The 72,089-nt window shown below is 33.8% G+C and overlaps 2 protein-coding genes and 1 long non-coding RNA gene across 15 annotated transcripts in view; 2 read left to right on the top strand and 1 right to left on the bottom strand.

The window, feature by feature from the left end:
• The window catches only part of LOC136207204 (uncharacterized), a 10,860-nt gene extending 5,040 nt beyond the window's left edge, over positions 1–5,820 (top strand). For both annotated transcript variants that reach the window (XM_065998517.1, XM_065998526.1), the window contains exons 7-10: positions 1,196–1,329; positions 2,140–2,392; positions 3,872–3,935; positions 4,836–5,820. In XM_065998517.1, coding sequence (XP_065854589.1) covers positions 1,196–1,329; positions 2,140–2,392; positions 3,872–3,935; positions 4,836–5,449 — 1,065 coding nt within the window. In that variant the 3' untranslated portion in view covers positions 5,450–5,820. The remainder of the gene's footprint in view (positions 1–1,195; positions 1,330–2,139; positions 2,393–3,871; positions 3,936–4,835) is intronic.
• A 29,054-nt stretch (positions 5,821–34,874) lies between these two features.
• Positions 34,875–36,101, bottom strand: LOC136211513 (uncharacterized). 2 transcript variants are annotated; one of them, XR_010678718.1, is made up of 3 exons: positions 35,713–36,100; positions 35,428–35,603; positions 34,875–35,177 (listed from the first exon to the last, which is right to left on the bottom strand). It is a non-coding gene; the product is annotated as an uncharacterized lncRNA (long non-coding RNA). The 2 variants fall into 2 exon arrangements; XR_010678724.1 differs by lacking the exon at positions 35,428–35,603 and having other exon boundaries at positions 35,713–36,101.
• Positions 36,102–41,809: 5,708 nt separating this feature from the next.
• Positions 41,810–66,834, top strand: LOC136207075 (uncharacterized). 11 transcript variants are annotated; one of them, XM_065998399.1, is made up of 17 exons: positions 41,810–42,478; positions 43,216–43,848; positions 45,476–45,911; positions 46,653–47,304; positions 47,823–48,118; positions 48,206–48,429; positions 53,399–53,639; positions 54,401–55,523; positions 56,242–56,369; positions 58,461–58,556; positions 59,803–59,926; positions 60,059–60,131; positions 60,791–60,871; positions 62,580–62,713; positions 63,521–63,773; positions 65,147–65,210; positions 66,121–66,834. In XM_065998399.1, the coding sequence occupies exons 11-17, from the start codon at positions 59,838–59,840 to the stop codon at positions 66,522–66,524; spliced, it is 1,098 nt and encodes a 365-aa protein (XP_065854471.1). In that variant the 5' UTR covers positions 41,810–42,478; positions 43,216–43,848; positions 45,476–45,911; positions 46,653–47,304; positions 47,823–48,118; positions 48,206–48,429; positions 53,399–53,639; positions 54,401–55,523; positions 56,242–56,369; positions 58,461–58,556; positions 59,803–59,837; the 3' UTR covers positions 66,525–66,834. The 11 variants fall into 11 exon arrangements, with proteins under 11 accessions (XP_065854471.1, XP_065854455.1, XP_065854466.1 ...); XM_065998383.1 differs by having other exon boundaries at positions 43,057–43,848; XM_065998394.1 differs by having other exon boundaries at positions 41,810–43,848; positions 54,401–55,125; positions 55,236–55,523.
• Positions 66,835–72,089: the final 5,255 nt, after the last annotated feature.

Genomic DNA, 72,089 nt, shown 5'->3' with positions numbered 1-72,089 from the left:
TGGATATTTATGTGATGGCTCTTCGGAGGAATCCATAGTTAGATACTTTCTTAAGAGGAGGTGAAGCTGAAAGAGTGGTGGCACAGTCGGATGTTAACCAGTCGTTCACATGATGTAAATAGTGAAGGATGGATTATGGAAATATTGGAGATGTGTTTGAGTCTTCACATGCATACATATACACATATCTAATGGTAGATGTAACATTGAGTCCTTTGATGCACTAAACACTTGGGAAAAGAATGATAGCTTAAGTGTTATATTGAACGATGAACACATTGTTAAAATTACAGACTTGCAATGGGTTTGAAGTCTTAACCTTCCGGGTGCTCCAAAAAATTTGGTTATCTTGAAAATTCTTTTCATTATGTGCTATTAACATAAATGTGCACGGCTCACTCTGAATAAGCCTAAGACTAAAAACCTATCATGAGATTGTTAATTGCATAAAGAGAAATGCCAACACATCATTTTGGATCAGAATGCCCTTGTGGATAAATGAACAGAACAACTTCTGCTCCCACTGGGCAAAGCTCCTTCTCAAGCCTAAGTTGAGACCCAAAAGACTAATTTCTAAAAAGCTGATCCCACTAACTAGACCCTCACATATATATAACCCAAACTTCTCTCCTCTCCAACAAGCCACGTGTCCTTCTAATTCCTAATTTATGCTTTATTCTAATAACCCCAGTCTCTATCAGATTCATTCCTCGTTTTCTCATGGGGGTGTGATCCTGGTTTACATTTCTCAAGCACCTTCTACTTGGAAAAAGGAGTGGGACCTTAACCTCTTTATACCACTCTTTAACGTCCAGGTGCATTGGCCTATCCATTGCTCTGTGAAGCAATGATATTCTGTTAGTTGCTGAATCTATTGAAATTTTTCTTCACTCATTCATTTTTCTAAGAGGGCGAGCCTTGGCGCAACGGTAAACGTTGTTGTCGTGGGACCAAGAGGTCACGGGTTCGAGTCTTAGGAGCGGCCTCTTGCCAATTAAATTGGTAGGGGAATTCTTGCTCCAGTACACCCTTGTGGTGGGACCCCTCCTCGGACCCTCGCTCAGCGGGGACGCGTAGTGCACCGGTCCGCCCTTTATTCATTTTTCTAATAAAGAAAATAAAAATCAAGTCAACTGTGAGTCCTACATTTTATATAATGTCTATCTTGCCCTGAAAGTGTTATTTTTATTTGCAGTCCTTTTGGATAGAGAATCAAACTAAGAAATTGGAGAGCAGTGATCTTCCACCAGAGAGAGTCTCTGTGCCTCTTTATGATCGTGGATTCGCCTTTGGTTTGACTTCAGCAGATGCTCCAACTAATGTTGAAGGGTAAATTCTTTTATCTTTGATATCATCACAGATGTACTATTTCAGGATCTGGTTTCTTAGGTACGGCTTGTCTTGGTTCAAATTACTTGGAATTTGACAATATAGTAGTACTGTATTTATGATACCATATAGCAATGATTAGAGGATCACCTAATTGAATATAGTTAGACAGTGAAGTAAAATTACCTTAGAATGAATATTTACATTTATGCATGCAAATTTACCACCAAACCAAATGACCTTGCTTAGGCTTCGAGATTTTTTTTGCACATATTTTACATTTCTTGACATTTGTTATATTGTCTATGGGAGAGTGAATACCTAAATCCAAAGAATAGATATGTATATGTACTATCGTTGTGACGGATGTGATTGATCACGCAGTTGAATAGTTTAAATTACTTGGTGGATAGACTCAAGAATGCTAGGCTAACAAAGACAGGCCTGAGCAAAGATCATTGGAGTCTTTTCTGTCCATCAGACCAGTTCCTATATTGGCATTTACAGATTATTCAGATTACTTCACATGATAATCCACTCATGAATTATTTACATGTGATGAATCAAGTTTATGGTGAAAATTTACGTACCTCAAGTCCCCTGCATTGTTATTCTTTTATTCATTGGTTTTTCTTATTTATGCAGGTTAAATTTGATCTAATTTGATTTTATTCAATTCAATTTAATTTATTTGCCCGGCTCATTATTCTGGCTTTTGTAGCAAACTTATTTCCCTATTCTGCTTCCTTGTGTATTTCTAATGTTGGAGGACCTTGGATCTCTTACATTCTTTTTTTTTTTCCCTTATAGAGGCCTGGAAATAGTGGGCGAGGCTGCTCGTTGTTTCAACTGTGGCTCTTACAGCCATTCTTTGAAGGAGTGTCCTAAGCCTCGTGACAATGTAGCTGTTAGTCAGGCTAGGAAACAACACAAGTTCAGAAAGAATCATAATGCTGGCTCTCGCAATGCAACTCGTTATTATCATAATTCTTCTGGTGGGAAATATGATGGATTAAAGCCAGGTGCTCTTGACGCTGAAACAAGGCGAGTTTTGGGTCTTGGGGTAAGAGCTTATATAATTAAATGATTAAATTAAGAGGTCTAGTTTAGTTTCCTATTATAGAGATATTTAGTTCTTTAATTACTTCTGCTGGATCCAAACTTACAATGAACTAAGTGCTGATTCATTGTTGTATCTTCTAACAAATAAAAAAGTAAGATGGTAAAGGGTAAATTTACCTGAAAGCTACACAAGGTTTATTCAAAACTTATACAAAATCAATAATGGGTTCTTCTATGTAAAGGCTAGATGATGACAATGTTTATCCAAGGCAAATGCAACCATGAGTATCAGTTAGATGGACATGTTTTTAACCTATATCAAAGAGTTAATTATCTTTTTAGCTTTGTTTAAAGTTCTGTACATATAGACTAGAGCAAAGAATATGAAGTTCTTCTTGTAGTTGTAGTATTGATGAAGACTGTCAGATATTAATATGAAGTGGGCCTTTAATTATCAACTTAAGCTTTTAGTTCAATTGGTTCCATGACAAAGACCATCTTCCATTTGGATTTTGGTAGTATCTATGTTATGATTGATTGAAACCACGTGTTATAAACGTAATGCATATACTATCTTGAAGTCTGAACCTCTCTCATTTGCTTATATGTTCCATTTCTCGTAGCTTTTATCTCTTCGGGCCGTATAAACTGACGAATAGGTAAAAAGGAATAGTTTTGGTGGAGTGCATCCAAAATTACTAAACATGAATAATATATATGTTCTTTAGCTGATCGGAGAATCAGAAGTGTCCTTTCAACATCAAGTAACTTTTGAAAAGCTACTACCATGGATGTGTATCTGTAATATATTTCCAGTATGATTTTCGCGTTATGAATCATTTTTATTTGGTGCTGTGGTCATATTTTTCTTAATATCTTTTCAGTAGGAGCCATGAAGCATTTTTTTGCACTGTGGTAGGGTGTCATCTTTTGTCTTTCTCTTTAACTTGTGATGCTTTTCTGGTGAGCAGCATGATTCAGTCTGTCCTAAAATCGACAAGCACAAATGCTAGATTAGAGCCCATAAGAAATAAAAGTTCATTTTCATTTCTGTGAGAAAAACATTTTAATGAACCCCAGTTTCCATCAAAGCGAATTGTCCTTAAAAAAGTGGAGGGGAGAGAGAAAGAGAGACGGAGGGATGGAGGAAGGGAAAAAAAATATTTCTTCATTATAGACTTGTGTTTGAGTTTATGAGATGTCAGTCCTTTATTAATTCTTCTTCTGCCTAAATCATGCTTTAGGCTTCTATCTCATATATGGTTCCCAATTGCTTGCTTGAAAGATGGACATTATCTCAATTTTATTACTGAAATCAGGTATTTGATTGACTGTTTCAAGTTGACACTGTGCTAGTGATGTAATTTTATGAGCTTAGTTGCCAGCATTGACCCTAATACAAGGCAACTTAAGATAACTTCAATTTATTTGGAAGATGGATATCTTTGTTGAGATTACTGTACTTTGTTATCTTATACAGGAGCTCGATCCACCTCCTTGGCTTAACAGAATGCGAGAACTGGGATATCCACCAGGATATTTAGGTAATTGATATATTTAACTTGCATCTGATTTCTTAGTCTTAAATATATATTTAATTTTGCAGTTTTTTTTACCATGCTATTATTTTTCTTCTACAAGTGGTCCCTTTTTTGGAGTTGCAGAAATTAGGTACTTGAGCACCATTGCATAACTGTTCTTGTTGTATATGGTTGCACCATGGATTCAATATCCAGTTTCTTTTAGTGAACGCTGGTGGTGTGATGAATATTTAGATTGTGACCTATGCATTGGTTTTCGGAAATAGTGTGTTATTTTCACATTTCTTTATTTTAGACTTCTCAATGGGCTAATACAAGCGCATACAAAGCACCAATTTACATCCAAAATAATACAAGGAACACTCATTTCCTCAAAGAAAATAATAATCTAGCTTAATGTAGATGATATGTGTATTCAAGAAACCTTACAGCTTCTATTGAAATTTACACATCAATGATATTTGTAGATGATATGTTCCAGGTATCTGGTTCTGATTGCTGTTTCCTTTTATTCTTTCTCTTGATTCGATTAATCTTTCCCTATCATCCCTTCTCTTGTGATCTTTTTCTTTTATTTGTGTTTAGATTTTTTGTTGGATCTATATAAAGATTTTCAATGTTATGTATGATAAAGATATTTTGTGTATGCATATGTTTTTCTTTCATGGTAAAATTATTGAAATACCGTGTAGAATAAATCATATACATAATTTAATTGCGGAAGTCAATATTTGCTACTTATGAACTGGACTTGTGGACCGGTTAACGAGTTCATGGGCATTGCTAATAATGAGGATTGCTTCATTGCAGTAGATTAGAGCAAATGATTTTGCTGAAGCTTATACTTGTGGATTCTGTTATTTTCTGAGCCATGATGCCACCTTTTTACCCTTGATATTTTAGATACAGAAGGCGGGGATCAACCATCGGGGATCACAATTTTTGCCGATGAAGATGCCAAGGAAGAAGAGGAAGATGGGGAAATAATTGAAACAGAATATCCTGAGCTACCAAAGAAAATGACAGTTGAATTTCCAGGAATAAATGCACCAATACCTGAAAATGCTGATGAAAGAGCATGGGCAGCCGGGCCTTCAAGTTTCGATCCTTATAGAAAGCGGTCGCACAACAGAGCAGATCAATCTTCGGAATCTATGAACAGACGGCATCACCATGAACAAAGAGCATCTAGGGATTCCATTGACGAAGGGCCTCCAGGGGTCAATTCCGTATTCAGTCCTCCAGCATCAAGTTACCCTCCAAGATACGGAAATTATGATTCAACACCTTCCTTTGCAAGGTCGTATTCTGACAGAGGAAGAAGGAGCCCTTTGGTCTATGATGATCTTGCAACTCATAGTTCATCGAGCAAACGATCATCCCCTTGGGAAAAGGAGAATGATGACAGGTGGAAACCTCAGGATGATAGCTCTGCCTTGTCAGAACGTGAGGCTGACGACAGACCGAGCAGCCATGGCGAGAAGTATTCATACCACCGCCAATATTATTGGAGGTGAAATAGGACCATACCATACAGAAATCTCACTATAGCAGTATGTCTTGGATGAATTTAACGTGTAAAAATATGAAATATAGAGAGATTGGGGAAATTCTTTAAAAACATCCCGAAGCCCCTGATCATTCTGATGAATTTTCGTTTAGATGTGTACTTTCTATACGTTAGAAATTTCCTTCCCTTAATGGAAGTTGCATTGCATGCATCTCTCATGCCAACAGCTGGGAGGAAATGGTAAGAAGTGTTTTGTACTATAATTAGATGGGGTTTTGTTGGGTAGTTTAACCTTGTGTTTTATGCTTGTAATGTCGATTAGATCTTTGTTGTTACATTTATCCAAAATGTTGAAGTTCATATGCAGATTCTGATTCAGGAACTTTAGGTTTTTAAATTGATGCAAAAGCTCAACCTTGTTGTTGCATTTTAAATTGATGCAAAAGCTCAACCTTGTTGCATTTTGCGCTCGCTATTAGCGTGTTCCAATCAATTGATATTATTTGTAAATGTTATTAACATCAACCTTCTTGAAGTGTTACTTTTTTTGAAAAAATTAAGTTTCTTTCAAATTCAGAATAATGGTGACACTAGGCAACCAATATCTATTGTCTCATTTGAGCATAACAGTTGAATTTACCTCAATATCAGGTTTTTTTTTTAGAAGAATCTTATTTGGTAACTTAAAAAATGTGAGTGATTGGTAAAATAAATTAATGTCTAATTTCAATTTCGAAAAATTTCATCAAAGTGTCAGCTCTTTATATATCAATTTATAAATATTAATTTTCAACGGTATGGGGACTCTTTTCTGGTCGGCCTTGGTGTGGTTCAAACTTGCTTGAGGCATCTTGCTCTATGGACCCCATGGCGGTGGAACGAGCTGAAACAGTTGATCAGCTGTGGGTGGGAGATCGTGATTGCTGGGATTGGAAACACTTGCGTTTGCGCCTGCCAGCGTTGTTCCTGCTTAAGATTGCAGCTTTCGTGGTAAGCCCGAGTAGCCCGATAAATGGTCCTTGGTTCTGGCCGTTGAATGCAGCGGGAGAGTATTCGGTTCGGACTGATTATGAGTAGGCTTTTTTTAGAAGAATCTTATTTGGTAACTTAAAAAATGTTCGAGTGATTGGTAAAATAAATCAATGTCTAATTTTAATTTCGAAAAATTTCATCAAATTGTCAGCTCTTTATTTATCAATTTATAGATACTAATTTTCAACGGTAAAAGGACTCTTTTCTGGTTGGATCCTTGGTGTGATTCAAACTTGCTTGAGGCATCTTGCTCCACCGACGGTGGAACGAGCTGAAACAGTTGGTCAGGTGTGGGTGGGAGATCGTGATTGCTGGGATTGGGAACGCCTGCGTTTGCGTCTGCCAGCGTCGTTCCTGCTTAAGATTGCAGGTTTCATGGTAAGCCCGAGTAGCCCGATAAATGACCCTTAGTTCTGGCCATTGAATGCAGCGGGGGAGTACTCGGTTCAGACTGGTTATAGGTTAACTGCTGGCAAACAGAGGTCGGTTGGAAGTGTTTTATGGCGGCTTATCTGGCGGTTGAGCATCCTCAACTGTTTTCTTTGGATGTTAGCTCAAGGCGGCACTGTGTAATCTTAATCGGGTACGTCGTCATCTTGCTTCAGACCCTGGTTGTTTGCGTTGTAGGGATGCAGAGGATGAAATTCATTTTCTTCGGGACTGCTACGTTGCTCGGGCTTATTGGGTTGATGTTATTCCGCCCCAGTATAGTTCTGTTTTCTTCACCGGGGACCTGAAAACGTGGCTGATGAGGAGTCTTGGTTGCTCGGCTTTGGTCAGGAGTATCAATTGGTCGGTTCTGTTTGCTTTTTCAATTTGGCGGCAATGGCAGAACCATAACGACTTCGTTTTTAACGGGGCAGTGCGCGTGGTTACAAATGTGGGGCGTGTAGTCAGTTCTTGTGCTGAATTTAATTGTGCTGAATTTAATTGTGCCCAGCTTCAGGCATCGGAAGGCTGCACTGCGACTTATGACATGGTCTGGATCGGCTGATATCCTCCGGAACAGGGTTGGGTGAAATTCAATACCGACAGAGCTTGTAAAGGGAACCCTGGGATCTGATTCGGGATGAAAATGGTATCTGGCGAGGGGGCTTCAGAGCAATCATTAGGTATTGTACTGCAGTGGCGGCTGAGCTCTGGGGTCTTTATTTCGGTCTCCGCATAGCCTGAGACAAGGGTTACAAGATGGTTGTTTTGGAAACAGACTCTAGGTTGGTTACACACCTTGTGAGTGGCATTGTTGATATTCAACATCCTTTCTCTTGGTTGATCCTTCGTTGCCAAGAAGTTAGGGACAGAAACCGGTCCACTATTTTTGTTCATACCTACCTCGAAGGTAACCGTGCTACTAACTGGTTGGCGAACTTCGCAGATTCGTGTTCTCTGGGCCACTATGAGTTTGGTACGCCTCCTGTAGACCTCCAAAATATCCTTTCCGATAAGGATGAGTTTTTAGTACAATTGTTGGCTGCTGTTTTTTTTTGACCTTTTTCTGTTTTACTTTCCCCTGTGCCTCATGTTTTCTCAGTGTACCATAAAAGATTTATAGATATTAATCTAACCAATAGGATAAAAAAAGCTGAATGTTGATAAGATTGAAAAATCTGCGCATCTAACCTCACATTTAAATGTTATTTTTATATTTAATAATAAAAAGAGTTCCATTATTAATGTAGATGACTCCGATATAAAATTATTATTAGATGATGAAATATATAAATAAATAAAAGAAAAAAATTGATAGATTTTCAACAAACAGTTCAATGTTTGGATTTTGGACTATTATTTAGGTGTGTGAAAAAGAAAAAAACCAGTCAAACTCGTAACCGTATCAAAAATAAAAAACTTGAATTAACAAAATCGATTAATAGAACCAGCGGTTTTGTTTTAGGATTAAAGTAATAGATGGTTTCCAGTTTAAAATGTTAAAAAACCAATAATTTCTGTTAATGTTTTATTATATATCATATTTTTTTTTCTTGAAAAAATAGCATATATCATATTATTAATAATAATACTTTTTGACAACCTTATTAATAATAATACTAATACCTTTATTTAATTTTGTAATAAAATTATAGACATTGATAATTTTTGGCCGTGCATTCCTGGATCAAGATTTTGTGTCTCGATTCATTTTTGTTCCAAGTGGCTATTGGCGACATCCTATGACCTAAATCCCAATCATATGCCATCTACATGTCTTAATTTTATTTTATTTGGTAATTGTTTTCATAATTATACTTGTACTAGTAGAATACCCGCGCGTTGCGCAGGATATATAATATTATTTAATTAGTTTTATAATTGATAATTTAAAATACTATATTATTATATTTTTTATATTATTATTATATGTACTATCATTATACATTTTTATTATATAATATATCACATGATAGAGTATATACAAAAAAAAAAAATGTTCTTAATATTGACATTTTAAAATTTTGTTTTTACCGTTATAAATAGTGTGATTTCCCCTTAGTAAAGTTGGAAAATTTTCAAATATCCTCAAAAAAAAAAAAAAAAAACATAAATAATATATGCACAGTTGCATGTTGGTTCATTGAAAAATTTCAAACACTTACATTTTTTGTGATTTTTAAAATATATTTGCAGTTGAAATAGCTTTAAGGTTACCAAATATTTTGATTTTTAAATATTATATTACTTTTCCATGTGAATCTATCTATCTATTATATATACTAAAGCATGAACTCACTCGGCTTATACGTCATCTCTTTAAGTATCTTAATGTTGATATGTAATTTTCTTATTCTTTTAATAATATTATAATTTTCTATTACATATACTAAAATAGGAACTCACTCGGCTTATGTGTCATCTCTTTAAGTATCCTAATGCTGATGTGTAATTTTCTTATTCTTTTAATAATATTATAATTTTTATGTTAAATTTCACAAAAAAAACAATATCTTCAGTTTGAATTCGAATTTGGATTTTTCAACTTCTTCTCCAAATCTCTCCCACGTTTCCCCTGACTACTTAATTCTCCATCATTGAAGTCCTGAACTACTCTTTAGAACCGCCTCTCTCTCACACGTCCTAAACCGATCCGCTAATCCTGTGTCAACTGCTTCTCTCTCAAATCCAAAATTGTCATGCCTTCTCTCAAATGCCCAACTTTCTAAACTGTTTCAATTTCTCTAAATTGAATATCCAAAACCCTCCACTACCGTTATCGTTTCAGCCCAAATGCTTCACCTGGTTCACTCTCTCTCGGTTTCTGAGTCAGGGGTTTCCTGCTTTCAGTTGTAACCATGGTAAGCGAGCCAATGTACAATTCCTTTCCCGTTTATTGCAAAATGCAGCAACAGAATTTGGGGTAACTCTGCCATTTGTTTGAGATTTTTTTTTTCTTTTTCTGGTTAGGTTTTGGATATTTCATGTTAATGTAATTTAGAGGCTTTATGTTCCAGCAGTTCAAGGCAAAAGAGACAAGTGAATATGGGTTTTGAAATCGGTTCTTTGCTACTGGGTGCGATTCTACATGTCAGAGCTTCGAAACTATTTTCCATTTCTCCAATCACAATTATTACTGTTGTTCCTTTACACTTTAAATTTATTCTCTTCCTCTTTTACAATTTCATGTAGGCGTTTTTGTTTGTGGTCGATGCATGTATGCCAGAGGAGGAACTGATGGTTGTAAACAATGAGCTGCTTTCAATTGTCGGGTAATTTCCTGAAAATGAATTGGTGGATTTGGTTGCTTTTGATTCGATGGTTAGGGTTTATGATCTGGGTTTCTCTGAATGCTCAAGGGTTATGTTTCACCTGAGAGCGTGAATGGGTATATCAATACACTCTATATGGGTTTCTATCTAGCCATTCTTCTATAACATTTTAAGTATGACTTTTGGACATTCTGCAGGATCATGGTAATAAAAGCTTGAAGTTGAATTGATATTTGAATTTAGAAACATAAATATAAAACATAGTCTATATATGAATTTAACCTATCAAATTAACTAACACAATTTTTCTTTTTTGTATATGTTTGTTTACAGAAGTAGAACTAAATGCTAGAGATCATACATTTAACTCTTAAACAAATCATAGATGCTACTTGGAATTTTAGCCCCACCTGAGATTGGCAAAGGCCGTTTTGGATAGCTTACAAGGTTAACTTCCTTACCTTTCAAATCAATTTAATTACAAAATGATGTTAAACATTACATGTTGTTTGTGATTGTAAATGGATGCATGCTAAATTGGGTGATGAGATTATATTAGAGTGAAGAAGATATCTCAAGTTCTGCCCTTTGTTATTGCAACTCGGATGCATTAATTCATCTTTCTATGAGAATATTTTGGTAGCATAATTGGAGCCTATTTATTGGCATTTTCAAGTTGATATGATTTCATCTTAAATGTGTTAACACCTGGGTTCTTGGATATATAATGAAATTGACCTATTTATATGCACATGGTAGAAGTAACTAAATAACAATTATCATTCCAATCTGGCCTATTTATATGCCCATGGTATCTTCTCCTCTGTTATTTAGTTTTCTTCTCTGGTATCATCTATCTATCTATTACTATATTCTAAATTTGTAGAAAGATTCACCACGTGGCAGTATATCAGTATCTGTGTGCTGATGTGTCAAAAGTTCAAGAAAATAATATTATTTTATAAAATAAAATCTCTACATATTAATCTACACCTTTTCTCAACTGTTTGCACACACGAACTATAACTGCCCCTCTCCACTCTATTTACCCCTAAATCCTTGCTCCTTTCCCTCCCTCCGTCTACAGTTATTTATACAGTTTCTAATCTAGAGAAGCACAAAAGCACTGAACATCACATTGGAGAGAGAGAGAGGAGAAGCACTATAGAATCGAAATGCAGAGATTGAAGAAATTGATTGAAGTTCTGCACTCAACAAACTCCAGGGTTGGGTTTCTTTCTCACCTTTTTCCATGTTAGTTTAGTCCTATTTTACGATTTCTTATACAGTTACCAATACAAATTTGATTTGGGATACTTTGGATGGGGTTATCCACTTGATCCATCGCTGTAAAGGATGCCGCTGGATCATCTAATTTCTGTTGGATCTTCATGGTTTCCTTCGGATATCCATGTTCAGTCCTATTGTACCTACCAGTTGGAAGAAACGCACACACTTTTGGCTCCTCTTTCATAACCCAATTCTTCTTTCCTCAGGTTTATCTCGCATTTTGATCTTCCTTCGATAGATGGAAGATTCAGTTTCTGATTAAATTTTTTGATTGTTTATTGTTTCCATCCATAAAATCTATAGACATGTTTGTGCTTCAATTATATATCGACCATGTTCTTAATCTTAAGTGTCTGGAAGATCTTTTTGGAACTCCAGGAGGACATCATCTTATCTACATATTACATTTATCAATTATGCTTTCATGGACCAGAACATACTAAGGGCGAGAATGCTTGGGATCAATCCTCGATATCCACATCTTTTCTTCTCTGATTTTGTCATCCTCTCCAGCACCTACTATTCACGGTATGTTTAAAGTATATTCAATATCTATCGTCAGAAATTGCCGGTGTCATCACCTAATTTGATATTATTATTTCAATTGGATCCTCCAGAGCTTATTACGCTTTTTCACGTTATTCAAAGTCAAAAACTACTTAACCGACCTCACTTCAAGGTTGTGTTCATCCTGCTATTATAACCAGGAAAAGAAAGTTTCAAAAGTATAGAAGAAGCCATAAACAGGTTCAGTTTCATGATGTCTGCCTTGCAGATCTTATCAGATGCTTGATTAGGGGTCTGTTTAATATTAATCTTCAAGGAATTATTTGATTTTAGAATTGGATTATACTTTGCGCAGAATGTACTTATGGTAATTCTTTCTTTATTTATTTTAAATAAGGTACCATATCATTTATTTTAAGATTTGGTTATTATTGACATTATTTTACTTCAGAGATTTCCAGTTTGGTTGCATAACTTGCTAGATATTAAGATAATTTCCTTAATTATGTAACATCTTTTCATTTTATTTTTTAGGGTGATGATGTCCTAATTAAATTTTATATGTCTAACATAATTAAATTTTTAATTTTCTTTCTGAATTGTAGAATGAGAAACCTTCACAGCATTGATTTTAGTAATGATGAAATGTGAGAATGGGCTTATGGAGATGGTGGGTCGCAATACGTGAAATGTTGTGCTAATATGGTTGAAAGCTTCCAAGTTGGGTGTTCCCTGGATTATATCTTTCAAACTTCATAATGTCATTTTTAAAGTTGATATTAAGTTTGTTTTGGATTCTTTTTATCATCAAAAGCAAGAACTGCCCTGTGTTTGAAGAATTTGTTTAAGGTGTTGAAATCTTATTCATTATCGTTTGTTCACTAGGGCTGTTGATGCTTGTGTGCAGATTCACAAGTTTCTTAGTTCCAGAGAAAAGTTTAATTATGCAGTTGACAATAGAAATATCTGCTTTTCTATTCTAAATGTTGATATATTATAAGAATAAACTTTCATACACCCGTGAACAAACGATAATTGTAAAACTAAATCATGCCTTTGTCCTTTACATTGTGAAATAAACTTTCATACTGTTTTCAGGGTATTTTTTCTGCCATTTTTAGTAGACCTTTACATTGTGAAATAGAGTTCCTTGATGATACCACAAGTCGTTGTCATGGTGAATTTAATTTCTATAACAATTGGTTTCAACCAAATAACATACAGCCTAAATTAGAGGGGAGGATGGATATATTAAGGTTGGTCTATTTACTTTTGGGTCAGGCTACATCTGAACTAGAGGGTGGTGGCAACCATGGTTTTGGCGGCTTGGATTATTCTTTAGATGTTGAAGAGTTTTTAAAGAATGATCATCTTTATCTGTCGTTTGGCTTGGATTATCCTTTAGATGTTGAAAAGTTTTTAATTATGCAGCTTCTGAAGAAGCTTTACAAGAAGAAAGGCCATACCAAGAGAGACTTGGAGCAGACAATAATATTCCTTCGGTATTTTTTTTTTCTTTTGAAATGTATAATGTCTCTTGGTTGTTTACTTTAATATAACAATAAATGAAAATCATGGTGGCTCACACATATTGGATTATATAACTACGTTTCAAATGCATAACAGTATATGTAGTGTTCAAATAAGTATTTAATCATGTATGCTTGCTTTTATCTTACTTCTATTTAATTTACAAATAGTTTTAAATTATTGTTTAGTTTACAAATTCAGAAAATTCAGTTACGAAGAAATTTAACATATAATGCAATTGAAAATAATTTTTAAAAAATAAAATCTATGCCATACATGGGCTTATTATTTACATAATGATAACAAAGCCAAATAAAACACCGTGCAAAGCACGGGTCTAAAACTAGTACATATATAAAAGGTTATATTTTTTCTCTGCCATCAATCTAACATAATTTGTTACTGATAAATGATAATCCAATTATCTGATGCACATATGCTGTGGAGATCATATGAATGTCCATTATTTAATCCAATTTGGTAAAATGATAATTGTATAGTATATGAAGTTAAAAGTTAAATTAATATTATTAATCTTGGGGCATTTTATACCTTCAACTTTACATAAATAATTTAATTGTGCCACAGCATGAAAAATTTAATTATGAAATTTTCCTTAAACTATATAACCATGGGGAAAATTACAAAACTAGGTCAAATAGAAGGCTCATTTACATATTAAACCCATTTACTCAACCTACTACATATCTAGACTGATTTTGTGTGACTTTCCCATAATACCCCTAACCTTCCCACTTCCTCCCTTACGCGAACGTTCTCTCCCCTCTTCTCCTTGGTTGCGCGAAACGGCGGCAGCTCCTCCATAGACTTTTGATCTTCCTATCTTCCTTTAAATTCCACGAAATCTGGTTCATTTCTCCAAATCACAATGATTTCTCTTCTTCCTCTCTTCATCTCTTGATTCTGCAACTTCCTAATCCTAGAAAACGAAGTCATGGTTCTTCATCTTCCATTTCCTGCTCGTTCGAAAAAATGGTGAATCTATGTTATTTTCATCGTTTTTCCCAGTTTATCATATTGGGTTCATAAAAAAATGTAAGTATATGATGTTTTTTCTGCGTTTCCCCCCATAAATCCACTTAGCATATGCGGTTATCGCGAGGTCTTCGGGGAGAAATTTATCGATTTCACTTCGCGAAACGCTGATTACGCGAAGTTTGCGAGGTAATTCGATAAATTTCTCTCGCAGACTCCGCGAATTCAGCGTTTTGCGAAGCCAGATCATCACATTTCTCCTCGCAGACTCTGCGCAATCATTGTTTCGCGAAGTCAGAGCGTCACATTACTTGCACATTTATGTTCGCATACTTAGCGAATCGTCGTTTCGCGAAGCCAAATCTTCCTTTTTTCTGACTAACACGATTAAATTTTTCTGAAGGTGGTTGAATACGTAATATTCATTCCTGGAAGCCGGTGTGTTAGGGTGCCATGAGAGACATCCATTCGAAAACGCCTGGACTTCCAACCGTCAGTTGTGAATAAGAGTCTACACCGTGGGACACGTCCATCCCTCTGTGGTTAATAATAACCTATGTATAATGAAGTGATTTGTTAGGAGTTTATTGTGGCAATCTTAGTGAATAGTAGCCAATGTATTATGAGATGATTTGTTAAGAGTTTATTGTGGCAATCTTATTGTAAATTTTGATAATGTTATGATTTTAATGTTAGAATTCTTTGTTGTTTGCAATTTTTTTGTTATATACCACTTCGCGAATTAGCTACAAAACATATACAGGCTTCGCATATGCGAATTAAATTCATCAAATAAATCAAACTCTAGCTTCGCAGGCTTTGCATATGCGAACTAAATTCATCAATTATTATGAACATTAGTTTCGCAGGCTTCGCATAATATGGAATTTGCGAAGTCAGGAGGGGACGAGACACGCGTAAATATTGAGGGTATTATGGGAAAGTCACACAAAATCAATCTAGATATATAATAGGTTGAGTAAATGAGTTTAATATGTAAACGGATCTTCCATTTGACCTAGTTTTGTAATTTTCCATATAACCATGTTAATGCTCTTTTTATTGCTTAAGAAAATATGATGGATTGTCTAATTCCTTTTTTTTTTTTTTTTTTGCTTTAACTTCCAAAAATTGAAAACCCAACCCAGCCCAGAAGATGCACTGATATACGACACATGCTGGTGAGGAAAAGTAAGTGCTCTTCAATTGTTGTGTTGAATCCTGATTGGTGATATATTTAGTGATTTGCTTCACGCCGCCCCTTAATTCCCACCTACCGCCTCCAAATTACAATTTTGCCCCTTCCCTTATATTTGCAATATTAAGTTCAAATTCAATTTCTAACTTCCAAACACTTTAGTTCAAACCAAAAGAAAACCCGGACTAATTATGGCTGGACGTGGAGGTAAAGGAAAGTCAATCGGGCTCATTTCGGTACGTGTTTCTAATTTTTTTCAAATTTTTTTTTTTTTAAGTTTTCTGTCCCGAAATTCGGGACAGAAAAGTTTATTTTGACGACCATGGCGGGTCCAGGACCCGCCATGGTCATATGCGTGGCGGGTCCAGGACCCGCCATGCTCAAAACCGTGGCGGGTGCTGGACCCGCCTTGGTTTTGAGCATGGCGGGTCCTGGACCCGCCACGCATATGACCATGGCGGGTCCTGGACCCGCCATGGTCTTAATACTGGCGGGTCCTGGACCCGCCCGTCAAGAGATAGCGGCGGGTCCTGGACCCGCCGATGTAATTTCGAAGTCGTTTTCTGTCCCGATTTTCGGGACAGAAAACTAACAACTAAAAAAAAATTAGAAATATTTAGCGCATTTATTTTAGAAATATTAACGTGTTTTTTTGGAACATATTTAGCGTATCTTTTTTAGAACATATTTAGTGTATTTTTTTAGAACATATTTAGTGTATTTTTTTTGTAGAACTTTAACGTGTAGTTTTTGTAAATATTTAGGGATTGTATTTAGCGTATTGCTTTTAGTAACTGTTGAATGTTTATTTTCCAGCGTGACATTGAAGAGGGTTTCGGACCTCGCCATCCTGCTAGACGTGGTGTTACAGCATCTGTTCGGAGGGACCGAGAAGCCGAGAAGCTCATGGCGGATGCTCAAAGGGCGCACGTGACAGTACATCGGCCCATGAGTGACGATGAGGATTATGCTACCATGGATGATGGTGAGGACCTTCCCGAGAGCGACCCTAGCCCAATTCGTCGGGCGTCGAAGGGGAAGGGTGCTCGTGCCGAGTCATCTGGTAAATAATTTACATTTTTATCATAATTTTTATTTATTAATTTACTTTACTATAGAAAAATGGTATAAATGTTATATGTTTAATACTATATTGTAGGAAGTAATAAGCGCTCGAGGAATGTTGTAGAGGATGACTGGATTGTCACGGATCCGGTCCCCGGTGGTCCAATTGATGGTACTGTGATTCCCAGCTTCTTGGGACATGTCGCTTCTACCATATGGACCGGACAGCTGAGGTCGGAGCTCAGGGGCCACACTAGAGGGACATTCTGCAGGAAATTAAATGACTGGTATAAGAGTGCTCGTCCAGAGGTCAGGGCGCTTATACGGGGATCGCAACTATCACACCTCCCATCTACCATGTACACACACATTGATATGCCCCTTATATGTGCTTTTGTGGAGCGGTGGCAGCCAGATACGTCATCATTTCACATGCCATTTGGGGAGATGACGATTATGCTGCATGACGTCTGGGAGATTCTACGTATCCCAGTGGAGGGGCGGCTGGTGTCTGATAGCATTGGTGGGGAACAACTTCAGTCGGTAGTGATGGAGGTGTTTGGGGTGAATAGAAATGAGCTGCTGGCTACCCATTGGAAAGGTGGCGGGGTATTCTGCAATTCAGTTGTCTCTTTATGCTCTGTAGGTCGGATGTCTGAGTTTGAGGCTATCGGGTGGATGTTTTTGATGTTCGGTACCACCTTGTTTATAGACAAGAGTAGCGACCGAATCCAACCCATTGTATCCTTCATCTTGGCCACTTCCAACTCATATTCATCTACTGTTTGAGAATTTATTATTTTCTTCCATCTGCCATTCTTGAATTTTGAAGCAAAATTCATGTCTCCACCCATGAGTTTGTAGACTCTGTTTTCTACATCCTTGTTAATGTGCCAAGTACACAACATGTGTGCAGAATCTGGAAAAACCTCTCTAACAGGCCTCATCAATCCCAACTCTCTATCAGTCAAAATAACTGTCGGGTTCATGTCAAATCCAATCAAATTTCTCAAACACTCCATAACCCAACGGTAGCTAGATTCGGTCTCATCCTGCATAATCGCATACGCGATTTTGAAATTGTTGTTGCATGGAGTCATCCCAATAATTTCGAAGAATGGCATTCTGTACTTGTTGGTCTTGTATGTTGAATCCATGCCAATATACCAGTGGTACGTCCGTAGTAATTCAACAGAAGCTGGATGTGCCATAAATACATGTGTTAACACATTAGTTTCCGAATCAGCAAGCGAAGCATGATAATACTTGTTCATGACGGCAAGGTGGAAAAACTGACTAATCATATCTCTACCCTCAAACCCATCCTTCCTCAACCGGTCTCTATAATTGTATACATGCTTTATTGTTGGGTTATCTTCTGGATGTTTCGTACGAAGTGCCGTCATAATAGCACACGGCTTTGCTTGATACGAACTCATGTCACGCACAATTAGCTTCGCTGCTGGACTAAGACCGCTAATCTGTCGGTGTCCCTCCGCATAAACTATCATTTCATGATTATGCGTACTCTGCTCCCCAGCATTAGCAACGATCTGCCAACCCGAAAAATCTTGCAACTGCCTGACTTTTAGCCGAAATGGACAGCCACACGCTTTAGTTTTTGTTTTCCTACTTAAACCATCTTCTAAGGGAATATGCAATCCTCTATACCGTTCGCCACGTGAACATCTCAGAAGAGTTTGTTTACCTCCGTGTTTATGCGAAGAAATAACGATCTCGAAACCATTTTTGATTGCAATGTTTTTCGCCCATTGAATTGCTTCCACATTTGTTTGAAATACCGTGCTCGTTATGAAATAAGGACTATAATCGATTCCGTCGCCAACCCAAACTCTAGCTGCCTCCTGAAAATACATGCAACACGGACTAATGTTAGATTAGTCGCAAAATGGGTCCTTGGACCTCCTGCACATAGGCAGGCGGGTCCAGGACCCGCCAACATTTAAAGGGAGGCGGGTCCAGAACCCGCCTCCATTCAGACGCGGGCGGGTCACGGACCCGCCCCCCTTAAGACGAGGGCGGGTCATGGACCCGCCTACGTCTGAACAGGGGCGGGTCCTGGACCCGCCCAAGTCTTAAGGGGGGCGGGTCCGTGACCCGCCCCTCACAAAATTAAAAAAAAATAAATCAATTTATAACTTAAATTTAAAAAAATATTAAATCATTACCTCATCTTCGGAGTTTTCGTATTCCGACGTTCTCGAATCCATAATTTTTTGTTACGTGCTTTGTTCGGGTGTGGGAGAGAGAGAAGGGTGATTTCAAATTTTTTTTAAAAAATAATGGAAGGGGCATAATGGGTATGTAAGGGGCGGGGGCTGTAAAAAAGGGGCGGTGTACGGTAACGCCCATTTTTTACCCATTAATGAGGATCACAACTGTTGGGATTTTTTTTCTGATAAAAGGTAATACTATTTCATTAATTTAAAAAGTACAAATAAATCACGAGAATAAAGAAGAATAAAACCTTCAATTTATATAGGTTACATCTATAAACGAAAAAAAAAGACTATAAAAAGCAATAAAAGAACTACAAAGAGTAATAACAACCACAAATAAAACAAACAAATAAATCATATCCTTCTCGTACGTTGAATCCCGTTAAAAAACATCTGTAAACCATGATTCATCATTTAGACTCTTCTAGACATTCCAGACACCTATTAGGACTTTGACACAGACACAGAGAAAGAATGAAAAAATAAATTAAAGAAGAAAAATTGAGATTACAAATTGAAATTATAGTATTTTCCTTTCCATCTCCATTGAAAAGAATACATCTTCCTTTCTTTAAGCTTTCTTTTTCTTTCTTATTCCATTTTTTTATTTCCTTTTTTCTGCTAAATCCCAATTCTTGAAAAATAGGAAAATGAAAGAAAAAAAGTCTATTTATTGTTGATTTTATTTTAGCTTCAGTCTGTGAAAAGAGAATAAATATGGAAAACACAGCAGTGGCTGTTCAACCTTTATCTTTTGCACTGGATCGGAAATCTGCCTCCGACTTCGTACTATTTCTTCTTTGTTGCACAGACGGATGGTAAGAACTGGGTTTGGGTGTGTCCTTATGCATCCAAATCTGAATTTTGAATGCTAAACAAAACGATGAACCTGAATGATAGAATGAAGTTGCAAATTTGCAATTGAAAAAAAAATACAGATTAGAGATTGAAGATTAATAGCCTTATATAGAATGGGAGATTGAAGATGAAGAGATTGTATTCATTAATTGGCTAATGAAACTGATAGGGTAAATTTCATCAATGGTGTACAACCTTTACACTATTTCACACTTTGGTGTACAACCTTCATTTTGCCTCAGTAATATGTACGACCATTGACCTTCCACTTTGGTATATAGCAGGTAAAAATGACCGATCAACGCTTGTCAACGTGTCACCTCAGCATTTTTTACCTTAATCATTTAAAAATAGGACCCACTGTTTATACAATTACTAAATTAACCTTACCCCTAATATAATTACTAAAATACCCATATGCAACTCATCTCTCCTTTTTTTTTTACTTTCTCTTTTAATTTTCTCTCTAACTCCTCCCTCTCTAGGAAGAAGATCTGAAATTTAGATACAAAATATTCAAAAAAAAAAAAAAAAAAAAAAAAAAAAAAATAATGAAACCATTGCAACTGTAAACCCCAATTAATTATATTTTTAAAAAAAATATTAAAGCAATAGCAGAAATGTAGATTGTGGTGTAGGGGTGTGGACCCTTTTCTGAGTATTTTGATACTAAATGAATTGATTAATACTCTTGAATTGAATATTGACGAGAAACCATTTTCCAATCCATTCCATTTCTCATCATGACGAGATTGATTTGAATTCTCCATAACTTATTCGACCCTCTGGGTATTCTTCAGCTTTTCATCATACGGTTTGACCCATACTCGGATTTTGCTGTCCGCGGCTGTTCCGGAGACAGCGACGAGGTGCTTTAACCGACTCTAAACACCGGAGATCTGAGGCTCTCTATATCCCATGAAACTGAATAGATGAAGCCATTATTAACTACAAAGCAAGTGATCAAAAGGTTCAGCCGTCATTGGAGAAAGTTTGTGCAAAGATGTGAGATGGAGAGGTTGAGATTTTCAGGTGTTAGTTTTTGAAGAGCAGGAACGGAAGGAAGGGTCTAGAGAGAGAGAGGTCGCACTTTAATTTCAGATTCCATGTTTTTAATTAGCAGAAAATTAAAAGGAGAGAGAGAAAGAGGAGTTGGGGGAAGAAGAAAGGACAGGTTTTTTATTAGTGGAAAAGAAAAGGGTAAAAAAGTAATTGTATATGTTTGGGTCAATTTTTGACTTTTTGACCGGTCAAATTGCTGAGGTGGCGCATTGATTTTGCGTTGACCGGTCATTTTTACCTGTTGTACACCATATTGGGAGGTCACCCACAAGTTCGTACATATTAGTGAGACAAAATAAAGGTCGTACCTCAAAATGTGAAATTATGCAAAGGTTGTACAACATTGGTGAAATTTATCCGAAACTGATATGTACAGTATGAGTTTATAATTATTTATTTCTCTTTTAAATATTATGAAATGAAACTGAAATATGATAATCGTTTCTTTTCTTTCATTTCTACTTTGGATTTTCAAAAACTTAAAAGAAAAAAGAAATTCTATAAAAATGCCAACTCAGCTAAAATCCTTCCTAAACTACGCTCTTCATTTTCTCTTTGCTTTGATAATTATATATAGATAGATTATCTTGGCGTCTTAGGAAAATTTAAGCTACCGATAAGTGTTACTATTTAGTTATTGTTACTAGTTTTATCTTCACTTGTTTAGTGTGTGTATTATAATGGGGCATTTGTTTTGGGATTTCAGGAAAGGGTAAAGAAACGAGTAGGTTAAATTCCTTTTGTTGGTGTTTATTCTATTAATTCGATCATTCCGTTTACTCTGTTTTAGTTTTGAGTTTACCCCCTAACTCCTCTAATCTCATTCCCCCAACACTCCTAAGGTTTCTTATTTCCTTTTCTCCCTCTCACTACTTTGAACATCTACTCTCCTTGTAAAATTTCATTTTAGTCTCTATTTTATTTTCTATTTTTATTTTGGTCCATAAATTTATTTATTTTTCTTTTTTAATCATTGCATTAATTTCACTTTTGATCCTCATACTTATATATTATTTATTTATTTATTTTCAAAAAATATTTTTGACTAATTTTTACTTTTTGATCCTTATATTTATTTATTTATACTTTTTTATCACTATACTAATCTCACTTTTGATTCTTATACTTGTTTGTTTTTACTTTTTTATCCTACAAATAATTTTGACAAATATTTTTCTTTTATTATATTATTCAGTTTTTGTATTTATTTTTAATTATTTTAAAATAATTATTTTCTTTTTAAAATAAAATATTTATGCATTTTCTTTGATTTATTTTATTTCAGTTTCTTCAGTTTCATGGTCTTTTGATTCTAATGGTTAAATAAATTGATTTTCATTCTGATATTTACATGTGATTAATTTATTGATATAGACATGTATGTATAGAAATTATTGTTAAAAACATAATTCTAGTTTATTACCTAATTTGAACCAAACAGCTGCAAAGAGAATCATTAGTGAGTCATTCCTTTATGGAACTGAAACAAGACAAGGACTTTAGGGTCATTCCTTTCTCATTGTTTCCCTTTTTTTATTCCATTCTGTTATCTTTGTGCGAACTAAACGCCCTTACTACTGATACAGATATATGTATTATTATTTTTTGAATTTTATGTTTTGATTGTTTCTCAATCTTAAATAACTTAATGTGAATCAATCTTTTCTTTTCATTTTTTGTGGCAGCTGATGCATACAATCATAGACTTAGAATTTCTGAAATCAGAAAATAATCAGAACCAAATGCTGGATCAATTGCTTCTACTTCCATCCTTGTTGCTAATGGTTTACTTGTTGCTAATGGTGAAAATTCTACTGTTATTGGTGATTTTTTCGCTATAAAATTAACGATCTTCCGATTGATTACTAGGTTGCTTAATTGTCACGTAATTGAGCCATTAAATTGTATTTCTTTGATGACCCAGAGCAGGCTGCAAAGAGACTGATGCAGGAGGCATTCCAGCATGGACAATATTACGTGTGTTGTCCTGCACTTGGCCCATTGATGTGTGGCTTCCTACTGTGTGATCAACTTATCATGTAAGGATAAAATGCGAACGGTTATTGACATTTGGAGTCTGTTTCATAAGTCATTAAACTTGGTTTTTTCGTTCTATAAAATTATTGAACTTCACATTTGATTGTAATAAAGTTCGGAGTGCGCCGGCCTAGGGTCCACGGCTCGAAGGGCCCCAAATTTTTTTAGCGTTTATGTGAAATTTAATTTTTTTTAAATATAAATAGTGATAAAATTATATAGGGGGCCTATTTCTTTCCGAAACTTCATTGATAAAAAAAAAATTAAAAAGCCTATTTTGCTATGTGTATATTTTTTATTATTAAAAGAGTCCTTATTACTTATTTTGCATATGGCCTCTAAATTGTCAAGACCGGCTCCGGTTCGTTCTGGCCAATTTGTATAAAAAAACTCGTCAGAATCACATGACACATTCTAAACTATAAAAAATGAATTTAAAAATTATCATCCTTGTCCGACATAGCTCTTAGTTAACATATAATCAACTATCTTTTTTGTCACGTCAACATTCTAGTGAGCTTTTGTACATAAATTTCAGGTAATCTTTTCATTTTTACGCAGCTGATGCCAGACTCCAGAGATGCTGGATCAACTGCTTCTACTGCAATCCTTGTTGGTGATCGTTTACGGTAAGTTCAGAAGAGTTACTATTTCTTGAGCTCTTATTTGGCTACAACTTGTAATTGTTCACTCCATAATTTTTTATGTAAACATTGACAAAATTATGGCTCAGTTGTATTCATTTGTTTTTATTCTGCGTTTATTACTTGTTAATTCGGAGAGATGGTGGGGTTCTTGCGGTCTCCTGTGCCTTTACTGATCCAGAAATTCAGGTGTTGTTCTTTTCGACCATACTCCATTTGTTATGGACTTGCACGTTGAAATAGAAATATGGTACATGTGCTGTGCATGGCCCTGATCTTTTTGCTATCTTTGAATTTGACACATTAAGCTCCTTTGTTAACAACATCATCTTTAAACATAAAACGTGGTTAATAGGATGATATTCATTTCATCTGAGTTTCAAGTTTGAATTTTTAATAGTTAGAAAGCAGTTTTTTATATGTTTGACGGTGTAAAAAAACTCCTTTTGAGATGCAGGTCAAATATGTAATGCTCTTTTCATTAAATTTGATGTTTACAACTAATTAATTTGGTAAGCAGTAATTAATGTGTCCATGAACCCAGAGCAGGCTGCAAAGACTAGACCAGCTCAGACTTGAATTTTTTTATTAAGTCAGTTGTCATGTGTTGTTTGGCCCATCGAGGTGTGATCATGTAGGGATAACATCTGCTAGCCGTTATAGAAGTTTGAAGTATGTTTCATAAGTCATTAAACTTTGTTTTCTTTCTATAAAATCATTGAACTTCGCATTTGATTTTAATAAAGTCGTTCTGGTCAATTTATATAAAAAAATCGAGAATAGTAACATGACATAGAGTATAGTTGACTATATGCTAATAAGGAAGACATGTGGTAGGCATCCACGCGACACATCCTAAACCACAAAAAAGATTTTAAAAAATCACATCCTTATCCGACGTAGCCCTTAGTTAGTATATAATCAACTATATCTTCTGTGTCACATGAAGATTGTGGTGAGTTTTTGTAAAAAAATTGGACGTATTGAATTTATCTGTCCATACTTGCCAATATATTTTTTGGTCCTTCATCAAGCATTTTTCAAGTTTAGTTACTACTTGCTTCCTATAAGATGACAATTTAAGTTCTTCGATTTTTTTGCAATCCAATCATGATTCGAGAGACAATAATCTTGATATGGAACTCTCCTGTGGGAATTGTTGTCAACTATGATGGAGGAGTCACATATCTGATTTAAGAAAGTGTATTCGTGTTTATGTTGACATGTCGATATTTCCTGTTTTGTTTTATTCTCTATGAATGAAGTAAAATTGAATGTTGCTCAATTATGCAGGTAAAATCTTTGTGAAGGTGAAATATTGTGTCCATTACTCAGTTGAAACTTTTCTTCAGGTGCATGAACATATTGAGGATGAGTGAAAATCTTCTCTTATGAGATCTTTTCATTCTACACTTGTATCCTCTTCTTCTTCAAAATCCATTCCGTTGTTATTATTTCTAATATCTTGCTTTTCATCTAGTCAATAATGGCATGAAACATGCTAAAACACATCAAAGAGAAGGGCAGCAGCTCAGGTGGAAGGCATTTCCACCAAGCCTAATATCAAGAAGCATGAGATTAGCATGACTCAGCTGACAAATCATGCTTTTTAGAGATTTTTCATAATGTTGGTTCTTAAAACTTGAAGAGCTCAAATGGAGCTGTCAAGCTAACTATAGTCAGATCTTCTGCCAATCTAAATAGAAAACGTTCTAGATAGTTTTTTTTTTTTTTTTTTTTTTTTTTTTTTTTTTTTTTTTTTTGTTAATTACAAATAACTATCATATGGTTTGACCGATTTGCAAACCGATACCTGTTGTAATTTTTTTTTTTTTGTAAACACAACATCGAGATTGTCACCGTTAACAAAATCGCGGCAACTAATTTAACACTGTTAAATCACAGGTGCAATTTCGGGAAAAAATTTGACTTTTTTTTTATTTTACCGTTTCTTCTTCCTCCTCCTCCTTATTGTTCTTTTTCGCTTTCACTCTCTTTCTTCTTCCATTCTCTTCTCTTATTTTTTTTAATTCTAAAATTCCAAATGTTGAACGTCTAGATTTTTCAGATGTGAAGTTCACAAGTAGAAATTCCAGAATTCTGAAAATTTCAAAATTAAAAAAATAAAATAAAAGAAAAAAGAAGAAGAATAATAATAGGAGGAGGGAGCAGTTGCCGCGATTTTGTTAATAGTGACAATTCCGAGGTTGTGTTTGTAAAAAAAAATACCATAGGTATCACATCGCAAATCAGGCAAACCACAAGGTATTTTTTTGTAATTAATCCTTTTTTTTTGTGTAGTAATCATCATCAATGTATGTCATGCAAAATTCTAGAAATATTGCTTGATAAATCAATGAATTTGAAGAATCTCATCACCGTGAGATTACTTTTATAAATTATGTAATACACCTAACTAAAAATCTGTCAATAAAGCTATGAATACATAACTTTTTTATTTTTAGATATAGAAATATAATTTACCAAGAAGTTATTTTACAAAATAAAAAAACCGAATTTGTGAAAATGAGTTTTATGTAAATTTTTTATTTTTAGATATAATTTATATAAAGTTGTAATTGATTTAAATAAAGTTGCATATATATTTTTAAAATCATTAATTTTGCAAAAAAAATGTAAGTTCTACGTAAAACTTTTGAACTTTAAATCAATCCTTTATTTTTAGATGTGGCACGAAAAGTTGACCTCCAAACTTATCTTGTTTGGTTTTCGAGGTTTCAAAACTGACAGCTCCTTGTATTGTTATATACAAGATACGGTGCAAATCTATTGCCTAATTTATGTTGATGATTTTCTGGTCACGAGAAATTCACCATCTTTGATTCAGAAATTGGTTGGTTTTCTTGAACATAATTTTGCTATTCAGAATTTGGGTAAGGTGCATTATTTTTTGGGGATCGAGGTGTCCGTATTGACAGATGGTTTATTGTTACACCAATCGAAGTATTGTAAAGTGATTCTTGACAAAGCTCATATGGCGAACTTGAAGGCAGTGGCCAGTCTGACTAATCCGACTCTTTATAGAAGTGTTGTGGGTAGTCTTCAATATTTGACATTTACACGTTCTGACATAGCATTTGCTATGAATAAAGTGTCACAATTCATGCATCAACCAACTGAAGTACATTGAGTTGCCGTGAAGCGTATTTTACGATATTTAAATGGCAGTATGGTTACGGGTTGAGCATTTGTAAAGGCCGTATTAACAGAATGCATTATTTTTCTGATCCGACTGGGGAGATGACAAGGATGATCGGAAATCAACTAGAAGATATTCGGTCTTTTTGGGGCCAAATTTACTCATGGTCCTCAAGAAAACAAGAAAGGGTGTCTCACTCCTTTATAGAGGTCGGTATCATTTTATTGCTACAACTACTTTAGAAATCGGGTGGTTACAGATGTTACTGAAGGAGATTGGGTTTCCTGTCAAGGAACCGCCAATTTTATGGCGTGACAATCTTAGTGCAGTTTATCTTTCAACTAATCGAGTTATCCACAACTCAATAAAACATTTGGAAATTGATTGTACTTTGTTCATGATAGGGTTCGTTCAAAATCATTAGTTATCGTTATATCTCCACTGAAGATCAAACTGTTGATGTGTTTATTAAGCCGCTAGCTCGACGACGTTTTCAATTTTTACGTCACAAGCTTATCGTTTGTGACCGACCTGCACAATTTGAGGGGGTGTAGAGTTATACTTGTCTAACGAGTAATCATGATAGAATTATACTTATATAAAAGGCCTAATACATTACCAGCTTCCTGAACTTGTTCAAAATAGTAGATTGACTTCCTGAACTTTACAAGTGTCTCACCAGCTCCCTAAACTTGCTTATTTCATATTACCAGCTCCTTAAATTTGTTCATAAAAGTAGATTAGCTCTCTGAACTTTGCAAGTGTCTTACCAACCCCCTAAACTTGTTTATTCTGTAACAACTATATACAAAAACTTATTAAACCTAAATTCTAAAAATACGTCTTCATCTATTCAAGAGGTAATTTTTTCGCTTCTCCTACCTTTCAACCTACTATAAGAGTTAGTGTTGCAAGTTTGGGAGATTGAATGAGTGAGAATCAAGAGTTAGTATTATGACTTTTGTATTTAGTTGTTACAGAATAAGCAAGTTCGGGGAGTTGGTGAGATACTTACAAAGTTCAAGGAGCTAATCTACTTTTATGGACAAGTTTAGAGAGCTGGTGATACGAAATAAGTAAGTTTAGGGAGCTGGTGAGACACTTGCAAAGTTTAGAGAGCCAATCTACTATTTTGGACAAGTTCAGAGAGCTGGTGATGCATTAGGCCTATATAAAAAGTACTCATAATATCATAATATTGGATACTTTATCTATAGGTAAATTCTATGATTACTATGTTGGAAAAAAAGTAATAATACTTTGTTTTAGTATCCAATAGTAATTAGACATGTGTTAATAAAAATAAAGTTAATTAAAATTAATAACAAAGGTAACCTGCTATAACAGATAATATTTAATTATGGAATTTTAAAAATTATTAATTACAAGGTAAATAATATATGAGTCCCTATATTTTAATCTAATCACTATTTAGTCATTATATGTTAGTAATACACTATTCAGTCCTTAATTTTAGCTCAATTTAACAGTTTAGTCCCTTGTAGAGGGATTAATCTGTTCAATAATTTAAAAATTTAAGTGACAAAACTGTTGATCAAAATAAAAAATAAGAAGTAAACAATATATTATTAAAATACGAGAACTAAACAATATGTTAGATATTTAACATATGGACTGATAAAATAAAAAATTTACGTAAAACTCTATTTTCACAAGGTTTGTGAATTTGTTTCTCCTAAAATAAAAAAGGTTACCTAAATTTAGCAAAACTATACGTAAATTATATCTAAAAATAAAATATTTACGCAAAGGTTGTATGTAAAACTCTAATTTTCACAAGGTTTGGATTTTTTCTTCTAAAAATAAAAGATTTACGTAAAATTCATGGTTTTACAAAAAACTCTATTTTCACAAGATTTGTGAATTTTTTTCTCCTAAAATAAAAAGGTTACGTAAATTTAGTCAAACTATACGTAAATTATATCTAAAAATAAAATATTTACGTAAAGTTCAAAGGTTTTACGTAAAACTCTAATTTTCACAATGTTTGTGGATTTTTTCTCCTAAAATAACAAGGTTACGTAAATTTAGTTAAACATTACGTAAATTATGTCTAAAAATAAAAGATTTACGTAAAATTCATAGGTTTTACGTAAAACTCTAATTTTCACAAGGTTTGTGGTTTTTTTCTCCTAAAATAACAAGGTTACGTAAATTTGGTCAAACCTTACGTAAATTATGTCTAAAAATAAAAGATTTACGTAAAATTCATAGGTTTTACGTAAAATTCTATTTTCACAAGGTTTGTGAATTTTTTTCTCCTAAAATAAAAAGGTTACGTAAATTTAAACAAACTATACGGAAATTATATCTAAAAATAAAATATTTGCGTAAAGTTCAAAGGTTTTACGTAAAATTCTATTTTTATAAGGTTTGTGGATTTTTCTCCTAAAGTAAAAGGGTTACGTAAATTTAGTCAAATCTTACGTAAATTATGTCTAAAAATAAAAGATTTACGTAAAATTCAAAGGTTTTACGTAAAACTCTATTTTCACAAGGTTTATGAATTTTTTTCTCCTAAAATAAAAAGGTTACGTAAATTTAGTCAAACTATACGTAAATTATATCTAAAAATAAAATATTTACATAAAGTTCAAATATTTTACGTAAAACTCTAATTTTCACAATGTTTGTGGATTTTTTCTCCTAAAATAACAAGGTTACGTAAATTTAGTCAAACCTTACGTAAATTATGTCTAAAAATAAAAGATTTACGTAAAATTCATAGGTTTTACGTAAAACTCTATTTTCACAAGGTTTGTGAATTTTTTCCTCCTAAAATAAAAATATTACGTAAATTTAGTCAAACTATACGTAAATTATATCTAAAAATAAAATATTTACGTAAACTTCAAAGGTTTTACGTAAAACTCTAATTTTCGCAATGTTTGTGGATTTTTTCCCCTAAAATAACAAGGTTACGTAAATTTAGTTAAACCTTACGTAAATTATGTCTAAAAATAAAAGATTTACGTAAAATTCATAGGTTTCACGTAAAACTCTATTTTCATAAGGTTTGTGAATTTTTTTCTCCTAAAATAAAAAGGTTACGTAAATTTAGTCAAACTATACATAAATTATATCTAAAAATAAAATATTTACGTAAAGTTCAAATGTTTTACGTAAAACTCTAATTTTCACAAGGTTTGTGGATTTTTTCTCCTAAAATAACAAGGTTACGTAAATTTAGTCAAACCTTACGTAAATTATGTCTAAAAATAAAAGATTTACGTAAAATTCATAAGGTTTTACGTAAAATTCTATTTTCACAAGGTTTGTGAATTTTTTTCTCCTAAAATAGAAAGGTTACGTAAATTTAGTCAAACTATATGTAAATTATATCTAAAAGGAAAATATTTGCGTATTGTTCAAAGGTTTTACGTAAAATTCTATTTTTCATAAGGTTTGTGGATTTTTCTCCTAAAGTAAACGGGTTACGTAAATTTAGTCAAATCTTACGTAAATTATGTGTAAAAATAAAAGATTTACGTAAAATTCAAAGGTTTTACGTAAAACTCTATTTTCACAAGGTTTGTGAATTTTTTTTCTCCTAAAATAAAAAGGTTACGAAACTTTAGTCAAACTGTACGTAAATTATATCTAAAAATAAAATATTTACATAAAGTTCAAATGTTTTATGTAAAACTCTAATTTTCACAATGTTTGTGGATTTTTTCTCCTAAAATAACAAGGTTACGTAAATTTAGTTAAACCTTACGTAAATTATGTCCTAAAATAAAAGATTTACGTAAAATTCATAGGTTTTACGTAAAACTCTATTTTCACAAGGTTTGTCAATTTTTTTCTCCTAAAATAAAAAGGTTACGTAAATTTAGTCAAACTATATGTAAATTATATCTAAAAATAAAATATTTATGTAAAGTTCAAATGTTTTACGTAAAATTCTAATTTTCACAATGTTTGTGGATTTTTCTCCTAAAATAACAAGGTTACGTAAATTTAGTCAAATCTTACGTAAATTATGTGTAAAAAAAAAGATTTATGTAAAATTCAAAAGTTTTTACTTAAAACTCTATTTTCACAAGGTTTGTGAATTTTATTCTCCTAAAATAAAAAAGGTTACGTAAATTTAGTCAAACTATACGTAATTATATCTAAAAATAACATATTTACGTAAAGTTCAAAGGTTTTACGTAAAACTCTAATTTTCACAATGTTTGTGGATTTTTTCTCCTAAAATAACAAGGTTACGTAAATTTAGTCAAACCTTACGTAAATTATGTCTAAAAATAAAAGATTTACGTAAAATTCATAGGTTTTACGTAAAACTCTATTTTCACAAGGTTTGTGAATTTTTTTCTCCTAAAATAAAAAGGTTATGTAAATTTAGACAAACTATACGTAAATTATTTCTAAAAATAACATATTTACCTATAGTTCAAAGGTTTTACGTAAAACTCTAATTTTCACAATGTTTGTGGATTTTTCTCATAAAGTAAAAGGGTTACGTAAATTTAGTCAATTCATACGTAAATTATGTCTAAAAATAAGAGATTTACGTAAAATTCATAGGTTTTACGTAAAACTCTATTTTCACAAGGTTTGTGAATTTTTTTCTCCTAAAATAAAAAGGTTACGTAAATTTAGTCAAACTATACGTAAATTATATCTAAAAATAAAATCTTTACGTAAAGTTTCAAGGTTTTACGTAAAACTCTATTTTTCATAAGGTTTGTGGATTTTTCTCCTAAAGTAAAAGGGTTACGTAAAGTTTCAAGGTTTTACGTAAAACTCTATTTTCACAAGTTTTGTGAATTTTTTTCTCCTAAAATAAAAAGGTTACGTAAATTTAGTCAAACTATACGTAAATTATATCTAAAAATAAAATATTTTTGAAAAGTTCAAAGGTTTTATGTAAAACTCTAATTTCAACATTGTTTGTAGATTTTTCTCCTAAAGTAAAAGGGTTGCGTAAATTTAGTCAAATCTTACGTAAATTATGTCTAAAAATAAGAGATTCACGTAAAATTCATAGGTTTTACGTAAAACTCTATTTTTACAAGCTTTGTGAATTTTTTTCTCCTAAAATAAAAAGATTACCTAAATTTAGTCAAATCTTACGTAAATTATGTCTAAAAATAAGAGATTCACGTAAAATTCATAGGTTTTACGTAAAACCCTATTTTTACAAGCTTTGTGAATTTTTTTCTCCTAAAATAAAAAGATTACCTAAATTTAGTCAAATTATACGTAAATTATGTTCTAAAAATAAAATATTTACGTAAAGTTCAAAGGTTTTACATAAAACTCTAATTTTCACAAGGTTTGTGGATTTTTTTCTCCTAAAATGACAAGGTTACGTAAATTTAGTCAAACCTTATATAAATTATGTCTAAAAATAAAAGATTTACGTAAAATTATGTTTAAAAATAAAATATTTACGTAAAGTTCAAAGGTTTTACGTAAAACTCTATTTTTCACTAAGTTTGTGGATTGTTTCTTATAAAAGAATAAAGTTACGTCAATTTAGTCAAATTTTACGTAAATTATGTCTAAAAATAAAAGTTTATGTAAAGTTTAAAGGTTTTACGTAAAACTCTATTTTTTACAAGCTTTGTCGAATTTTTCTCCTAAAATAACACGGTTACGTAAATATAGTCTAACTTTATCTAAATTATGTCTAAAAATAAAAGATTTACGTAAAGTTCTAAGGTTTTACGTAAAACTCTATTTTTCACCACGTTTGTAGATTTTTTCTTATAAAAGAATGATGTTACGTAAATTTAGTCAAATTTTACGTATATTATTTTTAAAAATAAAACTTTTACATAAAGTTTAAAGGTTTTATATAAAACTCTATTTTTCACAAGTTTTTAGATTTTTTCTTCTAAAAGAATAAGGTTACGTAAATTTAGTCAAATTTTATGTAAATTATGTCTAAAAATAAAAGTTTTACGTAAAGTTAAAAGGTTTTACATAAAACCCTATTTTTCACAAGCTTTGTGAATTTTTTTCTTCTAAAATAACATGGTTACGTAAATATAGTCTAACTTTACGTATATTATGTCTAAAAATAAAAGATTTACATAAAGTTCAAAGGGTTTACGTAAAACTCTATTTTTCACTAAGTTTGTGGCTTTGTTTCTTATAAAAGAATAAGGTTACGTAAATTTAGTCAAATTTTACGACATAAAGTTTAAAGGTTTTACGTAAAACTCTATTTTATACAAGCTTTGTATATTTTTCTTAAATAACACGGTTACGTAAATGTAGTCTAATTTTACGTAAATTATGTTTAAAAATAAAAGATTTACGTAAAGTTCAAACGTTTTACGTAAAACTCTATTTTTCACTAAGTTTGTGGATTTTTTCTTATAAAAGAATAAAGTTACTTCAATTTAGTCAAATTTTACTTAAATTATGTCTAAAAATAAAAGTTTTATGTAAATTTTAAAGGTTTTACGTAAAACTCTATTTTTTTACAAGCTTTGTAGAATTTTCCTAAAATAACACGGTTACGTAAATGTAGTCTAATTTTACGTAAATTATGTTTAAAAATAAAAGATTTACGTAAAGTTTAAAGGTTTTACGTAAAACTCTATTTTCACTAAGTTTGTTGATTTTTTCTTATAAAAGAATAAAGTTACTTCAATTTAGTCAAATTTTACGTAAATTATGTCTAAAAGTAAAAGTTTTATGTAAAGTTTAAAGGTTTTACATAAAACTTTATTTTTTACAAGCTTTGTAGATTTTTTCTCCTAAAATAACACTGTTACGTAAATATAGTCTAACTTTCCGTAAATTATGTGTAAAAATAAAAGATTTACGTAAAGTTTAAAGGGTTTACGTAAAACTCTATTTTTCACTAAGTTTGTGGATTTTTTCGTATAAAAGAATAATGTTACATAAATTTAGTCAAAATTTACGCAAATTATGTCTAAAAATAAAAGTTTTACGTAAAACTCTATTTTTAACAAGCTTTGTGGATTTTTTTTCTCCTAAAATAACAAGATTACGTAAATATAGTCTAACTTTACGTAAATTATGTCTAAAAATAAAAGATTTACGTACAGTGCAAAGGTTTTACGTAAAACTCTATTTTCTCTAAGTTTGTCGATTTTTTCTTATAAAAGAATAAGGTTACGTAAATTTAGTCAAATTTTACGTAAATTATGTCTAAAAATAAAGGTTTTACGTAAATTTTTAAAGGTTTTACGTAAAACTCTATTTTTTACAAGCTTTGTAGATTTTTTCCTAAAATAACACAGTTACGTAAATGTAGTATAATTTTACATAAATTATGTCTAAAAATAAAAGATTTACGTAAAGTTCAAAGGTTTTACGTAAAACTCTATTTTTAACTAAGTTTGTGTATTTTTTTCTTATAAAAGAATAAGGTTACATAAATTTACTCAAATTTTACGTAAATTATATTTAACAATAAAAGTTTTACGTAAAACTCTATTTTTCACAAGCTTTGTGGATTTTTTCTTCTAAAATAACAAGGTTACGTAAATATAGTTTAACTTTACTTAAATTATGTCTAAAAATAAAAGATTTATGTAAAATTCAAAAATTTTACGTAAAACTATATTTTCACAAGCTTTGTGGATTTTTTCTCCTAAAATAATAAGGTTACATAAATATAGTTTAACTTTACGTAAATGATGTGTAAAAATAAAAGATTTACGTAAAGTTTAAAGGTTTTACGTAAAACTCTATTTTTCACTAAGTTTGTGGATTTTTTCTTATAAAAGAGTAAGATTACGTAAATTTCCTCAAATTTTACATAAATTATGTCTAAAAATAGAGGTTGTACGTAAAATTCTATTTTTCACAAGCTTTGTAGATTTTTTCTCCAAAAATAACACGGTTACGTAAATATAATCTAACTTTACTTAAATTATATCTAAAAATAAGAGATTTATGTACTGTTCAAAGGTTTTATGTAAAACTCGTTTTTCATAATGTTTGTATTTTTTTTATAAACTAACAACTTTACCACAATTAAATATAACGAGTCAAATAATAGTGAAACGGTTTATTTGATTTTACTTACTAAATTAAGTCTAATTTTACGTAAATAATATCTAATAATAGATTATATACATAAACTACAAAAAACAAAAAAAAATTAAGTAAATTATGTCTAGTAATAAATTATTTACGTCAAAACCATGTGACTTCAAAACAATAATTACTTTCAAAAAAAAGTTTCTAGTAGGCTTTTGGAATCATCAAACAAAAGTGATGTTATCTTGTCAAATAAAATAGTTTATTCTTCTGGACACTCCTTTAAAATCGGCCAAGGGATGAATATGTGATCATCATCCACCACTTCATTCGACATGGTGGGATTGGCCTCTTTACCTCTTCATTTCTGCAATCTATCTCAGAACTTCAATTCCTTTCTCTCTCTATGGAACTTGAGAACTACAATGATAAAAGCTGCACTTCAGTTCTCAAGAAAGTAAATTTAATTGTGTTTGCGCCTCTACATATGTGTATTAAGACTGGTTTCTCTAAAAGTATAATGTATGAAAAGTAGAGCCAGTGGCGGAACCAGGATCCCGGTTGAACCAGGATCCCGGTTGACCCAGGCTAAAATATTTAACAAAAAATTTATAATACCAAAAGATTTGACAAAGGACAATTTATCCAAAACAACATGTCATAGGACAACCTTTCTAGCTTTCTCAGTAGGTTGGTGGAAGAATAACACGCACAATAACAGAACTTGGAGGAATTATCACAATTCCTTCACTGGTTTAGTTTTTTTTCTCTTTAAATAAACTTCCCATTCCTGTACACTTCACCGCTTTTGGACTGGAAATTCAACTTGATTAATTGTTTGATATCCTACAACACTTCCATTAAAAATATCTTTAATGCCATGATCATCATTCCCCAGAAGAAGTTAAATGGAAATTTAAAACAGATAAAAGACGGATTGAGTTTTAGAAATTACCACTTTGATATAAAATCAAGATAGATTATGCATTTCTCATCCTTGTACCAGCTGCAATAATAACCTCCCCAGATAAGAATTTAGAGAGATCACGGAGGCTTGTTGAAACCCTCAGTCTCCCTGTTTAATTTGTCCACTCTGAAGATATGCTTGAAATCGCAAAAGATGGCGGTGGGACATGAGGCTCCAATGGCAAGGGGAGAGAAAATCATGAACGGAAAAACGAGGATTTCAATTTCATCATAGCAATAATTACAAAAGATGGAGGCGATAATGAAGAGAAAAGCCACAAATTGATAATACAGGAAAAAGAAGAGCAGCTTCAACTGGCACCGGTAGAAAGGGTAGCCAAGAAAATCTGAGTAATGCTTTTAAGAGATAAGATTTATTTTGTTTTTTCATCAACGGTGAAAAATGCAAAGTACCCCTACTTTGTTTTATAACCAAGTAACTGTAGCCTTCACCTTATCTATAAATACTCATGTACTTGTATGGATATATATCAAGAAATATTTCACATCCAATCTTATAGGTCCACTAGATTTACTCCGGGGCGTTTGGTTTAAACTTCGAAATCGGAAATAGAATCGGAATGTGACGGAATCAGAATCAAAATGACTATTTATTTATTATATTTGGTTCAATTTGGAATCAGAATCTAATTCTCTTTGAAGCGTTTGGTTCTTTAATCATTATATCATAATCGGGATGTATACAATATTTATTAAATAATAATAATTATAACTATAGTAAGGGGGTGTTTGTTTTAGCTTTTCAGAAGAGCGTTTAGCGTTTCACTCCAAACCGCAAGAAATATAGCGTTTGGTTAGGTTTATATAACCGCAGCGTTTAACATTTTCTCTAGAAACTGCAGCGTTTTGGAACGTTTCACGAAAAGCTCCTATTTGGAGCTTTTCATAAACAGCTGTTTGTAGTTAGTTGTTATTGACAGAATTATCCTTCTTATTTCCACAAAATATGTTCCTTATTCTGTAGGTGTTCGTTATGGTTACTTTGTTTTTTACAAAGTACCGTTACTTGGTGTGGTTTTCACCATTGGATTAATTTTATGCTTTATCATCCAATGGTGAAAACCACACCAAGTAACGGTACTTTGTAAAAAACAAAGTATCCATAGCGAGCACCTTATTCTGTAACATTATTTATATTTCTACAACATAATTACCAAAAGAACAAGGTTTTGTTGCGTTCAATAAATTTTTATTTTTTAAATAAATTATTTTTATTAATTAGTGTAACACATTTTTTATTTTATAATAGGATAATATACAAAAAATCACCTAATATTTATAGCTAGGAGCAATTTTATCCTTAACTAAAATAGTACAATTATACACATCATAGTTGTTAGAATCATACGAGTCAAGAATCGGCTCGTACGATTCGATCCGATTCATGAAGATTTCGAATCGTATCTATGGTACGACTCGAACTCTTCATGAATCGGACATGAATCGGCCGAATCGGTGGTGACTCGGCCGAATCGGCCGAGTCCATCGATTCGGCCGATTCATGACACCATTAGAAAAAAACACTGTTTTCCATGAAAACGTCTGGAGAAGCAGTGTCGGAACAAGGGATGGGTTAGCCTGGGCTGGGAAAGAAAGGGCGGCAGAGGTTTGGATGAAGGAAGGATCAGGAGGGCGGCGGAAGTTGTGATGATGGAAAAATTAGGTTACACAAGGTAGAAGATGAAGGCTTTATCTTATTAATTATTTTTTATGTTTTAATTTAAGGAGTCTCAAGTGAAACGGTGAGTTTAAAGTCAAATGGTGAATTTTATTCATTGCTCTCAACTTTTTCAGATTCTCACCCCTACCCTTAATAAAATTCTTCCTATTTCGATAAAAGAAAAACTTATTTTTAATTCTTTTCCACTACAATAAGCTCCATATTTAAATTGTTTGATTTTTTTTAATAAACTATAATTAATCTATGAACTTTCATGTATCCAAAATCCTTGATATATATATAAAAAAAGAGTTAATATATATATATATATATATATATATATATATATAATATTATTTAAGATTTAAAATTATGTAATATTAATTGTATAATTTCCATATAATTATTAGATTTATAAGTGTAGATATAATTTTTTTAGACTAGTATTTAAAGTTAAATATGGTTAATATTTTATTTTTTTATAATATTTTGAATTTGATCCGAATCTTACGATTCGATTCGATTCACGAGTTCCGATTCACAAAATGAGATTTCGAGTCACGAGTCGAATCTCGATTTAACAATTATGATACACATAATGTTGGCAAGTCAAAAGCAATTTTACCTCTAACATTGACAAGTTGGGTCAATTTGAGAAATAATTTATTAGTCTACATGGTCATAAATATTGTCATCTACACTTCACATGTGCGCCCAACTTGTCAATTTTGGGGGTAAAATTGCTCTTAGCTGCCAGCGTTATGGGTAAAATTGCACCATTTTATACGTTAAGAGTAAAATTATTCATAGTTGTAAATGTTATGAGCATTTTTTCACATTTTCTCTTTTATAATTTTATCGTTGATTAATTTAAAACATGTCCATTTTAGACATTTTAAATCCGAACAGCAACAGTTCAATATAATTTTACCAAACACTAGTAATTAAACAACTAATAACAAACAGCTAACAACAACCGCTAACAGCTTACTGCAACTGCAAACAGCTAACAGCAACCGCAACAGCTATTAGCTAACAGCTGAACCAAACAAGCCCTAAACCTTAGATTTAATAAGTTACGTTGTAAAGGTGAATAATCAAATTTATGTATTTGGTTATGCAATATCCAATGAACACTACTAATAATATTAATAGTTTACTTTTACATAAATGCACTCCTTAATTTCATCATAATTTTATAATTCGAATTGAAATTTGTAATTATTATTACCACTTCGAGTTTTCTGATCCTATTAAAAAAAATTCTACTTTAAAAGTTTTCTCAAGCCAACTCAATTCTTCAACCGAGAATAAAATTATTTACATAATTTTATTTTTGCGTTAGCTGCTTTTAATTTTTGGACTGTGAGATTTTTAAGTTCGGATATTGATTTGGTTAAGTAGGTGTTCAGTGTAGAAAACTTTTGTATTTTTAGTTATTATATATCAATTGTAACTAGAAATATAACTAAACTACTACCAATCACACGGTTCAAGTGGTTAAAATACAATTCAATTTAATAAAAATTAAAACATTATTTCTTTCCCGAAGCGAAACAAATGTATCTTTTTAGTTATATATAAAATTGTTTTCTCCTCCTCAATTTATCATATAGTTTTTTTTTTTTTTTTTTTTTGTATAATAATAGAAATTTATCCATATAAAACCATTCATTATATTTTACTATATTATTTTCTACGCTTATTATATATTTTTGGTATTGTAATATCTAGTTTTAGAATGATTTGAAGCTTTTTCATATTTTAGGGTCCGCTTGTTTTACCTACTGTTTGCTGTTACGGTTTACTGTTTGCTGCTGGAAAAGGCTGCTTTTCCAAAAAGCAGAGATTCTCTGCTTTTGCAAGAGGCTGCTTTTCAGGTGTAAAAGGCAAACAGGAGGTCACTAACCAAACACTTAATGTTGTTTTTCAACTGTAAAATGCAAACATGAGAAGTCTAACCAAACACCTAAAACTCTGCCTTTTAAAATGAAAAGACAAACAAAAGGTGAAAAGTAGGTAAACAAACACCCCCAAAATGGTTTTAGAGAGAAAATTGATCATGGAGATGGAGGAGAAAAAAGAGAAGATTAATATTGATACCCGGTGAAAAGGGAGAGTCAAAGGTAAAAAACACTGGTCAACGGTCACAGTGGCCACCGGTGTTACAAAGTGTAAAGTTCAATGACCATACTGGGAAGAAATCAATGTGAAAACAAGTATAGTTGAATGGCCATGGTGTAATTTACCCATTAATATGGAGAGGATTAAGAATCAAAGATTTTCATAAGGGACAATTTACCAAAATAGGTCTAAAGTTTTTGGGGAAGTATCAATTTAGGCTCAACGTTTAAAATAGCACCAATATAGGTTTAACTTTACAACATGATATCAATTTAGGCTTAACGTTTCCAATATAACATCAATTTAGGTCCCACGTACAAAATAACATCAATATAGGCTTAAAGTTTATAAAATAATACGAATTTAAGCTTAACGTTTTACAAAATATATACAATTTAAGCTAAACGTCACAATTAAATTAACCATATTATATTCTTTTCCTATTAACTTTATATGTTATATTTTTATTTAGTTCTATATTTTTATTTATTATAATACAATTAATTAATATTCTTGCCCATTAAAATTTTATAATCGTTTTTCATCAACAATTCCATGACTCTTAAATTACATGACTCATGTAATATATAACATATAAAGTTAATAGGAAAAAATAAAAATATAACATATAAAGTTAATAGGAAAAGAATATAATATTTTTTTATATAGAAAAAGAATATAATATGATTAATTTAATTGTGACGTTTAGCTTAAATTGAATATATTTTGTAAAACATTAAGCTTAAATTCGTATTATTTTGTAAACGTTAAGTCTATATTGGTGCTATTTTGTACATGAGGCATAAATTGATGCTATATTATAAACGTTAAGCTAAATTGATATTATGTTGTAAACCTTAAGCCTATATTGATACTATTCTGAACATTAACCCTATTTTGATACTGTCCATTTTCATAATGGGACTAATGGGATTCTCAAGGTATATTTGTTTAACCAAATATGAAACAATTCATTTCTATTCCTATTCCATAGTCCAAATATCTAACCAAACATCCCTTGTTGTCTTGCGGTTTGCCCGTAGATTCAGTCATAGTATCCCTAGATATCATATTGAGCTCCATTTCTTTCGGGTTCCTTGGCCACCGGTCGAGGCTGCCCTCATTGGTGTTACGCATCGAAGCCTTTAACCACACTCCCCACTCCCATTTCAGCGTCGTCTTATCACTATCTCTAAGCCTTTGTTTGAGAATTTAGAGGTTAATGGAGGTGAGAGTTAAATGAGGTTAATGGAGGCGAGAGTTAAAGGAGGTAATGGAAAGGGAAGTAAAGTGATGAAATGAAAGTTAAAAATTAACCTTGTTTGGAAGTTTATAGGATGTAAATAAGGTTAAATGTTTAAACTTGTTTGAGAGTTCAAATATGGAGAGGAAGGAATGTTAAATTTACTCTAAGAGACAATCAATTTTAAAAAAGTTTACATTAATCCCAATTTGGAGGTTAGAGTTTGGAGGTTAGAGGAAGTAAACATTTAACCTCGTTAACCTCCATTTACTTTCAAAAAATAAGCCCTTGTTTGGGAGGAGGTTAACGGGAGTAAATGGAAGTAATAGAAGGTTAAATATTAAGTTAACCTTGTTTGGGAGTAAATGAAGGTTAATGAGGTTAAATCTTTACTCCCTCTAACCTCCAAACTCTAACCTCCAAATTGGGAGTTAATGAGAGTAACGTAAACTTTTTTAAAATTTATTATCTCTGCAGAGTAAATTTAAACTTTCTTCCCCTTCAGATTTAAACTCTCAAACGAGGTTAAACATTTAATCTCATTTACATCCTATAAGAGCATCTCTAAGAGACTCTTAGTGAGCTCTCTAAAAATAATATAAATAATTGACTCTTAGTGATTTAAGAGTGACTAAGATATATCATCTCCAACAATGCTCCTTATATTCACTCCTTATTTATTATTTTATTATTAAGATTATTTTTTATTATTACATTACCAATAGTGTGAGGAGAGAAACACATCAATAATAAATTATTAATAAAAAGTAAAGTTAGGAGGCACTAAGTGGGGAGAGGCTCTCATCAACAGAGAGGATGGAGAGGCTGTTGGAGATGAATTTTCATTCTCCCTCTTCAATTTTGAATTTAAGAGGCTGTTGAAGAAGCTCTAAACTCCCAAATAAAATTATTTGTTAACTTTCCTTTCCATCAATTTTCTTCCCTTTCCATTACTCCTTTAACTCTCACCTCCATTAAACTCCAAACACCAAAAAAAAAAAAAAAAAAAAAAAAAAAAAAAAAAAAAAAGCTCACTCTCAAACAAGATCCAATTTGCAATAGCTTTCCATATGATCCAATTTCACACACAGAAAACAAAAGAAGTGAGTCGTTCATATCTGTACTAGGCAATACTGGTTCCCCCATTAGCCTTGATCTTCTTCCATTTCTTCAAGCCAATTCTAACGTCCACCTTAACATGAATATACATATAATTGTACCAAAGGCTATAATTATTGATGGAATCGTATTCCAGGAACTCACCCGCAAAATTCCCTAGATGTTTCGCAACTGTCTCACTCAGCCATAGGGACATGAAAGAGAAGGAGCGTTGTTGGGACCGCACCTTTGAACATGCGCTGGAGCACAAACGTATTGTTGTCAAAAGACTAAGGTCCCGTATCATAAACCCTCAAGAGACCCGCCTCATCGAAGAATTGAAACACGAATCAGTGTCCTTCCACCTCCTTAATACAAACGCCGCTGGTCGGATGCCAGAGAATAGGGAGCCACCGCTTGTCACAAAAAAACCATAGGCCTCTTTTATTACTTTTATCTCGGAAACCCAAAAGCCAAAATTCTATGGAGCGAGAGAAATTTTGGCGGGTTGATGGCGGTGGTTGACTGGTTGCGCGATTTGGGTGATTTTTGTGAATACGATTTCGGTTATGGGTTTGGAAGATTTTTTTTTGCGATTACAAAGAGAATGTAAGGATTTTTGTTATTATTATTACTATTATTTTTACGCAGTCATTTTTGTTGTATTGACGATAATGGGAATCTGTGTTGCCAATTTTGGTATTTAAATGTGCTTGTTTATATATGCTGTAATGCCAATGTGTTCAGATGAGGTGTTTGGTGTTGTTTTGTATACCAATCCGTCTACAGTTGATGCCGTTTACAGTTGGTTTTAGTTTGACTATAATAATGTCCAGTGAACAAACAGTTATCATGCTGCTATTTCTTACATGGGTATACGGGATTTGATGGTCACCATTGTGTGAATTGATAACTTTTGCCTTTTATTGCATCTGTGAACTATTCATAGCATAGATGTTGACTAGAGGCTCCTAATATTTTGAAATTATCACAATATCATTTGTATGATTTGTTTTAACCAGCTTTATAGATTGCAACTCTATAATGATCAATCTATTACTAAATTGCAAATATTGACTAATTGACAATTGATTGAAGTGATGAACTGTGATATATAAGCAGATCAGTGTTCAAACTTGAACCATCTGTAAACATTTGCATTTGCATTTAACATTTGAGTTTCACAGGGAACCGCCTTGAATCTTTCGTTGTAGATTTGCATTTAACAGGTGTGATAACCAAACGTGTATATGTGGTCGTATCTTTTCTCTTCTATTACATTTTGACAGCTATTGCTATGCTAATTGTAATATCTGTGGTCCTGTCCGAGATCAATGTCATACCAGTAAATTTTTCCAAAGTTTTGAGAAGTTCTACAATAGTGTCATTGGGGATTGTGGCTGTGCTTGCACTCGGTGGTCTGGTTCTTGCTCTTCAGAAAATATGCTACCACCTGCAAAACGTTTGAAGCACAGTCCGTACTGTTCAGAAGTCATCTGAAAACAGCATTGCTTCTGAATTGGCTTCTTTAGTTGTTCATCCTTCTAATCCTGAAGGACCTCCATCCTTGATACCAAAATCTACTGAAAATCAAAGTTTCAATCAGGAAAATGCTGGTGATTATATTTGTAGATTGAATGCTGCGAGATTTTCTTCTTCTAAAGAACTAAATATTGGTCCAGAGCAAGTTGACCATAGGAGTTTTTGTGAGTTAGCAGATGCTGTTAAAGATCATAATTCTAATGAATTAGGGTTTAATACCACTGACATACTCCCCAAAGAGCTTGATACTGCTTCCAAAGAGGAGGTGACACTAGTCAGGTCTAACCTAGACCTTGCCAAGCCAGATATAGCGGCTGAAAACGGGAAAAAGATAAAGCCAGAGAGTCCTGTAAAAAGAGGTGTCTCCTTGATTGAATTTTTCTTGGCAGATTAAAATAGAAGACCATATATCAAGTATCCAGCAATGTATTGCTCAGGTCAGTGCATCACCATTACTGCACTGCTTCTAGGTTAATATGTTATTAAAGTCTGCTGCTATGAGAAAAATATTGTGAATGCTGTTTTTTTTTTCTCTCTGTTGCAATTTATGCCAGCATACTTCAGTGTATTACTATATAGGAAACATGGGCTGCAAGACAAATTTACAGGAAATGGATCCTTAAAAGTTTTGGTTATCATTTTTGTCTATTAGAATTTAATACTATTTGTTGGATATGATTTAAGTGTTTGCTAATAATTTTAAGTCAATATCTAGTGCATGAATTTGTGTGCTCAATTTTGTTGTTCTGCAACTGCAGTTTCTGAAAGGGGTGCTACCATTACTTCAAATTCCATCAGTGATGGCTTTTCTGAATTTGGAGCTTTTGAAAAGAACTATCTATGTAATTTTGTCTCTGCTGAAAAAGATAGTTTTCAGCATCAGTTTAATCAGGGTAAATCAATTTAGATGTTGACTAGAGGCTCCCAATATTTTGAAAATTTCACAATGTCATTTGTATGATTTGTTTTAACCAGCTTTATGCATTGCAAATCTATAATGGTCAATCTATTACTGAAATTGCAAATATTGACTAATTGACAATTGATTGAAGCTTTTCATTTGCTTATTGTGGATTTAAAAAAAAAAAATCTTTGTGCTTTCTTAAGAATCTAATGTATAATTTTTATTTAAATTTTGTTTTCTCTATCTCTTGTTTGCTAGGCCAATGGATAACTATCAACATTTGCGGAAGAACCATATTAGTTCCAAATTAGTGAGTAGTTAGTTACCAGTTGATTGTGGTATAATCTTCACTAATTTTCTTAATATTCTTTAGTTTTGAATAGTGATTATGGCATAACCAACCATAATCTTATGGTTGATAATGTATTATGGTTTCCACATTGCTCTTGGTGGTAGACTAGTAGCAAATCTGTTATGAAATCTCACAGCGGTATTAATTTTATAGTGTGAAGGGACTATATTTGTTGTGAATATTAACAAAATTTAGTGTCGAGTAGACATATTTTCATATGCCTTTGAAGTGATGAACCGTGATATATAAGCGGCATTCATGCATGTTTTCTTCTTCCTACCACAGTAACTTTTTTTATTTTTTTATTTTATGTGATGCACAAAATGTTTTAGAGCATCTCCAACAGCCTCTTAGTTGGGCTCTTAAGTTAAAATTTGAGGAGGGAGAGTTAAAAAAAACTCCAACTGCTGCTTAGTAACTCCTCAAATTAGTAAGAGTCTCTCCATTTTCTCTATTATTGAGGAGCCTCTCTCCACTCCTAGTCCCTTCCTTATTTTATTTTTTATTAATAATTTATTATTGAGGAGTCTGTCTCCTATCACTATTGTTAAATATAACAATACTTAATAATTTTAATGATAAAATGATAAATAAGGAGTGAATATGAGGAGTATTGTTGGAGATGATATGTATTTTCAATTGTTTATATTATTTTTAGAGAGTGGACTAAGAGTCTCTTGGAGATGCTCTTAGTAACTCTACTATTATGTTTCTCATCACATATGGAGCTATTGCTTTACTCTTTGTTGGAGGCTTGTCGTTTCGAGTTACTAATTTGTCAAGAAATTTATTCTGGTCGCTTTTACAGGTGTTGCAAGTACTCAGAACTTTGCTGCAATGGCTTTTTCATATACATTTGACAGAACATTCAGAGTTTGCTGATCCAACTTTCAGATTTCAGGACATTCTCCCCAAATGGTTTCGGGTGACTCTAATTTTCCTGGAATTTCTGTACTAAAATCCCCCATATTTTTGAACAGAAGCAACAACAACCTTTCTTTGAGCAATTTTAAAAGCCATTGATGGATGAAGCTCCTTATTTCTTTAGTGGATTAAGTGAATGTTGCAGTTCAGTAGCTGGAAAACTGGATCCTGTGCATACTCAGCTCCCATCAGCAAAAACTAATGGAGCTTATGTTGCTCCCGGAAGTTCTTCATTTCTTTCAAGCTCTACAATAGTTCCTGCTCCAGAAAATTCACAGGGAACCGCCTTGAATCTTTTGTCGAACATTTGCATTTAACAGGTGTGATAACCAAATGTGTATATGTGGCCATATCTTTCCTTTTCTATTAGATTTTGATAGCTGTTGCTGTGCTAATTGTAATATCTGTGGTCCTGTCCGAGATCAATGTCATACCAGTAAATTTTGCCAATGTTTTGAGAAGTTCTACAATAGTGTCACTGGGGGTTGTGGCTGTGCTTGCACTCAAATGTCACGGGGGTAATCCTAGGCCCGGCCTAAGCCCCGTGTGGCGCCTCGACTTCCCCAAGTCTCGGCCAGCCAACTCCTACCGAAGGGTCCCGTCAATGCCTCTGTCGGTATTCCGTCCCGGAAGGGTCTCTCTGTGGGGCGAGCCTCGCCCTAGAATGAGCTCGCACTATGGGGCACTCACCGGCCCCCATAATGTCCGTAGGGTTCCACCCTACGGAGACATCCGCCTTCCTTCCCGAAGGACGTATGCCCGACTCTCCTAGTCTCTAGTAGACTAGGGCGGATCACTTACCGATTACTGACCCCGGGGGCGGCGGAGATCCATACGCCAGGGTAGTCCCTGTCCCCCTATAGTGTTTCTTATACCAACTCGGGTCCTCCCATCCGCGTACGTTGGTAAGCTCCATACGCCACACAGCTTGCCACTAGGGTTGAGTTTGCCTATGGCCAAACTCCCCCCCTTACACTCTCCCCCACTTAGAGGATCAACGTCCCTGTTGATCGGGTTTGCCTCTTCTGACGAAAGCTTGTGATCTGGTTCTTGCTCTTCAGAAACTATGCTACCACCTGCAAAACGTTTGAAGCACAATCCGTACTGGTCAGAAAAATTATTGTCGTCTCTAAAGAATCTGAAGTTGGAAAAGTCCTGTAGTCGATTGTCATCTGAAAACAGCATTGCTTCTGAATTGGCTTCTTTAGTTGTTCATCCTTCTAATCCTGAAGGACCTCCATCCTTGATGCAGTTTCCTGAATCTCCAATAACTATTAATTCTGAGGTTTTGGAGGGGGACAATGATTTTCTACCAAAATCTACTGAAAATCAAAGTTTCAATCAGGAAAATGCTGGCGATTATATTTGTAGATTGAATGCTGCGAGATTTTCTGCTTCTAAAGAACTAAATATTGGTCCAGAGCAAGTTGACCATAGTAGTTTTTGTGAGTTAGCAGATGCTGTTAAAGATAAGCTTAATGAATTAGGGTTTACTGCCACTGACATACTCCCCAAAGAGTTTGATACTGCTTCCAAGAGGAGGTGACACTAGTCAGGTCTAACCTAGACCGTGCCAAGCCAGATATAGAGGCTAAAAACGGAAAAAAGATAAAGCCAGAGAGTCCTGTAACAAGGGGTGTCTCCTTGATTGAATGTTTCTTGGCAGATGAAATAGAAGACCATATATTAAGTCTCCAGCAATGTATTGGTCAGGTCAGTGCACACTGCTTCTAGGTTAATATGTTATTAAAGTCTGCAGCTATAAGAAAATTTTTGTGAATGCTGTTTTTTCTGTTCTCTCTGTTGCAATTTATGCCAGCATACATTAGTGTATTACTATATAGGAAATATGGGCTGCAAGACAAATTTACAGGAAATGGATTTTTAAAAGTTTTGGTCGTACAGGAAATGGATTTCTAAAAGTTTTGGTTATCTTTTTTGTCTATTAGTATTTGAATACTATTTGTTGGATATGATTTAAGTGGTTGCTAATAATTTTAATACAATATCTAGTGCATGAATTTGTGTGCTCATTTTTGTTGTTAAGTATTCGTTCATTTTCTCATCATCATACTGCAGTTCAGTCTTTGCTCCTTTCTATCATGATGTGTGCACAATTTCTATTATGATAGAATGATGTATGATTCACCTCATATGTTACTTCACCAATGTTGCTCTAATTCTGTTGCTTTTGCTTGCCTTCTAATTAAGCTTCAGCATTTTTATTTCAGAGAAAATCAAAGGAAGAAGACGAAAAACGAATACCGTTGTTCGTCAATGAGAATACATGCCAGTTGTGTGCAGCAGATGAGCTATTATGGGCCCCATTCCGATATATTGTTCATCTTGCGGCTCTCGTATCAACGGCAATGTGATTTATTATAGCACCTCAGAGGAAAATGGTATGAGGCATTGTTTTTGCACCTCATGCTATAAAGCTCGAGGCAGAAGTATCACATTATACGGGATTACAATCCCCAAGGTAAAGCTGGAGAAGGAGAAGAAGGTCGAGAAAATTGAAGAACCCGTAAGCTAATGCAACAATATGTTTTGCTTTGCTTGGTTGTAGGAAGTTACAGGACACTCATTCTCCATTATTTTTGTGTTCATGCAGTGGGTTCCAGTGTGACAAATGTAAAAGCTGGCAACATCAAATATGTGCTCTCTTTAACGATAAGAGGGATATGGAAAACATGACATTATCACCAAAGGCTTCTGTTTTCTTTGCAAAAGATTTGCCGAGGACGTTGCTCAGTGACTACATAGAGCAAAGACGCTCAATGTCTGCAGCAAGAGAAAGAAGATACATCAAATTTCATTGGAAAGAACCCAAATGAGGTTAGACACCGACTCCATGTTTACATTGTTGTGGATTTTATGTCCATAAAGCAGAACCTGTGATGCACGGAAACTCATCATGACATGCGTTTCACCGTTTCCGGCAGATGTGGGAAACGGAAACTCTAGGACTCTGATACGAAATGTTTTCGGGCACGTTTTCGTAATTATCCAAAATATGAAACACGTCTCTCAGTTGTTGAATATTTTCCTCTGCCTATTTCGACTAAAGTTCTGGAAATTCGAACATTCTATTTTGCAATTCATATTCCGTCAGGAAAATTGAGTTTCCTATTTGACTTATAATTCCTTCCTTGGATCCTTCAATTTAAATAAATTACCTATATTTTTTTCTCCTATCATTCTTGTCTCTTGAATGTCGATCGAGCTTGGACTTTCTTCATCTTCATCTCATTCTTCGTTCTTGTTTTTTTAAATTATATTTTTAATATTTACATGTTCCCGTTTCCTACATTTTTTAGAAATTACATTTCCTGCTATCCGTTTCCGTATCCTGCAACATAGAGCAGAACTAATATAGAAAAGAGTCAAAATAAATAAAATGGCAAATCCATCTTTATGGTATGGTGTGCCTTACATGTACAGACAATTATCAAGCTTATGCACATTTCACTGAGGTCAGAAAAAGAGAACTCCAAATTCTGGCCAATAAGAGTCCGAAAACAGACTACTATCGAGTTTGTCAATCTTAATTTTAATTTCTCACTATTGAAAGAGAACAATGACCTGATAGCAATGTTCTCGTACGATTCGAGTCAATTCCATTTGATTCCAAGGCGTGTATATGGTATGACTCGAAATCATACGTGAATTGGTCACGAATCGCCCGAATCGGTGGTGAATCAGCCGAATCCACCGATTGTGGCGATTCATGTTAACATGCACATAATTTTTTTTCTTAAATGGAGTCAAAATCGAATCTGGCCTAATTAAAAAGGAATTTAAGAAAACTAGGAGACTCTATTGGAATTTGGAACCACTAGGAAAAAATAAAATCAATTTTGAAATAAAAAATAATAAAACAAATTTCTATTCTAAACTAATCTCTACAAATTCTATTACTTTGCAAGCAGGTCAATTTATTATGATAAAAAAACCTAAATCATTATTAGGATTGCATTCGTCAGAACACAAAAGAAATAACTGTTTGAAATATGCTTTAATGAACCTTCAACTAAACAATTAGTAAGGGGAAATTCAAATCTAATGCAATCCTAATAATGATTAGTAAGGGGAAAACCCCTTTTAGGAGAAAGAAGCATCTCATAAGAAACCTGTCTTGTGTGCGAATCAGTGTTCAAACTTGGACAAACTGGCATGCTCCCATTATCAAGTAATCCTTTGAGAAGCAAAATATAAATACAAGAATGTAAGAAGAGATGGGAGTAAAAGATAAAAATAATCCCATTGAAAAGTTCAATGGCTCATCTTTTAGGAAGCTAAATTGATCACTATAACCATGAGTCAAAGTTGGCATCACTTCGCAGGTGGATCCAGTGTAACTAGACATTAGTTGCTTGCAATTAACGTCAACCATCTTCCTTTGGATTAAATTTGTATTGACTCCTCCTAAAAAAGAGTCATAACAGAAAAGAAATAAATGTTTGAAATATGCTTTAATGAACCTTCAACTGAACAATTTTCGGTCTCCAACCCCCTTTTTAATTTACATTCTTCTCAATTCCGCCTAAGGTATTTTCATCTTTTTCTCCTTTCTTGCAATTTTATAATTATAGATTTCTATTCTATTGATTTGTAAGATAAATTAGATTTTAGAATCGTAGGTTCATGATCATTAAGATTTGATATTTGATTATTAAATATTTATCTGTTTGTGTATAGAGTGATTACTCTTATTCTCACTTATCTTCGGAGAAATAAGCTTCGAGACAGAAGCCCAATCCATAAAAAATTTAAGAAAACTATTAATTTACCATCAAATTGGTTGAGATTTCATCAATATATATCGGGGAATAAATGTTATTAAATAATATGTTAGAATAAAAACTAATATTTTAGATAGATGAAAGATACAAATGTTACTAAATATAGTCAATGGTTGTTGGTTAAGCTAATATTATAAGGATACGTGTGAGTCGTAATGAATTTTTTTTTTTTTTTTTTTTTTTGTAATTGATATTTTTATTAGCTTAATCTCTTCAAAATGGGACCCTTTTCGACTAAAAAATTGTTTTTAAGTTTATTGAATACTCCTAAATATATCCGGCCAATCTGATTAGGACACATCATGACACTCACGAACATACTCGTTCGTATTGGCTTATTGAGCACCCATTTGCAGGTCACCTGTCAACTATCTTGCGATCTATACTATTACAAACCTTACTACACTACAAGCTTATATACTTTATATTTAATCATAACTCCCTCCAAAGATTAATTATTTATTTAATAAATAATCTTTTTTTATAATTAATATCATTTATTCCTTTAAGTAGTTTAAAATTTGGACCCTTGTTAGCTTAGTCGATGACAGGACATCATTTATTTTCCAAAATCACCCTTGGATAGTGGATATATAGATTAAGGGGGTGTTTGGTTCACAATGGGTAAGAGAAAAGGAATCAAGAAAGGGAAACTAAAGGAAAGGAAAGGAATGAGCATTCATACCCCTATGTGTTTGGATATGTTTAGGAAAGGGAATGCAATTCCACCATATTCCCTTTGTGGATGTTTGGTTCAAATAGGGAATCAAAACTATTTTTTTTAATTTCATATATAATAAAAAAAAAATTCAACTCTTTTATTATAGTTTCCATAAAACGTGAAATAACTTCATATATAATCCCAAACAATCCAAAACGTCACTCACTTGCTACCCTTATTGATAATAATATAAAGTTCATAAAAGTTAAAATTAATCAAAGAAAATGCATAAATATTATATTTAAAAATAAAATAATTATTTTAAAATAATTAAAAATAAATATTAAAACTGGATAATATGATAAAAGAAAAAAATTTGGTCAAAATTATTTTTCAGGGTAAAAAGGTAAAAATAAATAATTATAAGGATCAAAAGTGAAATTAATCTAGTGATAAAAAAAATATAAGGATTAAACAAAAATAAAAAAAGTAAAATTTAGTCAAAAAATATTTTTTGAGTAAAAAAATTAAAAATATATAACAAAAATGAAATTAATCCAAAGATAAAGAAATGTAAAAATAAAAAAATATAGAGACTAAAATAAAAATTAAAATTAAAATAGGGAGTAAAGTAGAATTTTATAAGGAGTGTAGGTTAGAAAGAGAGGGGAAAGGGAATAGAAAACCTTAGGGGGGAGTGGGGAATGGGTTAGAGGAGTTAGGGGTAAACCCAAAACTAAAAAAGGGTAAAGGGAATCATTTAATTAGCAAAACAAACACCAACAAAGGGAATGAAGCCTCCCCTTTCCTGAAACCCCCAAACCAAACGCCCCCTAAGTGGTTTGAAAAGGGCAAACTTGTTATTTACAGAAGTATAAGCAATATTTAGCCCATCTACAAAACCATATTTTTTATATTGGCCCTCCTTATTTATTTTGGCCACATTGAACGCTTGTAGGAGTGTCAAAATGGATTGTTGTATTATATGGTCCACTAATACTTATCGTAATTTCTTACTTACAGCCTATCAATAGTTGAAAAGATGTCATTACTTATAGCCTATCAATTATGGTCCCCTAATACTTATCATAATTTCTTACTTACAGCCTATCAATAGTTGAAAAGATGTCATTACTTATAGCCTATCAATGATGTGTCCTAATCGGATTGGTCGGATATATTTAGGACTATCCAATAAACTTAAAATCAAAGCTTTAGTTGAAAAAGGTCCCATTTTGAAGAGATTAAACTATTAAAGTATCAATTACAAAAAAATTTCATTACGACTCACATGTCTCCTTGTACTGTTAGTTTGACCAACAACCTTTGACTATATTTAGTAACATTTTTATCTTTCATCTATCTAAACTATTAGTTTTTATTCTAACGTATTATTTAATAACATTTATTCCCTAATATATATTGATGAAATCTCAACCAATTTTGATGATAAATTAATAGTTCTGTTAAATTTTTTATGGATTGGGTTTCTTTTTTCGAAGCTTATTTTTCACAAGGTAACTGAGAATAAGAGTCATCACCCTAACAAATAAATATCTAATAATCAAATCTTAATGATCAAGAACCTACAATTCTAATATCTAATTCATCATACAAATCAATAGAATAGAAATCTATAATTATAAAATTGCAAGAAAGGAGAAAAAGATGAAAATACCTTATAGGCGGAATTGAAAAGAATGTAAATTAAAAAGGGGGTTGGAGACCGGAAATTGTTCAGTTGAAGGTTCATTAAAGCATATGTCAAACATTTATTTCTTTTGTGTTATGACTTTTTTTAGTAGGAGTCAATAGAAATTTAATCCGAAGGAAGATGGTTGACGTTAATTGCAAGCAACTAATGTCTAGTTACACTGGATCCACCTGCGAAGTGATGCCAACTTTGACTCATGGTTATAGTGATCAATTTAGCTTCGTAAAAGGCGAGCCATTTAACTTTTTCAACTGAATTATTTTTATCTTTTACTCTCATCTCTTCTTACATTCTTGTATTTATATTTTGCTTCTCAAAGGATTACTCGATAATGGGAGCATGCCAGCCGGTCCAAGTTTGTACACTGATTCGCACACAAGGCAGGTTTCTTATGAGATGCTTCTTTCTCCTGAAAGGGGTTCTACCATTACTTCAAATTCCAACAGAGATGGCTTTTCTGAATTTGGAGCTTTTGATAAAAGATCATTCTTTTCCAAAAGTGACTATCTATGTAATTTTGTCTTTTGCTGAGGAAGATAGTTCTCAGCATTAGGGTAAATCAGTTTAGATGTTGACTAGAGGCTCCCAATATTTTGAAATTTTCACAATGTCATTTGTTTTAATCAGCTTTATGTATTGCAACTCTATAAGGATTACTCGATAATGGGAGCATGCCAGCCGGTCCAAGTTTGTACACTGATTCACACACAAGGCAGGTTTTTTATGAGATGCTTCTTTCTCCTGAAAGGGCTGCATTTTCTGAAAGGGGTTCTACCATTACTTCAAATTCCAACAGTGATGGCTTTTCCAAAAGTGACTATCTATGTAATTTTGTCTCTTGCTGAGGAAGATCGTTTTCAGCATCAGGGTAAATCAATTTAGATGTTGACTAGAGGCTCCCAATATTTTGAAATTTTCACAATGTCATTTGTTTTAATCAGCTTTATGTATTGCAACTCTATAATGGTCAATCTATTACTAAATTGCAAATATTGACAATTGATTGAAGCTTTGCATTTGTTTATTGTGGATTTAAAAAAAAAGTTTGTGTGCTTTCTTAATGAATCTAATGTATAATGTTTGTTTAAGTTTTGTTTTCTCTATCTCTTGTTTCCTAGGCCAATCATGATTACTATTGACATTTGCGGAAGAACCCAGTTGATTGTGGTATAATCTTCTTAATGTCCTTAAGTTTTATATAGTGATAGTAAAAAATCTCGTTCCCACATTAACTAGACAAGTTGGAGTGGTTTCCACATTGCTCTTGGTAGTAGACTAGTAGCAAATCTGTTATGAACTCTCACAGCAGTATTAAATTTATAGTGTGAAGGTACTATATTTGTTGTGAATATTAACAAAATTTGGTCTCAGCTAGACATATTTTCATATGCCTTTGAAGTAATGAACCGTGATATATAAGCGCATTCATGCATGTTTTCTTCTTCCTACCACAGTAACTTTTTTTTTTTTTTTTGCTTTCATGTGAATGGAGAGACATGCACACAATGTTCTAATTACTATACTATCATGTTTCTCATCACATATGGAGCTATTGCTTTACTCTTTGTTGGAGGCTTGTCATTTCGAGTTACTACTTTTTCAAGAAATTTACTCTGGTTGCTTTTACAGGTCTTGCAAATAATCAGAACTTTGCTGCAATGGCTTTTTCATCTACAATGACAGAACACTAGTAGCTGGAAAAATGGATCCTATGCGTACTCAGCTCGCATCAGCAAAATTTAATGGAGTTTATGTTGCTCCTGGAAGTTCATCACATTTTTCTACAAGTATACATTTGCAGATTTCGGTTGCACAGAAGATCTTATGTGCTTATAACAGCCACAAGAGTTTCACAGAAACCACGTTGAATGGTTCGTTGAACATTTAACAGTGATAACCGAATGTGTATATGTGGTCGTATCGTATCTTTCCTCTTCTATTTCATTTTGATAGCTGTTGCTGGCTGATTGTAATATCTGCGGTCCTATCCGAGATCAATGTCATACCAGTAAATTTTGCCAAAGTTTTGAGAAGTTTTGCAATAGTGTCACGGGAGATTGTGGCAAAGCTTGCACTCGGTGGTCTGGTTCTTGCTCTTTAGTAAATATGTTACCACCTGCAAAAAATTTGAACAGTCCGTACTGTTCAGAAAAATTGTTGCCTTCTGCAAAGCATCTGAAGACATAAAAGTCCTGTAGTCTATTGTCATCTGAAAACAGCATCCCTTCCGAATTTGCTTCTGTAGTGGTTCAACCTTCTAATCCTGAAGGACTTCCATCCTGAGGTTTTGGATGGGGAAATTGATTTTCTGCCAAAATCTACTCAAATTCAAAGTTTCAATCAGGAAAATGCTGGTGATTATATAATTATATTTATAAATTGAATGCTGAGAGATTTTCTCCTTCTAAAGAACTAAATGTTGGTCTGGAGCAAATTGACCATAGGACTTTTTGTGAGTTTGCAGATGCTGTTAAAGATAAGCCTAATGAATTAGTGTTTAATGCCACTGACATACTCCCCATAGAGCTTGATATTGCTTCCAAGAGGAGGTGACACTAGTCAGGTCTAACCTAGATCTTGCTTGGAAGAGATTAGACACGGGGGAAAACATGACATTATCACCAAAAGCTCATGTTTTCTTTGCAAAAGATTTGTGGAGGATGTTGCTCAGTGACTACATAAAGGGAGACTTTCCGCATCTGCAGCAAGAGAAAGAAGATAAGCAAATTTTATTGGAAAGAACCCAAATGAGGTTAGACACTGACTCAAATTGAATTTCTTTAATTTCAGTTACATGCGTAGATGAACATGTTTACATTGTTGTGGATTTTATGTCCATAAAGCAGAACCAATATAGAGAAGCATCAAAATAAATAAAATGGCAAATCCATCTTTATGGTATGGTGTGGGTGTACAGAAGACAGTTATCAAGCTTATGCAAATATTGTAGTGCCATTAAAGTTATGAACTCCAAATTCTGGCCAATAAGAGGCCGAAAACAGACCACTATCGAGTTTATGAATCTTAATTTTAATTTCTCACAATTGAAATAGAACAAATACACAATAAAAAAATTAAAACATAATTTTGGGTTGGGTAAGACGGATTTTGTTACTGTAGATAGAACAACTTGTCTGTTTTAGAAATATTGTCTAATATGATTGACTTATAGACAACATGAAAGTCTAACTAATTTGATACGGTTGGTGTGAGAGATGACATTTATAACAAACTTTTCAGTTTTTCATTGGGTGAAATGCAGAGCTTATGATTTCAATGGCACTAAAATAAAAGAATCCTGACTTTTCTAGCTGGGATTGATTGATCGTATTTGACAACAGTGAAATTTTGATATAAGTTTGACAACCGTTTGTGCATTTAACCCTTTATAGCCTAGAGAGGAGAGTAAACCTGCTGGGTTTTGAAAATTGAAAAACTTGTTTTTATATATAATGTTCTTTTCTGGCTAGGTGCGTGGAGCGGAAGATCTTGTGTCAGAGTGGTTTTATTTGTTAACAAACAGTTGAAAGTGAAGGAGCGGTTTTTGGGGATTTTTCGCAATGGCAATTACCCGGATGGATTTCCATATAGATCAAAGGTGTGAGGTTTAACTTCTCATAAAATATAAAATATGATTATTACAAACATATATGATATCATATACTCCCACATTTATATGATTTGTCAAGATAATACACAATTTAGGAATAGAGTGCTCAACCATTCGCCTTAGTTCATATCTCACAATCATATTAGTTCAAAATCATCAAATAAATAATAGATTATTTTCCTATATATATATATATATTGTTACAATTAAGCCTAACAATCCCATATTGTTACAAGTAAATCAAACAATCTAAAATTGTCACGATTAAATCTCACAATCCCTTATCATAACCATCGAAAGTTCCCATATAACTAATCAGGGTCTCTCCTACCATCACAAGCAATCAAGCAGCTTCATGCAAATTACATTTTCTCACAAATACATACGAATAAAGAGTCGTACAACCGTGCATCGATATAAGCTTCCCATAGCATGCACAGATACAACATACGAACATTCACTAGGACATCAATCCTAAACGAAACTTTCTTACAAGACTCTGCAACAAAACAAAATCACAAAAAGTTAAAATTAATGAGACTCTAAAAATACAATCAGCTACTCAGCATCAGGATTCGGAATCACACCATCATCCGTTAAGAGTTGATACATCTCCCTCCAATCGCGGCACTCGTCTGTATTATGACCATTCTGCCTATGCTACATACATGCTTTCTCTTCATGTGTCACCCCATGGTTTGAATCCATCAGAATGCATCCAATTAGTCCTCGCTCGTGGAACTCTAAAAACAATGCTTTGCGGTCTCTGCGGATCCACGCACAACGGACCACCCGGATGCGAAGGATAAGGATGACGACCACAACGTCGTACAGCAACGCTTGGTGGTAAGCGCAGCATAACCTACAAGCACCGAATTCGATGACTCAGTCTTTTTCAGAGGAAGACCACGCACTTTCCACGCCATCACATGAATCAACCACCTAGTCAACCGCATGAACAGATAGACTTGTCCTTGGCACTTGGTTCATCGGACCATCCGAGCGACGCATTCAGATGGGAGAAGCATAGTTATTTTCTCTCTCCCTAACTCTCTCAGGCGAATCTGGAACCCGATACAAATATGGGTGCGACATCGCTGAAATCGCCTTTTTTAATCAGTAACCTTAGGTTAATGAATAGCGAGTCTGATATCGTTACATACAAGATGCCAAATTGGGGCAGGGCAATCCTCCATCAACAGTTCATTTATATCAACTGCCCACACAGCAAGGGAGTAGGCTATTCTATTACCTTCTCTATGCACAAAAGAGAAAGTACAACTATGGAAAGTAGAGCTCCATTTATGAACATAAGGAGATAGGACTTCAGGAAATCATCTTTCTATAGAGCTTGCACTACAATTTGTGCTTCAGATTCAACTATGATATCGTTAAAACTACAATCCCTTGCAAGTAGCAACCCTTCAAGTATTGTTTGAAGCTCCGCCTCCTCCACTGAGGTACAGTCACCAATAGGAACTCCTGCCGACGCCATAATTTCACCTGCCTCATTACCCTTTTTTAAGAATAGATTAGAAGCGGTTTTTGGCGGCTGTGATGTTTGGCAGGAGAGTAAGTTGTGCAAAACGTTAAAGAAAGAAATTGGAGTTTTTTTTGGCGGCTATGATTTTTGGCAGGAGGGGAAGCCTAACCTAAGAAAAGTTTTTCTTTTTTTCTTTTGATAATTATCGTAAGAAAAGTTAGGTGCATGAAAAATCCACTTTTGCATGATAATATTTCAATTATACATACTTTAAAGTTAGTTTTAAATACAAACCATTACTGTAATAAATAGTCGGTTACACTAATTAAAGTTATTTTTAAATAGAAACCGTTACTGTAATAAATAGTCGGTTGCACTAATTAAAGTTAGTTTTAAATACTTAATTGTTACCATAATAAATAGTCGGTTACTAAAATTAATATATTTATTAATCATTTAAAAATACCCAAATGTAGGATAAATTCTAAAAAAAAACTTACAATAGACTGAATCTTAAAAGTAGGAAAAATAAAAATTGAATGAGTATATGCCGTGGACCATCTGATCATTGTTGCCATATCATTTCAAATAAGCAGAAAAAAGAAAACTCATCCTCTTCTCTCAGCTAGCCAGATCCAGAGGTCGATTTAGCTTCTGCTTTGTGGGTTTCACATTTATACAGACAACCTCAGGTAAAACCCTCACTTCTAAAACCCTAGTTTTTGTTGCCCCGGTTTTTCTTCTGTCTCTCTTGTACCCCTATGGTTGCTGAGAAACCTAGGCTATACATAAGAAGAAATTAAATCATTACTATTTTTCTTTTTCAGTTTCCCTTCAACTCGATTGTAGGTATTTGCTTTCTTAGTTGAATTGTATTATTTTCATTTATTGAGGTATATGTTTATGGTAATGCCAAATCGTTATATGGCGTAGTGGATCAGTTATCACATCTATATTTGCATTGGTGATAAATTATATGTAGTTGCGAATAAGTTTCGGTGACCAGTGTAATTCTTTCTTGTTGAATAAAGAAAAGAACTCGAATCAAGCTCCTTCAATTTAGGGGCAATTAGTAGAATGAAAAGGTAAATTTAAGGGGTTCCTTTGGCTATTAGCTAATAGTTTTCGCTAGTGGGGTCAAGGGACGATCCATAAATGGAAATTTCTTTTTGAGCATTTGGCAGTTTGGGAAATGAAAATTCATTTATCTTGATACGGTTTGGCTCTTTTCTTTTTTTGACCTAATTTGCTGTGTGCACTTACACACATGGACGTTTAGAAGGTGAAATACAATGAAGCAATTACTAGTTGCCTTGGTTGAGGTGAAATGTCATTTTTTCATTCTTTGTTAATTGTTTATATTATTGAATTACACTATCTACTATTTTCATTATGTTATAGTTTATTTATTTAAGCAATGGATTGATTACTTATTGGTTGCATAAGCACATGATGAAGAGTCATTGCCAGTATTTATGAAGATAAAGGGTAAATTTCATGTAGTTTATTTCTTAATTTGAAAGGATGGCTTGGAGTTTTAATGGCTGTAGAATTTGAGGGTGGGAGTTTAAACTTGCACATTTCCCCTTGAATGAGCTTCATATGGTTATAGAGTTTGTATTCAAATATTGATGTCTGGTTATGTATTTTTGCATCAAAGTTGTAGAGAGTAGGTTCATTCTACCAGATTATGATGTGTGATTAATGGAAAAGCTAAGTTCATCATGACAATTTTTACTTCATTTTGGGGTGATAGTTGATTTTTTTTTTGTTCTGCTCATATGATTTGGATTGATCACATGTAGGTTAATTGCAACATAAGAGACGGTATCTTTTATTCCTCGAAATTAAGACAGTACCTAAAATAGAAATTAGTTTGCAAGAGTAGTGAATGGCTGCCAGTATTTAATCCACAAATCTACCTTCATATGCACATAGGTTTTGGATAATTCTTGTGCTTTCCACAATTCAATATGAAAGATGTTTCTGGTGTTAAGCGGCCAAGGATTACATATGATGGAAAGCAACCTTCAGTGCATGTCAAATATAACTCCTTAACAAGGTCAGGATGAAAGTAATTATTCAAAAAATTTAGAGCTGTTTTTTGGTTTCTTCTCTGATTGTTTACAGCTGTTATTGTTCTTGGAATACCTTGTTTTTTTTTTTAATTGGTTTAATCCTTTGTTTTATGCAGAGCTAGCAAACGGAAGTTGGAAGAGTTGTTACTACAATGGTCAGAGTGGCATGCACAACACAGTTCTTCTCAAGTAAATCTCTTGAAATTGTGGTTGAAATTTTCCTTTTTATTGGTTCTTTTCATAAGTTGATAAGCCATGTGCAGTGCGAGGCAAATTGAAAGCATCATTTCAACATTTTCTTCTTTTTTCATAGTATAAAATTTGTCCCATTCCTGCATATGAGGGTTTTAAATCCATTCTTAGGAATGCTCATAGCTTTGGCCGTTGCAGGGATGCATGAGGAACTCTTAATTCTCAATGGTTTCAGCAGAAAAATGGTACCTAAGAAAATTGCATGAGAGACCTATCTATTTCTCCATAAAATGGGGGATGTGGAAGAGATGTGAGCCACTTAGTAAATATTGTTGGAAGATGTTTTTGCATCTTCATTATTTAAATGTCTGTCTTCCTTAAAAACTGATGAATCAAATAGGCAGTCATGCACATGCACATTGCATAGTAGTCCCGATACTTGAATTAGCAAAACTGATCCCATGTTTACGTAATTGCTAGCTGCTCCTTGCTCTTGTTTCCTGGTTCGGTTCATGTGTGCATTTCTAAGTTGTTGAGGTGTTCCTACATGATGTAGATATTGTATATATAATGCAGACAAATTATTGCTATTTACTTGTGCTGTGAGTATGTAATTTATAATGAACTGGTCTGAACCATTTATTTTAATTTTTCAGGACCCAAACGAAGTGCTAGAATCTGGTGAAGAAACGTACTTTCCTGCTCTAAGGGTTGGCATGGAAAAATCCTCTTCAGTGGTAAGTTTGCTTATTTTTCTGGTATTGCTTGAATAATGTTTTGAGTAAGATGTTCGTATGAATTTCAAGAAAATATCAAATTTAGCATTAACTATTTTAAATGTTGTATAATAATTTAAAATGTTACATATTAAAAGTTATATTAGACTATTAAATTTATTTTATTCAATTATTCAATTCATAAGAGTGCCACTTATTGAACGTCAGTTCATTTCCTCAATTTTGAGGGGTTCTTATAGTTCTTCTGGCTTCAAACTACTTGTTCGAAAAAAAAAATAATGTAATTATAGACTAGTCATTCTCAATATATTTAACTTTAAACTATCTATCAAAACCAATTAGGTTAAGTGCGTCTCTTTTTCCCTTTTGCAATTGGACGATGCTTAATTATGTAGTCTTCTGTAAATTTAAATGTTCTCTAAGTGGTTTGTTCTGAAAGATAATCTTTCAGACATAATGTTAATATGCATATATCTAAATGTTCATGAAGTTTCATTATTGAAGTACCTTTCGTTTCTTCTGGTACTTGATCCGACTGAGATCTATGGATATTTATGTGATGGCTCTTAGGAGGAATCCATAGTTAGATACTTTCTTAAGAGGAGGTGAAGCTGAAAGAGTGATGGCGCAGTTGGATGTTAACCAGTCGTTCACATGATGTAAATAGTAAAGGATGGATTATGGAAATATTGGAGATGTGTTTGAGTCTTCACATGCATACATATACACATATCTAATGGTAGATGTAACATTGAGTCCTTTGATGCACTAAACACTTGGGAAAAGAATGATAGCTTAAGTGTTATATTGAACGATGAATACATTGTTAAAATTACAGACTTACAATGGGTTTGAAGTCTTAACCTTCCGGGTGCTCCAAAAAATTTGGTTATCTTGAAAATTCTTTTCATTATGTGCTATTAACATAAATGTGCATGGCTCATTCTGAATAAGCCTAAGACTAAAAACCTATCATGAGATTGTTAATTGCATAAAGAGAAATGCCAACACATCATTTTGGATCAGAATGCCCTTGTGGATATTGTGAAACCCTTATCTCATGTTTGTTTGGAGATGTCATCTGACTATGCTGTGATTGGATAATCGTTGGCACACTTTAGCTCTTTTAGAATTCATGTTCCAACTTTATTTGATTTTTTGTTGTAGGATTCTGATAGAGAACAATTCAAGCGAACACAAACTTAGAAAGATAAATGAACAGAACAACTTCTGCTCCCACTTGGCAAAGCTCCTTCTCAAGCCTAAGCTGAGACCCAAAAGACTAATTTCTAAAAAGCTGATCCCACTAACTAGACCCTCACATATATATAACCCAAACTTCTCTCCTCTCCAACAAGCCACGTGTCCTTCTAATTCCTAATTTATGCTTTATTCTAATAACCCCAGTCTATCAGATTCATTCCTCGTTTTCTCATGGGGGTGTGATCCTGGTTTACATTTCTCAAGCACCTTGTACTTAGAAAAAGGAGTTGGGACCTTAACCTCTTTATACCACTCTTTAATGTCCAGGTGCATTGGCCTATCCATTGCTCTGTGAAGCAATGATATTCTGTTAGTTGCTGAATTTGTTGAAATTTTTCTTCACTCATTCATTTTTCTAATAAAGAAAATAAAAATTAAGTCAACTGTGAGTCCTACATTTTATATAATGTCTATCTTGTCCTGAAAGTGTTATTTTTATTTGCAGTCCTTTTGGATAGAGAATCAAACTAAGAAATTGGAGAGCAGTGATCTTCCACCAGAGAGTGTCTCTGTGCCTCTTTATGATCGTGAATTTGCCTTAGGTTTGACTTCAGCAGATGCTCCAAGTAATGTTGAAGGGTAAATTCTTTTATCTTTGATATCATCACAGATGTACTATTTCAGGATCTGGTTTCTGAGGTACGGCTTGTCTTGGTTCAAATTACTTGGAATTTGACAATATAGTAGTATTGTATATATGATACCATATAGCAATGATTAGAGGATCACCTAATTGAATATAGTTAGACAGTGAAGTAAAATTACCTTAGAATGAATATTTACATTTATGCATGCAAATTTATCACCAAACCAAATGACCTTGCTTAGTCTTCGAGATTTTTTTTGCACATATTTTACATTTCTGGACATTTGTCATATTGTCTGTGGGAAAGTGAATACCTAAATCCAAAGGATATTGATATGTATATGTACTATCGTTGTGACGGATGTGATTGATCATGCAGTTGAATAGTTTAAATTACTTGGTGGATAGACTCAAGATTGCTAGGCTAACAAAGACAGGCCTGAGCAAAGATCAATGGAGTCTTTTCTGTCCATCAGACCAGTTCCTATATTGGCATTTGCAGATTATTCAGATTACTTCACATGATAATCCACTCATGAATTATTTACATGTGATGAATCAAGTTTATGGTGAAAATTTACGTACCTCAAGTCCCCTGAATTGTTATTCTTTTATTCATTGTTTTTTCTTATTTCTGCAGGTTTAGTTTGATCTAATTTGATTTTATTCAATCCAATTTAATTTATTTGCCGGGCTCATTATTCTGGCTTTTATAGCAAACTTATTTCCCTATTCTGCTTGTGTATTTCTAATGTTGGAGGACCTTGGATCTCTTACATTCTTTTTTTTCCCCCTTATAGAGGCCTGGAGATAGTGGGCGAGGCTGCTCGTTGTTTCAACTGTGGCTCTTACAGCCATTCTTTGAAGGAGTGTCCTAAGCCTCGTGACAATGTAGCTGTTAGTCAGGCTAGGAAACAACACAAGTTCAGAAAGAATCATAATGCTGGCTCTGGCAATGCAACTCGTTATTATCATAATTCTTCTGGTGGGAAATATGATGGATTAAAGCCAGGTGCTCTTGACACTGAAACAAGGCGAGTTTTGGGTCTTGGGGTAAGAGCTTATATAATTAAATGATTAAATTAAGAGGTCTAGTTTCCTATTATAGAGATATTTAGTTCTTTAATTACTTCTGCTGGATCCAAACTTACAATGAACTAAGTGCTGATTCATTGTTGTATCTTCTAACAAAAAATAAAAAAGTAGGATGGTAAAGGGGAAATTACCTGAATGCTACACAAGGTTTATTCAAAACTTATACAAAATCAATAATGGGTTCTTCTATGTAAAGGCTAGATGATGACAATGTTTATCCAAGGCAAATGCAATCATGAGTATCAGTTAGATGGGCATGTTTTTAACCTATATCAAAGAGTTAATTATCTTTTTAGCTTTGATTACCCATTAAAAGTCTGTACATATAGACTAGAGCAAAGAATATGAAGCTCTTCTTGTAGTTTTAGTATTGATGAAGACTGTCAGATATTAATATGAAGTGGGCCTTTAATTATCAGCTTAAGCTTTTAGTTCAATTGGTTCCATGACAAAGACCATCTTCCATTTGGATTTGGTAGTATCTATGTTATGATTGATTGAAACCACGTGTTATAAATGTAATGCATATATTATCTTGAAGTCTGAACCTCTCTCATTTGCTTATATGTTCCATTTCTCGTAGCTTTTATCTCTTCAGGCCGTATAAACTGACGAATAGGTAAAAAGGAATAGTTTTGGTGGAGTGCATCCAAAATTACTAAACATGAATGATATATATGTTCTTTAGCTGATCAGAGAATCAGAAGTGTCCTTTCAACATCAAACTGCAACTTTTGAAAAGCTACTACCATGGATTTGTATCTGTAATATATTTCCAGTATGATTTTCGCGTTATGAATCATTTTTATTTGGTGCTGTGGTCATATTTTTCTTCATATCTTTTCAGTAGGAGCTATGAAGCATTTTTTTGCACTGTGGTAGGGTGTCATCTTTTGTCTTTCTCTTTAACTTGTGATGCTTTTCTGGTGAGCAGCATGATTCAGTCTGTCCTAAAATCGACAAGCACAAATGCTAGATTAGAGCCCATAAGAAATAAAAGTTCATTTTCATTTCTGTGAGAAAAACATCTTAATGAACCCCAGTTTCCATCAAAGCGAATTGTCCTTAAAAAAGTGGAGGTAAATCATGCTTTAGGCTTCTATCTCATATATGGTTCCCAGTTGCTTGCTTGAAAGATGGACATTATCTCAATTTTGTTACTGAAATCAGGTATTTGATTGACTGTTTCAAGTTGACACTGTGCTAGTGATGTAACTTTATGAGCTTAGTTGCCAGCATTGACCCTAATACGAGGCAACTTTAGATAACTTCATTTTATTTGGAAGATGGATATCGTTGTTGAGATTACTGTACTTTGTTATCTTATACAGGAGCTCGATCCACCTCCTTGGCTTAACAGAATGCGAGAACTGGGATATCCACCAGGATATTTAGGTAATTGATATATTTAACTTGCATCTGATTTCTTAGTCTTAGATATATATTTAATTTTGCAGTTTTTTTTACCATGCTATTATTTTTCTTCTACAAGTGGTCCCTGTTTTGGAGTTGCAGAAATTAGGTACTTGAGCACCATTGCATAACTGTTCTTGTTGTATATGGTTGCACCATGGATTCAATATCCAGTTTCTTTTAGTGAACGCTGGTTGTGTGATGAATATTTAGATTGTGACCTATGCATTGGTTTTCGGAAATAGTGTGTTATTTTCACATTTCTTTATTTTAGACTTCTGAAAATGGGCTAATACAAGTGCATACAAAGCACCGATTTACATCCAAAATAATACAAGGAACACTCATTTCCTCAAAGAAAATAATAATCGAGCTTAATGTAGATGATATGTGTATTCAAGAAACCTTACAGCTTCTATTGAAATTTACACATCAATGATATTTGTAGATGATATGTTCCAGGTATCTGGTTCTGATTGCTGTTTCCTTTTATTCTTTCTCTTGATTCAATTAATCTTTCCCTATCATCCCTTCTCTTCTGATCTTTTTCTTTTATTTGTGTTTAGATTTTTTGTTGGATTTATATAAAGATTTTCAATGTTATGTATGATAAAGATATTTTGTGCTTTAATATATGCATATGTTTTTCTTTCATGGTAAAATTGTTGAAATACCGTGTAGAATAAATTATATACATAATTTAATTGCGGAAGTCAATATTTGCTACTTATGAACTGGACTTGTGGACCGGTTAACGAGTTCATGGGCATTGCTAATAATGAGGATTGCTTCATTGCAGTCGATTAGAGCAAATGATTTTGCTGAAGCTTATACTTGTGGATTCTGTTATTTTCTGAGCCATGATGCCACCTTTTTACCCTTGATATTTTAGATACAGAAGGCAAGGATCAACCATCGGGGATCACAATTTTTGCCGATGAAGATGCCAAGGAAGAAGAGGAAGATGGGGAAATAATTGAAACAGAATGTCCTGAGCTACCAAAGAAAATGGCAGTTGAATTTCCAGGAATAAATGCACCAATACCTGAAAATGCTGATGAAAGAGCATGGGCAGCCGGGCCTTCAAGTTTCGATCCTTATAGAAAGCGGTCGCACAACAGAGCAGATCAATCTTCGGAATCTATGAACAGACGGCATCACCATGAACAAAGAGCATCTAGGGATTCCATTGACGAAGGGCCTCCAGGGGTCAATTCCGTATTCAGTCCTCCAGCATCAAGTTACCCTCCAAGATACGGAACTTATTCATACCACTACCAATATTATTCGAGGTGAAATAGGACCATGCCATCTTGAGACCCTGCTCATTCTGATGCAATTCCGTTTAGCTGTGTACTTCTTATACGTTCTAAATTTTGTTTAGCTCTCACTCCAACAGCTGGGAGGAAATGGTAAGAAGTGTTCTGTACTATGATTGGTTTTTGTTGGGTACTTTAACATTGTGTTTTATGTTTGTAATGTCGATTCGATCTTTGTTGTTACATTTGCCCAAATTGTTGAAGTTCATATGCAGATTCTGATTCAGGAACTAAAGGTTTATAAATTGATAAAAGGCTCAACCTTGTTGATGCATTTTGCGCTCAAGCTTGCGTATTAGCATGTTCAAATCAATTGATGTTATTTGGAAACATCATTTTTCAACATCACTCGTCTTTTATGAAGTAGTATCATTTTTTAACATCACCCTAGTATGCATTCCTCGTTTATTGACCTAGTGTATTACTCTCAGTACCGTTTTGTTTATGATGACAGAGAATAGAATAAAATGGTATTATTAAGGAGTAGAATAAGAGAATAGTATGTATATTTTTTAAAAGTAACCATTTCTATATTTGATTGGTGGATTAAGATTAGATGACATAGTTTTGTAGTTCAAAAAGATAATTTTATCCCAAGTGTAAATCTTTACTGACACTTGTAGTATAAACGTGCTTTTAAAAAGAAATTATATTATACTCTCAGTGTAATATATACGTTCAATCAAATAATATATCACTTGTATGCATTTACTTTTTGATTAGGTATATATGCTAGGTCAAGACTAATTTCACTCCACATTAGCTCCAGGTCCACTTCGGCATTGGCTTCGCCTATAAAGGAGCATACAATGCCCAATGAACAGGTTTGAATGCTCACACGCATTTTTTTTATTTCTCTCTCTACTTAAACTAACTTGGGCGTCAGAGTGTTCTAGTGGGCGCTCCCCGCATAGAGAAGGCATCTGGATCCTGAGGTCCACAGTTGTTCCACATGTACATTATTTGGTGCGGTGAACGTGGAGAATAAATGAACCTCCGATAAAAACCCGCATCAACTCAAAAAGCTTCGGATTTTTTAACATTAATTGGTGGAAGTAATTTTTCGATTACCTCGATTTTGGTCGGATTGACCGCAATCCCCTCCCCGGACACCTTATGTCCTAAAACTATACAATCTTGGACCATGAATTGACATTTAAACAACGTTGAAGTACTCTGTCCAGATTGTTCAAACATGTTTCAAAGGATGACCCCAAGACAGAAAAACCATCCGTAAAGAATTCCATGAAGTCCTCAATCATCTTTGAGAATATGGTCGTCATGCACCGTTGGAAGGTGGCGAGGGTGTTACATAACTCGAATGGTATCCGTGTATATGCAAACGTCTCATATGGACATGTGAATGTCGTTTTTTCTTGATCCAAGGGATCAACGAGAATTTGCATATAACCGGACAAGCCATCTAATGCGTAAAATAATTTGTGCCCTGCCATTCTTTCCAACATTTGGTCAATGAACGGTAGAGGAAAATGATCTTTCCGGATGGCTTCGTTAAGTTTTCTATAATCTATGCACACTCGCCACCCTGTTACTTTTCTCGTGAGGATTACTTCCCCTTAGTCATTTTCCGTTACTGTTGTGCCCCCTTTTTAGGGATGCATTGAACCGAGCTTACCTACTGATTATCGGAGATAGGATAGATGATACCTGCGTCGAGAAGTTTGATTACATTGGCATTTACTACCTTTTTCTTGTTGGGGTTCAACCAACGTTGTGGTTGCACGATGCGTTTGACCTCATCCTCCATGAATATGCGGTGCGTGCAAATGGTTGGACTAATACCTTTTATGTCGTGTATCGTCCATCCAAAATCTCCTTTGTGTTTTTTAAGCAACGCAAGCAATGCCTCCTCCATTTCTTTATCCTGATCCAAACCCTCGGACCACCTCTTTGCCCACAAACATTGTTCTACTTCAGAGGAGTATTCAAAAAGGATATCTATTGGATCCTCTTCCTCGTGCTCAATGTCGTTTAGACCCGAAGAAGTTTATGTGGAATACCTATCATATATTTCTTCGACAAACATGTCAATAGGATCAATAGAAATTATGAAATTATAATCTTCCATTGTGTTAGAAGGAAATTTCATAGAACTGTAAACATTAAATACTACCTCTTGGTCTTACAACCGGAGTATTAGTTTACCTTCTTGAACATCAATGAGAGTTCTTCCGATTGCAAGAAATGGTCTTCCTAGGAGGATTGGTACCGTGTCGTCTTCCGCCACGTCGAGCAATACAAAATCGACGGGGAAGATGAATTTATCCACCTTCACCAAGATGACCTCCACTACTCCTTTGGGTTGGGCAATGGACCGATCGGCCAATTGCAGTGTCATGTTGGTAGGCTTTGGTTCTTTTAACCCAAGCTTCTTGAAAACAAATAAGGGCATTAGATTAATACTAGCACCTAAATCGTATAAAATTCGACTAAATTCAACATTTCCAATTGTACATGGGATGGAAAAACTCCCTAAGTCCTTGAGCTTGGGTGGAAGTTTGTTCATGATTATCGCGGAACATTCTTCCATGAGCGCTATCGTCTCCTTTTGTTCCAACTTCCTTTCTTGGCAAGAATCTTTTTAAGAAACTTCGCGTATATGGGCATTTGTTCTAATGCCTCCGCGAATGGAATATTTATGTGAAGTTTCTTAAATATTTTCAAAAATTTGGCATATTGGTGATCCAATTTATCTTTTTTAATCGTTGTGGCAAAGGGAGCTTCGGTACGTAAGCTTTAATTGGATCATTAATATTTTCAGACTTACCCGAAGAAGTTGGGGTATTATGGTCCGAACCGGAGTTGCTTACCCCTCTTGGTTCGTCACTTACCTCTGGAGCGGATTAAATCACCTTGGGAACCGGGGATTCCAAACCCGTACTACGAAGTGTGATTGCGGACTCCCTATTTTTGGGCCTTGGGTTTTGCTCGGTGTTGGTCGAGAGAGACCCTTGTTGTCTCTCTTGTTGTGGGCGATTTAATTGGGTCACTTGGTGGCCCAAATCCATGCAAAATGCTTCATTGTCAGCAAGATGTGTGGAGTTATTACCGTTTGGTCTTGCGTGTTATTTGGAGGTTGAGAGGTTTGACCTCCTTGGGCATTAGGGGATTGATCCAATCCTTGCTCATTGTACTCATAATTAAAACCGGATAGGGGCTTCAACATATTTTGATTATTGCTATACGACAGGTTTGGGTGTTGGTATCGAGGCCTCCATCCGATGTTATTGTTATTATTGTTGTGGTGGTGATATGAATTCGAGTTAGGATATGAGTTGTAGTTAGAGTTATACCTTTGATTTCCTCCTACATAACTTACGGTTTCGACATCACCGACAAAGGGACTTCCAGCTTGACAATCTCGATCGTGATGGTCGCCACCATGGGGTTCTTTGGAGCCTCATCCTCCACGGCGAACGTTTGGTGTCGCGATGGTCTGACAAGCCTATCTTCTTGCCATTGGACACTCTTTCTTGCGAGCTCATTGATAAGCTAATATGCATCACTTGCCGATTTTCTAAAAAGGTCCCCACCTGCTGCAGAATCCACAGTTGCACGATTAGTGGGAGTCAAATCGTGATAAAAAAAGTACTTACTAGATCATGCTTTGGGATGTCGTGATACGGACAACTTTGGAATAATTTTTTGAATCTAACCCAAGCTGGATGAAAGGCCTCGTATTCAAGTTGTTGAAAAAAGGTAATGTCGTTTCGCAACTTAACCGTTTTGGACAGCAGGAAGTAGTAGGAAAGAAACTCCTTTTCGAGCTCTTCCCAAGACGTAATAGATCCCGCTTCCAAGGATCGCAACCATTCCAATTCTTGACATGTCAAAGAAAAAGGAAATAACTTTAGACGGACGGCCTCAGGTGGAACACCATTTTTCCAAGAAGTGTCGGCACACATAAGAAATTTATCAAGATGTTCATTATGATTCTCATTAAGTTCCCTTCCAAACTGTCCGAGTTGTTGGCTCAGTTGGACCATGCTTGTTTTGATCTTGTATGTGTTGGCCGGAATGGTTGGGGCGACCATTCCATTGCGATTTTGTAACCTATGTGGAGCCAAAATCTCCATCATTGTCCTCGTATCGTTGCCTCTCCCATTTTGGCGTATGTTGTTCACGAGTTGGTTGGATTGCCGTTGGTTGTTCTCGGGTTGGTTGGTTTCATTGTTGAGATTTGCCATCTTATCTCTCCTGATCCTATAAAGAGTACGTTCAATTTCAAGATCAATAGGAACAAGAGTGCCACTCCGAGATCAGGTGAGCATAAACTAGAGAAAGTAAGAATAAATTAAAAATATTAACACAAGAAGAATGATGGTAGTACTTGTGTATATCGAGAATTTATACAAAAATAATGCTTAGACTAACAATAAAACGTATTGGTCTAATATTACAAGAAAATAAATTTCCGGCAACGGCGCCAAAAACTTGATGCAAGCCGAACTAGTAGTGAATATGCGCTCGAGGCGATCCCCACTACAACGGCTCTACAACTAAGGGATAAGTGTACCACGTTATCAAGTAATAAATCTGGTTAAGTCCAGGTATCGAATCCACATGATTTATACCCAAAAGTATTAAACTATTCGGTTCTATACGTTATTTAGGCGGTGAATACTTCAGATTGGTTTGGTTACAGTTATAACTACTCCTAAACTATGGGTAAGACACTTTTTATGTATTTCAAACCCTTATGGGATGATATAAGTGGCGATAAGTTACAACATATGACAAACAATACTTCAGAATATATATGAGTAACAATTTACTCTTGCAAACACGATTATTTATAAACCGAACAACTCTGTGAGGTTCTTAGATCGTGGTTCCTTCTTAAGGCGACTCTAATTCTTAGATTCAGGAAATAGGGCTCGTAAGTTCTGTGGCTTGTCAATTCATACGGTTTCCGGTTTATCAATTCCGGTAAGGCAACACCTATACGAATCATATTGGATTTCGGAGTTCGTAAGCGACCTACACAATAATCAATTATGAGGATGAAAGCAAGGAATAAACACGTATAGTGAAACTGAAAACTGTAAATCATATATTATTACTATGAAAAACGTAAATGTGGAATACTGCTGCATCTAGCACATAGGAAGAGTACAAACTAGTTAACAAGGAAAAAGAGAAGAAGAATCAGCCCTTAGAATTAGCTAACCGGACTCAAAGTCGTCGCTTCAGATTCGGAGGTGGAACTTTCGAGCTTGGTGAACGAGGGTGGAACGTAATTTCATTGGGGGAACGAGAGAATTACAACAAGCTCTCAAGTGTAAGGATTTTATTACACAAAAACTGAATATCTAATTGAGTGCCAAGCACTCCTATTTATACAAAGAAATCAGGTTCAAGGCATAATCATAATTACAGTTGTCTTTGGTCGTTTCACACAAAAAATAAGAAAACTAGAGACTGGTCGACACGTCGTGTCATGGTTGTGACACGCGTGTCGGATTTCACGAAGCTTCTGTCCACTTTTGTGTTGATTAACACATCGTGTCGATGGTCAACA

The sequence above is a fragment of the Euphorbia lathyris genome, chromosome 1 (genome assembly GCF_963576675.1).
Source record: "Euphorbia lathyris chromosome 1, ddEupLath1.1, whole genome shotgun sequence".
NCBI classification, from domain to species: domain Eukaryota; kingdom Viridiplantae; phylum Streptophyta; class Magnoliopsida; order Malpighiales; family Euphorbiaceae; genus Euphorbia; species Euphorbia lathyris.
This window is presented reverse-complemented; position numbering and strand designations above follow the sequence as displayed.

Excerpts from the sequence above, each read along its gene's own strand:
- LOC136207075 (XM_065998405.1), top strand. The coding sequence starts at position 59,838 with ATGAAAGATGTTTCTGGTGTTAAGCGGCCAAGGATTACATATGATGGA. Across the intron at positions 59,927-60,058 it reads AAATATAACTCCTTAACAAG|AGCTAGCAAACGGAAGTTGG; the intron begins GTCAGGATGAAA and ends TGTTTTATGCAG. Across the intron at positions 65,211-66,120 it reads ATATCCACCAGGATATTTAG|ATACAGAAGGCAAGGATCAA; the intron begins GTAATTGATATA and ends TTGATATTTTAG.